A 72,089-nucleotide genomic window follows, 5' to 3' on the forward strand; every position below is an offset into this window, starting at 1 on the left:
ATGCCATGAGTAAGCATTATAAAATGAAGAGGTGTAAAGTTAATTTTAAATTTTCAGTGTTGGAAAAATTAAATGACACAGCATTCCTAATTAATACTGAAGAAGAATTAGGATGGTTAGAATATTCATGGCAAGTCAAACTAAATTAATGCCTCCCACCTGAGTTAAATAACAGAGAAGAATTTGTTATGTATTTAAAAAGAAGGGGTTTTAAACATTGATAGTGTTTATACTATTTCTTATATATTTTTTAGATGGCTTATATATCAAGTTTTATAATAATTAATATATGTTTAAGGTGTGTGTTTATAGGATGTCATGCGATTTGTTGTAAGTGTATTTAACACTGCAAGTGTTTTAATTTAATTGTCTGATGAAGTCTCCTTTGGAAGTCTGATAAGTTGGAGCGACAAAAAGCGCTAACCTTGTGGCTATTAAATTTGGTTTTCCTGAAGCTTCTTCTGCTTTTTACTGAATTTATGTATTTAAACATATTGGAAACACTCACCATCTAACCCAATACTATATTCATGGGTAACTTTAATTACCCTGTATTAACTGGGACTCATATAGTACACCAAATGTACAGACTTGGGCAATGAACCATTTACAAGCTGAATGTGTCCATTAGTGACATAGGTGCCAAACCAGGGATGAATTTCCTATTCCCCATCCAATTGTTCAAGTTAGACTTGAATTGGGTTAGGGAGGAATTCTGCTTTGCATTGACAGGGAGCCTGTTCCAGAGAAGGGGTAGTCTCTCCGACACATATCTGTATCTCCAACAGGTCCTGTTTATATCTGCAATATATATATATATATATATATATATATATATATATATATATATATATATGTGTGTGTGTGTGTGTGTGTGTAAGTTGGAAGTACTATCCATTTAGCATTGCATAAAAAAGGTACTATGGGGGAGAACAATGTTTTAGTTAATATTCAAAAGCCTAGAGGGTAGGGGAGCAGATTATCACTGGCAAAGCAACATGGCCTGTTGAACATCTCCTTCATGTTGACAAATATTGTACCCTCATAGAATGACACCAGAAACTAAGCCAATTATTAAAGTCAGTCAATTTCTGTTCACATTGTGGGATTATTCTTGGAAAAGGTAAAATGCTGCCCAATGCTAGTCTCATACCAGCCTGGGAGACATATTATAAGAGCTCCATGATGTCTGAAGACTGTAATGTAATGATTTAGGTACTTTTTGCTGTTTGCCTTTTACCAGCATTTAGAGGTGTTTCTAATTATGGATAAAGGTGGAGAGTCTTCCTCCTTTAGGAAGTGTATAGCTGAGTCAAGATTCCATTCCAGGATAAGAACCCCAAGTGTCTTAAATGTCCCAGAGGCTCTCATTTTTTCACAGGATTATTTGTGCCTTCTTTAAACTCTTCGCCACTAAGGTGCACAGAAATAGGAAGCTAAGGGTTACTCTGTAACTGACATTAGGGCTTTTCCTTCCAGCATAAAAGTTTCTTATCCAAAAAGGAAGATGCTTATTAAAGATGGTCCTTTAGCCCCCAGAAAGTTTATAAATGCCTCAGGTGCTAAGGCTTCTGAGAATATTTTACTTTTCTTCTGTTGTAGTTTGTGCAGTGACTATGTAAAATATATGAAAGAAATTTTTAAGATGTAACAAATTTGGTCACAGGTGGTTCTTCTAGCAATTTGGGGTTCAGAAGCACCTCTGGTGTCAGATTTTCTCCAACCTAGTTTCTGAGCCTTCCTTTCTGCAGTTTTAATTCTAGTACTCATATGGTCATTGCTTTACAACCCCCTCCCCCAAGTTCAGTGCCATCAATGCCCCCCAGAGTTGTTGCCTTCTGCATTGCTTTCTCTAATACTATCTGAGCTGTCAGAATTGGGGATTCTGATCTCAACGTCCTCAGCATTTAGCCTTATCTCAGCATTAGAGTTGATGTTTCAGGCCTTAATTTGATCACTGTAGTTTTGGAATACAATACACGCTCACTGAATATAGCCTTTCAGCACTCAACCTCTGCATCTGCCTTAAATTTGTTGGTCAGGGCAATTCTGTTGTCCTCAGCTTTAACACTGGTTTTGTTGGGTGGCTTTGAGAGGTCTTGACCCTTCAAGGTTGGTCATCTCTGTCTTGCTTTGGGTGGTGGCATGTCCCTGTGTCTATGCTGCAGGTGTTCCTGCATGATCCTGATTATGGGGCACTCACAGTCTTAATCTGCTACTTCTGCCTTGCTTCCCTTTCCAGTCCAGGATAAAAAGATTAAAGTCTTCACAAAGGGTGCCATTCATACATCTGGTATGAGTTTCTCCTCTTTGGACTTTTTCCATCCAGGGGCATGAGGTAAAGACATGCATAAGAGGAAGCATGTAGATTCACCAGATGTGTCTTCCACCCTGGACATGGATGAAGGCTTACATCCCTGCTGTGTCTCCAACCTGGACATGGATGAAGACTTATATCCCCAATGTGTCTCCCACCCTGGACATGGATGAAGACTTATATCCCCAATGTGTCTCCCACCCTGGACATAGATGAAGACTTTTATACCTGCCATGTCTCCCACCCTGGGCATGGATGATCCCCACCTTACTTTCTGATGTTTTGAAATTTGAAAGGGTTATGGAGTGCAAGACTAAAGTTATGTGAACCAAGGACATCTGTTCCTTAGTCAGACCACATCCTCGCTGAGGCCTTTCAGTCAGTTAATTCCTCCTCTTGGGTAGTAATGCCATTTGATAAGATGGTAAAGTTTGTGTTAAGTAATGACTGAAGGAACCCCTAGTGTGCTGGTTCTGATTGCTGAATTCCCAAACAAAATTCACCCCCCTGCTCTGCACCTTCCTATTTCAGTACCCAGTGGTTGATTCTGTCATGTTTGCTACTGTATGTAATAAATCTCCAGTGCCCTAGCCCAACATCATTTACCTCTCCCAGTGAGAAGCATTTTTCTTTGAACATATTAGGGGAGCAGGTATTTTGATCCTGTTTCTTCTTCTTCTTCTTGTATATTGAAAGATTCCAGAAAGACTTGATAGATGAAAAGGTCAAGACTCTGGAGGAGTTTGTTCAGACATTAAGAGCAAATTGCAGTCCCATCTGGTAACTTTATCTCCATGGTGAATCATAGTATCTGTCTTACCCATATTGTGCTTGATAGCTTTGAGGGTAGCAGGTACACACCTTAATTTCACACCTAACATCATCAAACTGAAATTTCTAGGAACTCTTAAAGCTCATTTCACCACTGACAGATCTTGGATCTAAAGAGATTTGGTAAAAGTTGAACTGAAGAAACAGAAATGTGAGAGCAGTACACTTAGTAAATTTGGGGAGAAATTCCAGGCTCAAGAGACCACACTGGATTGTACATGTTGTGACTTTTACTTAAGGTTATTTTTACTGTCAAAAAGTAATCAGGGTCTCAGAACTTTTCTCTGTTTAAGTATCCTAAATCTAAGGGCCTTTCTAAATAGTCATGGTGCAATCCATCTTTTCTTCTGTTTGAAGAAACTAGTTGTACTGTTTGGACCTCCAAGATTCATGCCTGCATATCCAAATCACAAATGAGTCCAGTAGGTTCTTTCACTCATCATACTGCCATATGGAATCAACTGCAGGTTTTAGGTTGCTCCCTACGGGAATGTCTTCATTTGCAGCAGCTCTGCAATTCCTTGGTTCCAGGATCCTTCCATACCTGGAAGATTGTGTTCTAGCAGGCCTATTAATGGAAAATCTGCTTGCCTGCGGAGTTTTGCTTCTCAGTCTGTTTCAGCCTTTGGGCATGGCAGTCACCTTTGCAAAGTCTCAGGTGATACTCTCTCATTCTATAATGTTCATTGACTGCATTAACACCCAGATTTTCCATATGCATCTTCCAACAGAAAATATTATTTTTATCAAATCTACTGTCCTGCATACTTTTAACAATTCAGTCCCTGTCTTTCTTTGCCTCTGAGTGCTTTGTCTTGATGGCTTTGACAAACTTTATGATACTTCATGCCAAACTGTTCATGAGGATCTTTCAGTAGACTGTCAAAAGATGAAGCAGTCATTCCTTAGACCCCCCTCAATTCTCCAGTAAGATTTCAGAAAAATTCAAGAACTATCTTGTTGGCTTCTTAACTCTAACTTATCTCTAAAGACCCTTTCAGATCCTGACTTCCCAAATCAACAGTGATTATGAGTGCTTCTGTATTGGGGTGGGGAGGTACGCTGTTTGGAGCAGGCAGTCTAAGGCATCTTGTCATCCCAAGAGGCCAATAGGCATTTCAGAATACTAGAACAATAAGAGCTATCCTCAACCTGTAGACGTTCAGGAACTCCCTATGCACTAGTAGAATAGCTGTCATCCACTCTAACAACATATCAGTTATTTGATATATAACCAAGCAGAATGAGCCTACCCTACCCCTTTGGTTGGAGCCTTTGGGAGTTGGAGCATGGGCTCTTACCTCCAACCATCTCCTCATTGCTACTCATATCTTGAGTGTGATCAGTTATGTCATGGACATATTGAGCCATTGTCATTGTCATCTGATACTACAAGTGGTCCCTCGTTTTATCAGTGGTTGGCCCTTGATGCAAATGCTGCATCCCTATCCAACTTCAAATACAGTAATTACTTTTACCATATTCTTCCTATAGGAGGATTCCCCAGGGAATGCGATTGCCCATAACTTGCCCCTGGTACATGTTTATGTATTCCATGATTAATTTTCTGAAATTGCTAAAATGAGCTATCTGTGTTTGACTTCATCTCTGGTACAGATCTCTTCTCCTGAGGCCCTCTGAGTCTCCCACTCATCCAAGTAGTGTCACCCAGACCTTTACTCCCTGAAACTGACCATGCTTTTTTCCAGTTTCACTAATGGCTAGGGACCTTTCTTACCTGTCAAAGGTGATGCAAAGCCTGACTTTTATGCAGTCCTGGTATTATGAAACTTTATTGTAGCAAATAGACTCCCTTTTTGGCATAACCACAACTAGAGAACTAATTAGACCATTTTCGGCTCCAGTCCTAGTGTTCTGTAATATCATTCACAAATCATTGTCTCAGATCTCAGCTTTTCACAGGTTAAAATTCATCTGGCTGTCTTTTCTAATTTTAACCAGAGAAATTACCCTGCTTCTCTGGCTTCTTTTAAGGTATGCAAAACTTTCTTGAGAATAACATTTTACTTCCTTTTTTCAAGGCTTTTGTTCCTTCATGGGACTTTTTATTTTATTTTGAAAACCAAGCATACTCTTTGAACCAGCTTTATTTGGCAATCTTAAGTATGTCTATGGAAGACTATTTTTGTGACCATTACTTTTGTAAGAAGGATTTCAGAATAGGAGGCCGGCCATGTACATTTTATGCACTCTGTCATTTTGCACAAATACAAATTTTCTGTATGTAGCAATTCCTCCATGTCCAAAGTTGCTGCAGGAGTTAATTTAATCAATCAGTTAATTTTCCAGCTTTCTTCCTAAGCTGTTCTAATTGGATGAATGATTATTGCATTGTGTGGATGTCAACAGGCATCTTAGATTTTTTATATGCAGAATCAAAACTATGAACATGGCTTCCCAGAATTGTATATCCAAACCCTTACCTATGTAAATAAGTTTCTAGTACTAATGTATTGTTTTGTAAATCCTGCATTCATCTTCTTGATGTTAATCTCCATTGATAATGTTTTAAATTTTTTTCTTCTGAATTTATTAGTGTAATTGGAGCTTATCTCCCTGGGCCTCTACTGAAAATGGACATGTATCCAGTTGGACTAGCCCGGTCAACAAATGTAAAATAAAATAAAAATAAATAAATAAATACGAAATGTGCCAAAAAGTATGTGATGTTACATTTTGTTAGTGGCTTTCTCAGCATGTTAGATGTTGCTACTAAAATTATTGCATGTCCTTATCTCAGTTTTCCAACACTCACACTGCTAGGTTTATAACCAATCTCAAATCAGTGGATGACATCTGTGCTGCTGCCACATGGGCATCACTGAATGGCTTCACAAGGCACTTTAAACTGGGTGCTGCCTCCAGGTGCCTGCTATTTGAGCTGCCATAATCTGGGCTATTCTTTCATTATAAGCAGTCCAAGAGGATATCTTTGGAAGTCTGTCCTACAGATGACAGAGATGAAAGTGTCATTAACAGATGTGAAAGTTTTGTAATTAATGTTAGGATATATCTGCAGTGGAGGTTTAATCTCTGTTACCACCCCATCCCCTTCCACTGTATGGGGTTTCAGTGCGCACTCGCCTTTTTGAAGTTTAAGTTTTTACCTTCATGAGTTGTTTTGTAGGTGCCAGTTTGTGGGCTGCTAAGATCTGGATAAGGGACCCTTTGTTGCTGAGGATTATGGGAACATGAAAGGAGATGGGATAAGGTAACCTGGGAAAGTTTTATGAGCCAAGCTTAGTGCCTGCTGATTTTTGTCCTAGAGGTGACCAAGATGAAACTGCCAACCCAGCTCTATGATTGAAATAAGTACATAGTTTTCATTTTGTTGTAAAACGCTCATGACATGCTCAGTACACAGGGTTAATTTTAAATGTGTATTATAGTACATGCTGTTATAGGGTATATATGAAGTAAGTTTTTTCCAACTACAGATGAGTTTAAGCAGTACACAGCTTTAAATGCTAATGAATTAGCTACAAGACACTGTTTGTCATTTAATAAATGTCTAGATAACTCAGTGTAGTTAAAAGCCTCCTGGAAGTTATTCACCATTCACAGGATCTCTGTGTTGTTTATCCATCATTCAGACATTACTACAAAGAAAAGTGTTATATATTAATCTAGACACCCATAGAGGCTGACCCAGACTGTTCTGGTTATTCCCTTTCTCAGCTAACCATGAAGGCCATTACATGCCTGGTAGAGGTGCAGGCATGTATGCCTCCTCCCTTTTCTGGAAGCACTCCTTTCCTGCATCCTTGTAGTTCTGGATTGGGTTGTTACTGCAGTTGCCATTCTGGTGAATGGGATTATGTGGTTAGCTCCTCAATGCTATAGTTCTAGTCTTCTCACGTGAGAGGAGTACCCTGTGAGACAGCATCAAGACTGGGTACCTCAGATGGGGCCTTACAAAGGCAAATACCATCTGCTCCTCTATGAAGATTGCAAACTTTTTTCAATTGACCACTGAAGAAGGAAAGGGGGGTGGAAGTTTTAAAGGACTGTATGTCTCGTTTAGATGTGCTCATTCTCAGCTATTGAATGCATCGTTACTGTGGAAAGGTGTAGAATGCTCTTGCCTTTTAGTAGGTGGGGAAACTCTCCTCTGAGCCTCCTTATTTTTTGTTTCACTCGGTTGCTGTAAGGCTCTGTCCATTTTCCTTCCTGGCAAGGTTTCTTTTCTCTCAGATGTGTGCAGCTGTAAGCATAATTCAGTTGGAGGGAATAAGTGTGCTGAGAAATGTTCTGCTTGGGTTCGGGGGGGGGGGGTTATGAGAACAGGGTAGTACTTGATAGCACTTTGGGCAGCTTCTGCTTAGGTTCAAGTGGGAGCAGCTCTTCATGAGGACAGAGTAACACTTAGTACCACCTTTATCAGACTGTGAGAATCTCAATGTGCCAGATGCATATTGATGGGATTTATCTGGTTTTCAACAGGAGCAAGTCCCCCCATTGTTTTTTTGATATGGACATGACGGAACTTCTTCCCTGAGAAGAGTGAGCTGGAGAAACTAGAAGACCTTTCTGAGTCTGGATTCAAAGAGGACCTTTGTGAAACCATATCTTATAATTCTGTGTTTAGAAAACCATGCGTTGCATTGTAATGTTGACTGCCATAATGCACTTGCTAGATCAGCAGTTTTGAGAGCATATCTGTGTAACATTGTGTTGTTGAAACGGTCATCCAGCAAGCAAGAATTCAGGAGCAAGGTCCAGGATGCCTGTTTTTTGATGGATAGGTTCTTTGTTCAGCTTGCTCAGTGACTTGTTCAAAAGGAAATAGACCTTCATCTCTGTGGGGGCCTGTATGATTACCCTTCTGCTATTTTCACCTCTTCCTCTGTGACACCTACAAATACCCCAAAGTGAAGGGATTTCCTTGCAGTGTGAGGGTGTCTATATGTGTTATACAGTCTTACACTCTGGTGTTAGTGAAGTCACCCAGGTTTTCAACTCCTTGGCAGGTCATCAGCAATACTGGCTATTGTCTGGCTTTGGGAAAGAGTGATTCCCTAAGTTCACCTGGCATGAAAAATCAATCACAAGGAAGCAGTGGGTTTTAGATATAGTCACCTTATGTCATATTCTGGAGCTCTTAAGTTTTCCCTGAAAACAAGGCTCCACTTATGGATCAGTGGCACTGTTCAGACAGATCCAGACATACTTCTGAAGAACTATGGAAGAGGGTCATGGGTTTTGTCCCAGCATGTCCTCGTCCTGAATGAAGTGGAAGAGTGCTGCTTTATTTGGGACATTGGCAATGGTAACCAACACATCCAGTACATCAAGTTTTGGATGTTCACCCTGCAAATAATCATGCCGCTTCTACTGCGGGGTATATTGTTGGTGTCACTCTTGATGGATGCCTTTTTGCACATCACTATTTGGAGTCCACATAGACGACATCTGTAGCTCACTCTGAGTAGTCATCACTTTCAGTACAAGTGTTGCATTATGGCCTCTTTAGTGCACCCAAAGTCTTCCCCACTATAACTGCAACCTTTCAAGAGAAGGGCCTCCTGGTGTTCCTGTACTTGGAAGTCTGGCTTCTGCTATGTTATTCTGTAATCCCCTGAAGGCATCCTCCTTTTTTATTCCCAATGACTGCTGTAAATTGCCCTTGATTTCAGAAGAAGTCATCCATCAGGGTAGAGTTTGACACTTTCCATAGCTCGTCATTGTTGCCCTTGGGAATGGCCCAGACAGTCACAGCCTTATTCTTTTAGGTGAAGATGCTATGTTGGGCCAAGGTTCAGACTCTGCTGCACCTCCTGATCTTGAGGGAAACCACAATTTAGTGGGTGATACTTACATGCCTAAGGATGTACGTATGGATGGTATAATATTGATGGCTTTAGAAAATACAGCACATTCATGGACATCCACCTCGGGGCTTGGTTCCTAATATAAATCCTCTTATTCTATAGGACTTTCCAGAAAGTGTCACAGAAATGACTGAGACTCCAAAGAAGCTGGTCAATTGGCAGGTTTATATCACCAAGTGGAAGAAGTTGTCAGTTTGGATGGAGCAGTGACCTGTACCACCTTTGTCAGGTAATTCTGACCTATCTCAGGCACCTGTCTGAACTGGCTCACAGTTATTCCATGGTCATGCTAGTTTTTGCACATCCTGACATAGTGGAGGACAGTACAGTGGCCCAGCACTGGCTGAACAAGCAGTTTAAGTGGTGTATCTCTCTTCCTTACAGAGGAACCCATCCCTCTATGGGACTCGAACTTCATGGCAGAGAAGCTTACCTGTCCACTGTTTGAGCACACTAACTTGGCAGTGTAATTTAATTTCATAGATGACTTTGTATATAGGCTTAAATGTCAGGTTTATGGCTTACTAACCTTTAAGGGATGTGATTGCCATGATTCCCAGGCTATTTTTTATTTATTTTTGATGGATGTTAATGACTTTTTGTAATGGAAAAGACAAGTTTCTTCCATGATCTTGGAAGATGGTGGTTGCATCTCCCACAATTTTAGCTGTTACTGACCTTACGTTTTAGTATTATTTTGCCCCATCTGGTGTTTTCTTTCTCTGTGGTATAATCCAGACTTTGAATTTTAGATATAAATGGATCAGGGATTGCCTTGTAGACCAGACAAGACTACCTGTAAGTAATTTGTAAGAAATAGTGCATAATGATGCTTCCTGAAGCCATTCTGAACACCTCAGTTTCCAACCTTATGAGTTTTCTATTACAAAATTATGCTTTTCCAAATTGTTTCCAGTGTGTTGTTTGAAAGCTACTGAATACGGTATTGAATTTAATAATGGATCAGATCAGTGAGGTATAAAGTGGTACAGTGACCTCCATGGAGGGTCTTGGCATGACTTTTAGAATCAAATGGGCTACACAATATACTGTTTTTAAATTGGGAGATAATACAGTGGTCAAAGTTTAAATCATTGGAGGACCTACCCAATGCAAGTGCTTCAGTAGTTAATACACCAAATGTTAGTTTTATAGTTTAGCCTCTTATTTTAATCAAAACTTGCATCTTTTTGTCAAGTGTCATGATGCTACATTTATCTATTTAAGGGTAATGTCATAACTCCTGCTCTGTTTATGCATCACAATGCTAGATAATGTTAGCATGTCTAGCTCTCTATCTACACACGCACACATATTACATTTAATACACGCCAGACCCCCACATATTCATGTTAAATGAGAAAACTCACTTTTTTTGTAACAGAAGTACATTTAATAATTCATTTGCCATTGAAGTGCTGTAACACTGCTCATACAGAATAACAATGCTTCCTGTAACAATTTGAGGGGGTACTGTAGGCCCTCGAAACTCAAAGTTATTTTTATAGCAGTTTTTCAGGGGCTGTATCCATGTGCTGATCCCCTTCTACCATTTAAAATACTAGTATGCAACTTATTGGAATTTAAGATTATTCATACATTGTATATTTCTAAGGAAATCAAAATGCTGAATAATCCCGCCTAAACAAAAATTGGTTCTGACTTGTTTGTTCTGAGACAACTTGAATCCCCCTCCAAGAAGGGCAAACAACCCCCCCCCCCCGCATGGCTTACCTCTGCCTGCTCTGGCTAATATCAAGGTTTCGCTCTGTTCTTAAAACATCATTCCCAATTTAATGTCACAGTAATAGTACTCTGGTTAATGAATTGCAAGCTCCTTTCTTGATTTAAAGAAATACTTTTATTTTCTTTGTATACTTAAAGAAAACTATTTTATTTATAATAGCAGTTCTGTTTAAAAGTCCTTTACATTCATTTGGATGCTTTAGTTGTCAAAAATCCATCACACTATGCATAAGTACACACACTTACATAAGTATATATATATATATATATATATATATATATATATATATACATACGTGTGTGTGTGTGTGTGTGTGTGTGTTTTATTCAGGTTGTCTTATTCATGCTTAAGCTTTGTTGTAAAAAAAAAAAAAAAATACAAGAACACAGTGGGATAATAGAAATTAATTTGCTGGATTATCCGGTACCTCGGCTTACGCCTTCAAAAGAATAATAATCACACCACATGGCTTCCTTTTATACAAATACATAAGAGGCTAAATGGATAGAAGAAGTAATAAAAGAAAGAATAAGTTTAAAGGTACAGGATATGAAATGGGATGAAGTAACAGCTAGAGAGATTGAAACAAAGTTAAGAAAAGCCTCTAAATGGAAAACTCCAGGCCCAGATGCAGTACCTAACTTTTGGTTGAAAGTATCAACATCTATGCATGAAGATTTAGCCATGAGTAAGAACTATTTATATGCACAACCTGAACAGACACCAACCTGGCTAACAACAGGAAAAACAATACTCCTACTTAAGCATGAAACTGAAAGCTACCCTAAAAATTATAGAACAATAACTTGCCTTCCAACGACATATAAACTATACACTGGAATTGATGCCAATAGAGTTTATAGTCATTTAGAAGAAAACTCAATTATGGCAGTAGAACAAAAGGGCAATAAACAAAAAGTCATATGGAACAAAGGATCATTTGCTGTTAAATAAAGTCATCAGCAAATTCATCGCACAAGCAGTATGCAGACAATGAGACCCCTGAAATATTCCAATGTGTGCTTTAAATCAAGCTAACACGTCCAGTTCAGTACAATTCAGTACAAGGAAGCTTTCTTTATTCAGACAAACAAGAAGGTATAAGTGCTTTCGTTCCAAAAATAAAAGCAGAAACTTCATCAGATACAAGGAAATTAAGGAAGTAAACTGTTTTAAATAGGAAATCTTACATGACATCTGCATACTGCTTGTGCGACGAATTTCCTGGTGGTTTGCGTATTTTTTCGTCTTTTACTTAAAGTCATCCAAGTATGGCATGGATTGACTACAAAATGAAATTTGACAGTATCCTACATTCAAGGATAAAATAGTGCTTAAAAATGTATATGATACACCCTACTCTGATCAGTTACATTATGGTGACCGTGAAACAGTGGCAGACTAGTTTGCAATTAAGCCATGATAAAGGAAAATTATTATCCCAGGGATACAAATTCAGAGAGGGATATTCCAGGGTGACACTCTGTTACTGCTGCTATTCTGCCTTGCCCTTAACCCATTAAGCTGTCTACTTAGCTTAGCCCATGGCTACAATTTGGCTCCTTGAAAACAACAAAGGGTAAAGACTTCTCAACTTCTCTTAGTAGATGATTTAAAACAGTATAGCTCATCAGATGAAGAACTGAAAGCACATCTGCAAGTTGTCAAAACTTTTTCAGATGATATAAGAATGTCATTTGGTCTTGATAAATGTTCAAAATCAACCTTTAAAGCAGGAAAACTGCAGCTCCACGAAAACATTCTGGGAAAAGAATGTGACATAAAAGAACTTGAGCAAGAGGGAGTGTATAAATATTTGGGAACTGATGAAGGATGAACAATAAAACATGAACAAATGTTAATAAAACTTAGTAAGGACTACTTTAGAAGATTTAAATTAATCCTGAAAACAGTGTTGACATCTAGGAACAAAATCCAAGCTATAAACCAATTTGCTCTTCCTGTCCTAACTTACAGTTTTGGAGTGATTGACTGGCCCTAAAATGTGCTGGATAGATAGGAAAATAAGAAGGATCCTTCATTCTCACAAAATGATTTCCAAAAATCAAGGCATACCAAGATTATATATTCCCTGTTCCAAAGGAGGGATGGGCAAACTGCAATCCAAATTGTAGCTTGCTACAGATCTCCCACCATGCCCCATGATTCCCACTCCTGTTTTCTTGATATACTGAAAAATATTAGGGTTCAACCAAACACCCTAATAATGGGCAATTTCAACTACCCCACCATTAACTGGGAAAACTACTCATGTACCAACTCCTTCGCTCAACGCTTTCTGGAATTCATAAATTCCAATGCCCTGGATCAGTGGCGGCTGGTGACTTCAAATCACAGGGGGGCTGCAGGAGACAGCTGAATGGGTGGGGTCAAGGGAAGGGGTGTGGTCAACCATGAAGGGGAGGAGCTATGCACAAAACCACAAAAAACTAACTTTAATTAAATACGCTGCCCTGGGTGGCAAACCATCATTATGAAAGTCCAATCAAGACAAAAATAAGTGTAGAAGAATACAAATATTTCAATGCATTGGCTGCATGACAGCTTACTTAATATCTAGATGGAAACAAAAGGTTGTGAGGCATGAAAAAATAAATTACTTTTTAAATACATTACTGGAATGCCAGTCAAAATCAAGTATAAGAAAAACCAGAAGCACTCAACTCAAACCACTTCTCCTTGCCCTGCAGTTCTAATTATAATATATTCAGCTTTATTAAAGTACCAAGTAACATGCTGAAAGTAGAAATCTCTGTGATGCCCCACTTGTAAAAATGTTTCTTATCCAAAAAGACCTGCTGCCTGACAACTTGTTTCATGGGAAAACATGATAAAAGTAAAAATGAAAAGCAAGCAAGAAACAAGCTCAAGATACATTGCTTAAAAGATTACTGTACAGGTTATGGACCACACATGATTGGCATTCTGTTTAGTTTACGGGTAAAGTCTGTAGAGATGACTGGAAGTCTCCAACAAGTGTAATGAGCTTTTTAAAATAATGGAATCCTGTCCTTTAATACCCAAGGCTTATACATTATCTAGTCAAGTATTCTCTGCATGGCAACAACAGAAAGGCTTTCAATGTTGGCAATTCTTTAACATTATGCTTATTAAAGCTTACTTGCATCTTACGATGTCAGACAAGCTTACCTTATGGTCATTAAAGCATTGCTACTTAACCACAGAGCAACAGGCACTGAGTAATAAGCATAAATCAACAGTACAAAAATATGACAGAAACCAGACCATTCTGCAAATTCAAGGACAGATGAAAAGCCACTGTAGTACTTATGCAGTGTGTCCTCCCCATCCAAGGTAGATACAACTACTCCTTGCCTTGCTTGGACACATCCAGAGTCACTACATGGGTGCAACAAGCATGTCACAATTTGAAATCTCTCTGACTGTGATGGCCCTGACACATTTCATTTGTCATACCTCTCAACCTCAAGAGCAAGAAATCTGGACAAAGCCATACACAGAAGTGGGACAAAGGCCCAACAATAAGGACAATTTTAAATATTGCTCTAATAAACTTAGAAAGATAATAGAATAGGTCTTGCATTAGTATGAATTTTCTGAAGGGTATAAAATCTGAAACTCAAATGTCTGTCATTTTCTAACTTCAGTCTTTAGTGATTTGTCACTAATTTGCCAAAAAACACAATTTTATGAAAAATGGACCAAACATGTGATGCAAAAATATAAAATAGACACACAATACAGCTGCTACCTGTCAAAGAAGGGACACTTTAATATTAGTACTGCTACCTTGAGCAGCTGACAAAATGAAAGAATCTACATGCATTTCAAGTAATCGATAACTTTGATTATTACAGTTATTTCTTAATTGTAAACCCACCATGTTTTCTTCCAAAATTGCTATTTTGCAGAGGGATTATTAGGGGGAAGAGCAACATTTTGAGCCAAAAATTGGGGACAGTTGAGAGGTTGGCTATGCCTAATTCTATAAAGCAATGTATTCTCAACCTGTTAATGCAGTAAATCTGAACAAGGCCAAATATAATATAAACAGTACTAAAAATTGCTCTTGTATAAATTGAGACAGTTGATAGAACAGCTCTTACTTTAACATGCATTTTAAGTCTGAAACTTTATTTAGTGACTTCTGGCAAATCATTTAGGAATTAAAACTACAAATTTTATGAACAAACTAAAGAAGCAAAAATCTATTCATTCTTTGAAAATCTGGACAGTTGGGAGGTATAGTTCAGCTGGGCCTGTCTGAGTTTGCTGCCCTTCCCCCCCTGACAAAATAATGGTTGAATGGAGCCTCTGCAGCCATTCCAATGAACCATTACTTGGCTATTTCACTCCATTTACCATAAACACTAATGTGCATACTGCTTTACTTCTATGATAAGTTGGACTTCATTTTGAAAGTTTTATTTTGTATTTTACAGCACAAACACCAAGTCATCTGTTAAACAAAGCAATGCAGTCTCACAATGAAAACTTAGCATTAAAACTTCTCTGCCCTTGAAACTCACATTCATTGAAACAGCATTGAAACCCACATTCAAAGAAAATACATTTTGCCAGTGGCAGATAAAGATTAATTTTGGGCTGTTTTGCATATGAAACATACATGTGCTCTTTGATACACCTTCCTCATTGTACTAAAATTATATTCCTTGTACAATACAGTACACTTGTTAGAGGGTGTTTTAAATTTGTTTTGAACATTTTTCCAGTAAGCAATGAAACAAACCATATGCACCCATAATGGCAAAACTGCCCAGTTGAGAACATTTATCATAAAAAAAGTCTACTCAGACTTCCACAGTCCACCATTATTATTAAATATACACAATTCTACAGTCCACCATTATTAGTAAATATGCACAATTCTACAGTCCACCATTATTAGTAAATATGCACAATTCCACAGTCCACCATTATCAGTAAATATGCACAATTCTACAGTCCACCTTTATCAGTAAATATGCACAATTCTACAGTCCATTATCAGTAAATATGCACAATCTCTGAAGTCAGTCATCTAAATAATTCCACATTAAAGAAATATGTAACTAATGAAGCGGTTGCTGCTAGCAATCACCTTTATATTTCATGGTTTCATCGAAAAATAAAGTGTCTGTTGCCCTCAGGAATAAATTGCCTATATTACATTAAAAAAATGATAAGCTAGTAATAATATTGCAAGAGGAAATGGATGGCAAACTGATAACGAACTCATAGTTAGTATCTTCACCAAGGAGAACATTCTGAGTATGGCAGCATCCACCCCTTGTGGGAGTAGAACCCACAGCCTTCTGCATCAAAAGCAAGTACACAACCTGTTGTGCTGTAGTATTAACTAGGCATAGCAGAAATCTCATTCCCTGCAGCTCTCAGCTCCTTGTAAAATCTACTCAATACTCAACTGCATGGGGGGTCAAAGCCCAAAACCAGGGACACATTAAACATTGCTTGTATAATCTTGGAAAGTTGCTAGAATAAACTATGTGTTGCCACCATATTTTACTGCCAAGGTCCCTGAGCAAAACAGTCAGAGTAACATACCACTCGCCACATCAGCTGCTTTGTAAAAGGAAGACTGAAACTTAAATGGCTATCATTTAGTGAATTCAGTTCTCACCATAGCTGTCAACCTCTTAGTACAAAACACCTGGACAAACCCAGTAATGAGGGAATACAGCCCTCAAACATATTCAGTGAATTCAGTTCTTGCCATAGCTGTCAACCTTAGCACAAAGCCAATAATGGGGGAATACAGTCCCAAAAATAGGTACCAATTTAAAATATTCATCTTATAAACTTAGAAAATTGCTAGAAAAAAAGGTTGTGCTACTATGTATTCTGAAGAACATGAAGTTTGAAATTCAAATGCCGGTCAATTTTACTGGGGACAGAACAAAACCAATTTTCAGCAGAGACGCAGGATTAATACTGCAGACACTTCTTTGTAAAATGGCAGGGCACCAGAGCAAATCCACACAAACACAGGGAGGAGATGCAGACTCCACACAGAAGCCACCCCAACCAAGAATCAAACCAGAAAACCTATAGCTGTGAGGCAACAATACTACCATTGCACCATCAATTATGCAAGGAATTAAACATTCAGAAACCTGAAGTCTGAAATTCAAATGTCTGTCAATTTTATTTAACATTTGTTAATCAGGACAGTCTGACTTGGAACAAAAAAACAATTTTCAGCAGAGGCCCAGGAAGAAATAATGCAGACATGTCTTTGTAACATGGGAGGACACAAAAGCAAACCCACACAAACACAGGGAGAAGATACAGACCCTACAAAGAAGGAACCCCAGCCAAGAATCAAACCTGAGAACCTGCAGCAGTGAGGCAACAATGCTACTACTACACCATAAAATATCAAGCATTAAAACATTTACAAACCACAGATATTATGAGGAACAGATCAGATCAAATATGAGGCAAAATCTGCAATTTTTACAAATGGTGGTGGGAACTCAAATCTTTAACACCTGCATACAGGGTACAGGGTTCAAGCCTGAGGTATTCCCTCACACACACACACACACACACACACACACACACACACACACACACACACACACAGGCCATTCATTCAAATATTCATACACACACTTCCCTACTAAACAGTAAACACACACACCAGGCCATTCATTCAAATATTCATTCACACACTTCCCTACTAAACAGTAAACACACACACCAGGCCATTCATTCAAATATTCATTCACACACTTCCTACTAAACAGTAAACACACACACCAGGCCATTCATTCAAATATTCATTCACACACTTCCTACTAAACAGTAAACACACACACCAGGCCATTCATTCAAATATTCATTCACACACTTCCCTACTAAACAGTAAACACACACACCAGGCCATTCATTCAAATATTCATTCACACTTCCCTACTAAACAGTAAACACACACACCAGGCCATTCATTCAAATATTCATTCACACTTCCCTACTAAACAGTAAACACACACACAGGCAGGCCATTCATTCAAATATTCATTCACACACTTCCCTACTAAACAGTAAACACACACACCAGGCCATTCATTCAAATATTCATTCACACACTTCCCTACTAAACAGTAAACACACACACCAGGCCATTCATTCAAATATTCATTCACACACTTCCCTACTAAACAGTAAACACACACACCAGGCCATTCATTCAAATATTCATTCACACACTTCCCTACTAAACAGTAAACACACACACAACACACACACCACACTTCCCTACCATTCTAGACTAAATAAATAGTCCGCTGACTGCTGCTGTTGCAGTCGGACTGCCGCAAGCATGCTTTTCTTTTTTTTTTTTGGTTGAGGGCAGTCCCCCCTGCCCTGGATCAACTTGTCCACACCCCCACCAGGGGCAACAATATCCTAGACCTAGTCATTACCAACATGAGTGAACTCATCATTGTCAACTCCTCATTGGTCATATCTGACCATAAGCTAATCACCCTAGATATCCACATCCCACTCCCACCCCCCATTAAGGAAACCACATTAAAAAATTTCTCCAAAGCCAACTTCATGCTTCTTGAGACAGAAGTGGCGAACTTCATGACACCCATGCAGATGGACAATACAGTTACGACTGCTGAATCCTACACAAATGCACTCTATAAGCACTTACACGAGTTCATGGCTGTTTCTATCCCAAATTGAACCAAAATGCTATCCTCCAAAGAAAGGAAGCCAATCTGGTGGTACCCTGCCATAAACAAACTCTACAACAGAAGGAAGAAACTGTTGCAAAAGAGAGTAAAATCCCGTGAGTGGAGGAGCTCCCTGGTCAGCCTCAGTAAGAAGTTGAGATCCCTTATAAGATCCTCCAAAGCTAGCTACGAAAACAAAATCACCTCTGATTCTAGGGACAACCACAAAGCATTCTATAGCTATGTCAAGAATCTCAATGGCAAAACCCAGATCTGCTCTGAGTTACAGCACAACGGCATGAAAATTACAGAACCAACTGATATTGCCAGCATCCTGGCAGATAGGTTCAATGCTAACTTAACCTCCCTCTCACCCCCTAAATGGCCCATATCTATACAGGAAGAATGCAGAGTCCCTGTAATCACAACTACGCAGGTAAAAGCTGCACTCTCTAAAGCCAAAAACACAGCATCCATGGGACCGGACAACATCCCAGGCTGCATTTTACATGAACTTCAGAACAAACTGGCTCCCCACCTAAGCACCATGTTCAATCATAGCCTCGCGTCAGGCTTTGTGGCCACTGAATGGTGCACAGCAACAGTTATCCCACTCCACAAAGTGGGAACCGCCACTGATCCCAGGAACTATCGCCCTATTAGCCTGACAAGCCTGGTCTGTAAGGCCATGGAATGTATCATCATGGAACTCATAAACAAAGACATTAGTAACCTCCAAACTCTGGACCACACCTAGTTCAGGTTTGTGAAAGGCAGATCATGCCTCCTGAACCTGATTGACTTATTTGAGGCAGTCACCAATGTCGTAGACAAGGGTAATGTGGTTCACACATCCTATCTTCACCTTGCCAAGGCTTTTGACACCCCCCCATTTTGGAATTATAGTTAAACTCACTAAACTAGGTAAAAGCCCTACGTCACAAGATGGGTTGCCAACTAGCTCACTGACAGAACCCACACTGTAAAAGTTGCAGACTCCAAATCTGACTTCAAACCATTGACAAGTGGAGTACCACAGGGTTCAGTCCTGGGACCTCTCCTGTTTGGTATCTACTTCTCTGAAGTACAGGCTAACACAAAAGGCCTCTGGCTAATGAAGTTCACAGATGACTGCAAACTAGGAGCCATAGTCGAGTCCCCAAATGATGTGGACATCCTACAGAAGGGATTCACTGAGACAGATGCCTGGTGTCAGAGCCATGGTCTCAAGCTCAATGACAAAAAGTGCATTGTCATCCCCTTTGGTAAAAACTCTGTACCCATGAACTGCCACATAGGTGGCAGTCTACTTAATGGTGAATGTGTGATAAGAGACCTTGGGATCCAGGTGGACAGTAGTCTCTCCTTTGATAATCACATCACCACAGTAGTCAGGAAATCCTTCCATGTGGCACACCTCATCACAAAAGGGTTCTCATCCCAGAAAAAAGAGATAATTTTTCCCCTCTACTCGACACTCATTAGACCCATTATAGAGTACAATGCCCCTTTTGGAATGTACCTCACAAGACATCTGCAGCAGCTGGAAAGGCCACAGAAGTACCTCACAAAGAGGGTTACTGGCCTCAAACAGATGCCCTACACTGACCATCTCAAAAAACTCCAGCTTTACTCTGTAGCATATCGCCTACTCTGAGGGGATCTCTGCCTAACATATAAAGTTATGTCAAACCCAGAGCTGTTGGACATGCTACACCTAAAGAAATCCCAGTCAATCCGAGCTACGCGCTCTTGGGACCTAAACCTTTTCACCACAATAAACAGGACATGCTGGAGGGATAGATTCCTGTTCCAGAGACTTCCCATACTCTGAAACAAGCTACCCATTTATGTTAAACAAAGTTCCTTATTAGCACTCTTCAAGAAAAATCTTGATGAGTGGATGGAAAATAGGAAATACACCCCGGGAATCACTTCTGTAGCTCTGCTTGATAGGGGCACAGGAAAATAACTTTCTTGGGTGGCGTAAGCCAGGGAACCTTGTTGGCTAGGCTTACTTAGGCCCTTGGGCCAATAGCCTAGTACCTACCTATGAACCTATGAATCCATGTTTCCTATACTCCTAGAAAAAATTTTGCTATTAAGTGCCATCAACTGCCCTCCTTTTTTCATGCAACCTACCAGGCAGCAATATCACCCACTTTTTCGTGTTGCTGTCTATAGTACCTATAGTCTTAACAAACATGACAGCCACTCTTCAGTGCAATGTGGAGATGATCAAACCATTGAATCGAATACAAGCTGCTGTCTTCTCATTCATCTTCTCTGACATACAAGCATGCCATCTAATTTTGGGTAAGTAAAATCACAGTAAGCATAGATTTTCAGTCATACCCATGTGAATCCTTAAGAACCAACTGGAATGCAGTCATGTTTTCAGAAAATAAATGAACATCAGTTCTTTGTGAATCATTCATTCATTCTCTAATTACCTCCTTGATCCATATCTTGATCAAAGAGTGACAGAGGCTACCTTAACACTCAATGGGCACAGGATATAGAAGCATATCCTGAAAGGGGCATTAACCCATCACAAAACACATACACACAGAGTCACTCACTAAAGTGTACATAATTATGGGCAGTTTGCAGAATTGCTGCTTCACCTACAAAATGTTTTTAGGATGTGGAAAGAAGTTGGGACACCCAATAAAATCCACCCAGACAATGGGAAGGATGTGCAAACCTCACACAGACATTACTCCAGCAAAGACCCAAACTGGAAAACTCTGATCCTTTTAGGCAGTAATGCTACCAAAGGTACCATAGCACCCCTCCCTTTGTAAACCAGTCTAATCTTTTGGAAGATTTTGTTTTTCAGATAACTGGATCTAAATATGAAGAAAAAAGATTTTGTATTACATTTTTGCACATTATAATTAAAACTGCAATGTATTTAAGTTTGCCTCATTCCTGATGGTAGATAATATAGAAACATGCTGATCAAATATCCTAAGTGCTGCCAGTTGAGGAGTATGTATTTATTTTTTATTTAACATTTGTTTACTGGGAAACTCCAACTAGGTCCATTTTCAGCAGAGGACCAAGGAGAAACACTCCAGATGCATATCTTTGGAATGTGGAAGGAAACCAGAGCACCTGGAGGAAACCTATGTGAACACAGTGAGGACATGCAGACTCCACGCAGATGGCACCTCAGCTGAGAATTGAACTGGAGAAGCTGTTGCTGTGAGGCGACAATGTTAACTGCTACACCACTGTTCTACCCCAAAGAAGAAAGATTCAACTGAGATTTGAACTCAGCTCCCTGGATTCAGAGTCCAGAGTGGTGACCATTACACCATGGAAGCATGCATGTGTGTGTGTGTGTGTGTGTGTGTGTGTGTGTGTGTGTGTGTGTGTGTGTGTGTGTGTGTGTGTGTGTGTGTGTGTGTGTGTGTGTGTGTGTGTGTGTGTGTGTGTGTGTGTGTGTGTGTGTATATATATATATATATATATATATATATATATATATATATATATATATATATATATATATATATATATATATATATATATATATATATATATATATATATATATATATATATATATATATATATATATATATATATATATATATATATATATATATATATATATATATATATATATATATATATATATATATATATATATATATATATATATATATATATATATATATATATATATATATATATATATATATATATATATATATATATATATATATATATATATATATATATATATATATATATATATATATATATATATATATATATATATATATATATATATATATATATATATATATATATATATATATATATATATATATATATATATATATATATATATATATATATATATATATATATATATATATATATAGAGAGAGAGAGAGAGAGTGAGAATTATTAAAATGTGAGATGATGTGAGGTATTGCCGTCTGTGCCAAGGAGCATAGGGCAGTGCATGTGTAACATGTGCCAGCATAGCTAGCTAGAGTTTTGTAGAGAATTTTGTGTCATTTGGTTATCACATTGATTTGTGCAGGTGCTTCTGTTAAAATGTACAGTGGATATATAAAAAAGTTTACACACCCCTGTAAAATGCCAGGTTTTTGTGATATAAAAAAATAAGACCACAATAAATGATTTCAAACCTTTTCCCACCTTTATTGTGACCTACAACCTGTACAATTCAATTGAAAAACAAATCTGTTAGGGGAAAAAAATATAAAAAATAGAAAACGTACAATATGCCAGTTGCATCATAAGTGTGCACACCCTTAAACTAATGCTTTGTTGAAGCACCTTTTGATTTAATTACAACATTCAGTCTTCTTGGGTACACACCTGTCATCAATTAAAGAGACTCCGATTAACCTCAAAGTTCAGCTGTCCTAGTAGGATTTTCCTGACATTTACTCAGTTGCCTGCTACAGCAAAAGCCATGGTTCACAGAGAGCTTACAAAGCATCAAAGGGATCTCATTGTTGAAATCAGTCAGGAGAAGGGTACAAAAAAATTTCCACAGCACTGGATATACCATGGAACACAGTGAAGACAGTCATCAAAAAGTGGAGAAAATACGGGACAACAGTGATTTTACAAAGAACTGGATGTCCCTCCAAAATTGATGAAAAGACAAGATGAAAACTGGTCAGGGAGGCTGCCAAGAGACCTACAGCAACACTGAAGGAGCTGCAGGAATTTCTAGCATGTACTGGTTGTGTACTACATGTGACAACAATCTCCCATATTCTCTGTATGTTTGGACTATGGGGTAGGGTTGCATAATGGAAGCCTTTTCTTACCCAGAAAAACATCCAGGCCCAGCTAAAATTTGCAAAACAATACATCAAAGTCACCCAAAAGCATGTGGGAAAATGTGTTATGGTCTGATGAGACCAAGGTTGAACTTTTTGGCCACAATTCCAAGAGGTACGTTTGGTGCAAAAACAACACTTTGCATCACCAAAAGAACACCATCCCCCCGGTGAAGCATGGTGGTGGCAGTATCATGCTTTGGGGTTGCTTTTCTTTAATTGGAACTGGGGCTTTAGTCAAGGTGGAGGGAATTATGAACAGTTCCAAATACCAGTCATCTTTGGCCCAAAACCTTCAGGCGTCTGCTAGAAAGCTGAAGATGAAGAGGAATTTCACCTTTCAACATGACAATGACCCTGCATACATCCAAATTAACAAAAGAATGGCTTCACCAGAAGAAAATTAAAGTTTTGGAATGGCCCAGCCAGAGCTCAGACCTAAATCCAATATAAAATCTTTTGGGTGACCACAATAGATGCTCTCGCAATCTGACAGATTTGGAGCACTTTTGCAAGGAAGAGTGGGCAAATATTGCCAAGTCAAGATGTGCCATGCTGATAGACTCCTATCCAAGAAAGACTGCTATCCAAGAAGTCTGAATGCTGTAATTAAATTAAAAGGTGCTTCAACAAAGTATTAGTTTAAGGGTGTGCACACTTATGCACCTAGCATATTTTATGTTTTTTATTTTTTATATATTTCCCCTAACAGATTTGTTTGTTTTTCAATTGAATTGTACAGTTTATGGGTTACTTTAAAGATAGGAAAGGTTTTGAAATGATTTATTATGGTCTCAGTTTTTTATATCATAAAAACCTGTCATTTTAACAGGGGTGTGCAAACTTTTTATATCCACTGTATTTGTAAAGTTGCAAGTGTTAAAAATGTATCAACAGTGGGTCCTGCTGGACAGAAAAGAGATATACATGTATGTTAGACAGTATTATTATATCTGATTAAATGTATATGTATTAACAGAGAGTTCTGTAATGGAAGAGGTTAATCTCAGTCCAGCTGATTTTGACAAATAGGTTGAAAATTAAATGGGTTGGTTTAGGCCATAAGGATTTTATCTTACAGATCTGATTGCAGCCAGAGACAAATATTTTTGGAAAACCAGGACTAGGAATCTTACTGTATTGTCCTTAGGGGTGAACTAATTGCTACCCTGGAAAAGTGGACATTTTTGACACTGTTTTATAGCTTTCAGATGCTGCAGCAGATCTTTGCAAAGCTCTGGGTGTGTATTGTATCATATTACCAGCACTGAAATGATTCTTTAGATATTAATGAGAGACATGCTGGAACTCTTGCAGCTGTACTTTGTCTTCAGGAACATGACTTAAAGATATCTCACAGATATATTACACAGCCACACACCACATTTTGCCTTGCTGTAGTAAACAACTCAGCACTCATCATCTTGCCTTGCTTTAGTAAGTAACCAAAGAATGGTATTTCTTTAGTCAGTCAGGAAAATATAGTGAGATTAGTAAAGTATTGTTTTTCTGCATCTGTGTGAATTTATCCAACTGTGTTATTTTTATATCTCATGTGATTGAAACTCTAGTGTTTATTGTAACTAGATATTCAGTATTCTCATGTTTTGTATTTTATTATTTATTATTAAATATTTCTATAGCTTTCATTATGGCTGGTCTTTTAGAGAATACTTTTAACACCTTCAGAGTTCTTATGCTTATTTTAGTGACACTGTGGCTGCTCCTGAAAGCCTTGCTGCATTGGTCAAACTCTACCATTTGTATTAGCATTAATTTTACTCAGTATAATTGGGTCCACTTGTAAGAGCCTTATAGTAGCTGACTGGTGGTAGTGTAATTACCTCATAGTCTGAGCAGAGGGGGCACAGCTGGTAAATCTGTGTCAGTCTCAGCCTTTCCCAGGTGTGTGTAGGTGTGCATGTATACGTGCATGCATGAAAATCAAATTGCAAGTGTGTGTATCAGTTAGTGGGAATAGGGACACAGAGCTCCAAAGTAGTCAGTGTGGAGTCTTGTTAGGGCCTGGAGAGAGAAAGAGAGTACAGCCCCAGGTCGGGAATGTGCTCCCTGTGTGCTCTTAAGGGAAACTGTACTTGGTGCTGAGAGCTGCATCTGAAAATACTGTGTGTACCCATCTTTGCTCCTAGTAGTCATTCTTCACTGGTATAAGTGGTGAGGATAGGGTCTCCTTGGTTACTGTCCCAGAGTAGTGACCATCACAAAATGTACTAGTAATTCTGACAAATTTGGTGCTACACACTTTGGTGCACCAAAGAATGATAATTGTTGCCCTATGAACAATAACTATCACATCTGAATCAATGACTTAAGGACAGTGATTACAAATATGCTTTCTTTAAGAAGAAATTATTTTTTTATGATCTAAGACATTTAGGTGTTAGGTCTTAGATTTTAGAGCATTCTAGATTAAAGCCATTATTACACTAGAACCTACGTTTTGTTTCTGTTAAAAATGTAATTAATAGCCTAGAATCAGTGCAGTTATCTCATACTGGGGCATTCTAGTACTAAGACACACAAATTGTAACTCATTGTGGACTACTTTTGGCAAATCTTTATAACACAGGGTACAGATCTATGAATGAAAACTGCATCACAAATAAGGACATTCATGAGTAACTAAGGTATGTACTCAATTTGGAAATTCACTTGTGTGATCTAAAAGAAGTGAATAAATTAAGGTTCAGAATATAACTAGATAGTCCAAAGAAAAGATACTATTGTGTAATCCAGTCAGTTATTTTTTCTGCTAAATTGCCTTGGGATATTATACTGTTATCCACCTTGCCAGTTTTTAAATCTGGGATAGACATTTGAATTACCAGCAGCAAGCTGCTACATGTTTTTATGAAATCATCAGTATTAGTTGGTAATTAAACCTAGAAAGAAAGTATTACAAATTATAAACTTGCTATCAGTTCCTTTCATTGAGAATATGAAGCTCACTTATAAATGCTATAATTTGAAATTATAATTTTGGCAAAAGAATAATTTCAACCTGTTCTAAATGTAACACATTCACTATTATTCCAAAGTAATTACTCCAGTATTTCTCAACTATATTGAGACTTTTAGTTCCTTAGCTTACATAAATCTGTTAATTACTAAATGCATCACTTGTTTTTCTGAAATAATCTGTAAATAATGTTTCTGTATACTTTATATTTTTGTTTTATGTGTTATGCAATGTATTTTTGTTTGCACCTTGGAGCTTTTCTCCCTGGGCCTCTGCTGAAAATGGACAAGTATCCAGTCGGACTATCCCGGTCAACAAATATAAAATAAAATAAATAAAATACATTTTACATGGGTGTATGGCCAAGGTGGTGGCTTGAGTGAAACAGATTTTAGATATTTCTATACCATTAGAAGGTTTTTAACATGACTTTGCTATCAAATTCAGTCTAGTCAGTACTAGAAGTAAAAGAACACGTGTGTTTTGCATCAGGATCAAATTGTTAATCAAAAAGTAATAATTAAAAAAATTCCTGTCAGAATATATATTAGACCACTTGAAGGATGCTGGTTTCCAAACCTACTGGGCAAAAAAATCACCTCTACAAAAGATTTTTAGAAACTCCTGTCATTTATGCAAGAATTCTCCTTAAAATAGATAACATGAATAAAAGTGTAGGTTATCTACAAGAAAATGGCTGCAGTTTCAACTTTTAAATATAAGGTCCAGCAGCATAATGCTCATATAGACAGTACAGAGATAAGTTTAAATGACATATAAGAAAGACAGGATGAGCAGCAAAAACACACTGAATTTTTGTTAAAACAAAATTACTGTCTACTTTAAAAATGAATAATGTAGACAACCAGAAGAGAAGATGTAATGTAAAACTATTTGGTGTGCCTGATAAAATATGGTTAATTTTCTCACCAGCTGGATTCCAAAAGTGTTAAACCTTTGGGGGTCTTGTTATATGGTAAAGTCCCTAAATGTGGTTTAAGTGCCACATTTTTTCCAGCAAGATTAAGACTCCTCCTTTAGACATGAATACTGTTTCATTCTACATAAGATATCCTTTCCTTTTTTAGTGTAAAAAGATCAGCAGTCTTCACGAAGAAATGGACTAGAGCTATACAAGTATAAAAAGACAAGGAGATAAATTTGAATGGAAGACTGTTTATTCTACACAAGAAAAAAGAAAAAAAGATTCATGAAAATGGAACACTTATACAATGGATTAGTTTGTTCATAGGTTCATAGATTAGTACTAGGCTAACTGCCCTTGCGCCAGTTTTTTAGCCCTAGTCAATTATCCCTTGTGAGACTCAAACCCTGCACCTTGTGTTTGTAAGGCAAACACCTTAGCCATTAGGCCACCCTCCCAACCCCTATCTGAATAAAGTATACCTTTTGTCTGTATAGTAATATAAATATATAAACTTCACACAAGACTATATCCTTGTGGACTTCATTGGGACAGTATTATTCATTTTCTGAGATAATTTAAAATACAGATATTGACAATAAATATTCCTTTAAACTGGTCAGCTTAGCGTACAGCATTTCAAACTGTGCCTCCATTATTATTTGGTTTGGCTATTGCGCTTCTAGCTAATCATGTAAAACCTAATGATATAGGAGGATTTAAAATAAATAATAAATGTACTTCAAAAATTATTTGCTGACACTATGCCATTAACAACAGGTAATAATTCTTAAATAATAAATATAAAACATTTTATTAAAATAGTTTGAATTGACTAACACCTCATTAATTAACAGAGTTAAATTATTTGATGGAAACTAATTGCATATTTAAATGGGATACATGCAATTATAAAAACATAATGGCAATTAATTATAAAGCATGTTTCAAATACTATTAAATAGACAGTAAATAAATAAATAAAATGTGTTATACTTTTATGTGGAATGCAGGTTGATTGTAATCCAAATAGTTATTTTTTTCTGAAGTAATCTACATTATATAGATGACTTTTTCAGTTCATTTTAAAGAGCACATTAAAAAATTTAACATTTGTTTGAAATTTTTTGGCATCCCCAACAAAACTAAAATAGTTTTGGGGCATCATATAGGAGAATGGGAAGATGGTGGATTAGGATTTCCTAACCTAGAAATTTATGATACACCTTCAGTTATTAAAACAGTAGCTTGACGGATACATTTTGATTATTTAACCACTTGAAAAAATGCATAAAACCATTTGGTTAAATAAAGGAAAACAATCACTATAAAACATATACAAATCTTAAATAATAATATAAATTGTCTGTTAAAGAAAAAATATTTAAAAATAGCAATAATCCAACAGATTCTGCTTTCATAAACAACATAGTAAATACATTTATATGTGTGGTATAGAAATGCCTGGAGATAAAGGCACGGTGTTTCCCATTATTCCATATAACATTTACACCATAAAATACAGATGGTCAGAGGTTTAAAAAAATGCTAAGCTTAAAAAGTTGAGAGTTGATCTTTTGGAATCAAATCTTAAGAAGGTCTAAAGTGCTTAACATCAAATATTTAAAGGGTACATATATTTGGCCATAGAAAAATGGCTTATAGTACAAACTAATAGACCATTCTTAATATCTGAAGTTGACTTTCAGTTATAATTAGAAAAGGATATCCACCCATTCTTGAATTTTCTAAACAATCTTGAAACAAATGAGATAGGGAGATCATATTTATGCAAATTATATAAAATAATTTGGTACTATAAATTCCGTGTCAAAGATAATTTTTGGAATTATTCTCTACAGATGAGCATCTCATCTTAAACCAGAATAGATAAAAATTATTTTAACATCCTCAAAAATATGTCATCTTTACTGTGAAGGTTTTCATTTGGAAATTACTACATTATCTCATTTATCACTGCAGAAGGAATTAAAATCATATACATCAAGAATGTATTAGTTGTTGGATGTGTAAATTCTTAATCAAAGTAAATTGGCAGTCTATAGTTTATAAGTGCAAAGTTCTACAACTTTTTAGTAAAAAATTACTTCTCCAAGCATTATGGTCAGATACATTTATATTAATTAAATGTTTGGTGTTATTTAATGCTCCAATTCACAGATGTGTACTGAAGTCACAATTCCCATTTCTCTGGAGCTTATTGACAATAGACAGGAAAATGAATATGCAGGATTGGAAAATGAGGTTACTGCTTCATTTACAGAATTGATCATTTCACTGTTTTGTGTTTTAAGATATCTTCTATTAAGATTAAAACAAAATAACCACATAATATAATAACTGGATACAATTAAACTCATTAGTAGAGAAATATGAATATATGTTGTATGATCAGTTTATGGCTGTTTATTGCATTTTTAGTAATGCATATAGCAAGAACTGACGTGGACACTTGTATAATTTGTTTTATTATATTGATATGTCTTTTGCTGTATATAAAATTAATTAATTTATTTATTGCTTTTGTTGACTAGGAGAGTCCGTCTGGGCAAGCAGTCCCTTTTTAGTGAAAGTTGGAGAAGAAAAGCTCCACAGTTAGAAAAGAGCAGAATAACAAGAAACAAAAATAGTATTAACACTTTATCCAGTAATAAAGGGAAACGTCAACAACAGCAGTGAGGAATATGTTACATATAATATAAGTGGAAGGGTACAGCAAAACAGAATGATATCAAATACAAGAATTATATTTACACTGAAGGTAAAACACGTACATAGATTATATTTACCTTAGCATTAGGATTATCCTAATGTCAAGACATGTTCCAATGAGTCACTAAGAAAATAGGGGTAGATTTCAAGTTTCATTTTGGCAGCATAACACATAAGGATGGTATGATAGGGATAAAGAGTGTACTTGTCAAGTATATATTAATGCATGTATTACTGTGGGTAATAGAATGAAAAGATGGAGAGTAGCAAGGGTTTAGAGAAGGCAATAGTAGTAAAATACTACGATGGATATTAGTTGCAAAGCTACAGAAGGAGGGTAAAGGATTGAATTCAGGAAGTAGACAAGTATAGGAAAGAGAGTGCCAAAGGAGTTGCAGATGGGATGGTGAAGTATTGTCTGAGAGCAGGTGAATGGAGAATTATTGTGGGATTTGAGTGTTGTACTGTAATTCTACTGTTGTAGGGTAGTAAGTTACCCTTGAGGTAAACATGGATAGAGCCATGTCTCGGTTATGAACTGTTTCATGCTAGTTTTGAATGGTGTTAGTTTGCCTAGCTGTGTCAGAGCAAATGTTAATTCCTTGCATAGCTTAGATACATAGCTTGAGTATAAGAAGTCTCCTATGCTGTTGTTGGATTTAGTAATTACTTGTGCTTAGGTTTCTGGATCAGAAGTTGTAGTGAAGAATTTTATTCAAAGATGAGCAGTTTTGCAGTTTATGAATATGGTTGTAGGCCATAAGTAATTCAGAGTATGAGAAATAGTGTGGTAACTTTAGCCAGTTTAGTTGTTTTAGAGATTTACAGTGATTGGTTGCATTTGTGTGGCTTCTTGTGAATTTAGCAATTTTGTTGTAACATACTTCTAGTTTTAATTTTTGAGTAGCCTGTAGGTTTACAAGTGTTGGTGAGTGTAAGGAGGATATATGATGATGAAGTGGACTTTCTGGCAGCATGGTAAAGTTTTGCCCCGTAGACGAAGCTTTTGATGGTTTTTTTATGGGTTGTTGTATGTGCTGATCCTATTTTAGGTTGTCATCTAAGGTAACCCCAGATAGCCTTATCTATTTCAATACTGGTATTATTGGTAGATAAAACTGTAAATTTGTGTTTTTTTTTCTCATACAGTTGCTTTTTTGAGAAAAGCATTAACTTTCTTTTTGTATCATTTATGTTTGTTTTTAAGAGTCAAGATTCACTTGAGGAGAAGGATTCTTGGAGTTTTGTTAGTGTAGGGACACTCCAGATGAGTGTTAAATCATCTGTATACTGCACTATGGAAGCATGTTTAGATGCAGCATGGAGGTTATTTATGAAAATGTTAAATTGTAGTGGAGCAGGTACTGAACCTTGAGAAACACAAAAAGAGACTAGGAGGAAATATGAAAATTCAGTTTGCCATTTTATGGACTGTTGTTGCTTATTAAAATAAGTGTGGAACCAGAAGAGTAAGCGAGAACAATGAGGACAGTAGCTTTTGGTGAGAAACAGTGTCAAAAGATTTAGATAAATCTAGAAAGAGAGAGGAGATGGTGTTACCAGTATTTCTGTGGAAGTTAATAGTGTCAGTGAAGATATGAAGAGCAATATTGGTGCTCTGGTTATGGCAGAAGCCGTGTTGAGTTAGTGAGAAGAGTTTATTGTTCGTGATGTGTTGGAGACATTGTGTGTGTATACATTTATCTAGAAGTTTTGACAGAAGAGGCAGTATTGCAATAGGGTAATAGCTAGGTTGGTGGATAGATTCATGTCATTAGATCGAACATCCTGAATGTCAAGTGTCATAACACCGTCATCCAGAGCTTTGAACTGGAAAATTTAAAAAAAAAGAAACAAAAACATTTTTTTTGCAGGGGGCAAGCCCACCCAAACCCGCTGCTTATTATATATACTATCTCCAAGATTACACTACAACAAGGAAAGGGTAAATTCCTTGATTCCTGCTGTACTATGATTGCACACTTTAGTTTTCCATTTCTCACTGTACAGCAACATTTCTAATGTTGATGTTTAGGTTTCAATATTATCAATCTCCACATTTACATCCATCGAGATATTGTCATGTACCCTAGTGCACTGCTCACCTTTGTGGAGGGATATAATGTAGGATGTTTTTCCATAGAGCTGGGGCATGGTTTTCTTTAATGAGCCACATAGATGGAGACTAGGCAAGCAAGTACATCTGCTGCCATCTTGATACATTCTTTTAGTGGTTGCATGTGACTAGAGTAGTTGGCTTTAAATTAAGGAGGTGTTTTCTAATGACTGAAGTAGGGACTGATTGGAAGCTAAGCGTAGATGACTGACTCCTTCAGTGGGAATAGTGAGGGGAAAGAAACTGTCCTTGAGTAGAGAAAGAACTGCGCTGATAAAGTAAGGATTGAAATTACTAGAAATAGTATCAGAGTTATTTGTTGAGGGACCTGATGTGGCTCATTGGCCGGGATATAGGAGGGTTTTTATAGATGACCAAAACAGTTTAGGTTTACTTTAATTAGTATGCTGTATGTTAGTAAGGTAGGATTTTTTTATCTGCTTTTATTAATTTTGCACAGTTCATAAGGTAGCTGTAATTTTGGAGGTTAATGTTAGTTTTATCATGCAACCTTTTTTTCCATGCTTTATCCCTTAACATAACAGCATGAGATACTTAATGTCTTTTAGTAGCTATCATGCTAGGTTTGGTTTTATGTGTTTTGTGTGCAGTGGAACTAAGTTATTCAGCATATTTTGAAAGGCAGAATTACAATGGGAGACTGCATCATCTAAGGATAGAGATTTAAGGATATTCCAGTTATATAGTTTTAGGTTGGTAGTAAAGTTAAGGATTTGATTATATAAAGGTTTTTTTGAGAATATTACTGTGTTGTCTCAGAGCAAATGCTGGGAGATGGTCTCTGAAAGTGTCAGCAAGGCAGCCAGAGGAGGCAATAATATTGATGTTATTGTTAGGATCCAATGTAGAACTGGTTGTTTATTGCTACTTTTGTCACGTTATGGGAGATGAGATTAGAAGTTAAACATATTTATGGAGAATATGGGATTGATAGAGGTTATGTACTTCCAATCTATATTGTGGTCATCTAGCATAATAATTTCAAGGCGTATGTTGTCTGATAACCAAGTTAGAGCATCCTCTGTGGTGGTTATCTTATCACCAGGAGATGTGTATATGACTGTAATGCATATAGTTTTTGAAAATTCAGTTTTAGGATTGGAGAGTATAGTTTAGCATTGTTAATTTGTGGAATGGTTGAGTTTGTCTGAGCATGAATGTGCCATCTTTTTCTGTTCCCGGTCATTCCTAAGAATATTATATGCTGGAGGGAGAATTTCATTGTATTTAATTTGGGGTTCAACCACGTTTCAGTGGCAGCAAGTATATCAGGGGAGATTAATGCCATGTGTGTGTGTCGTTCAGGTATTTTATTATTAATGCTTCTCAGACTCATATTTGGAAATAGTATGTGTGTTTTATTTCAGAGAAGGTAGATGGTTGTTGGAGTGTTGTTGAGAGGTGTAAACATTGTAACTTGGTTGGGGGTTAGGGTAAATGTCACCACTAAGGTTGAGTTGCAGTGGAAAAGGTTAATATGCAGGGAGTTGTTTATATTTATATTTTTGTTTTACATTTACTTTTTAGAGGTTGGGGTTACACTGTTTATAGTTGTTTCTGTAAAGTTGTGAAGTAATGCTGTTTTACAAATGATATAATGTGAGGGTAGACATTTTGAGTTGTGGTGTTGTGAGTAATGATTAATGTGAACAGTGAATTGAGAAGGGAGGTTTGTATGGTATTTAGTAAAGTGTTAAAAGTATGAAAAGAAAAGTTAATGAAACCAAATTAGAAAGCAGCATAGTAATAATACGGTTAGAAGTGATGTTGAAAAAAAGAATAATTTTTACTTAACTACATAAAATATTTTACAATACCAGATCACTACAAATCAAATAGTTTAGATCAAAAATATACAAACATATTGGAATTATATTACAATTAATATAATAGTGGTAGTTGCTAAGTTTTATTACTTGTCAATATACATAGTTTAGTGCTAGAACTCATTGCTTAAATAGATAATATGTGCTGCTAATTCACTTACTCCATATCGCCTTAGACATTTATGTTTAAAGGAAAACTACACCCCAATCTAGTTAACCTCATCTCAGTTATTTTGACACCTATAATGTCACCAAGATATTTAGTGTCAAGGAACACTGGTGCCTTTTAATTTCACCATTTACATTTTTCCTTGGCTGTTAAAATCTCACACTGTTTTAAGAAAGGAATCTGTCTCAACCTGTGACCTTGACTAGATATATACTATTTTCTGTTTTCTGTCGTATATTAGCCCCCACTTATAGTTTTACATATTGAGATTGTCTCACTAAGATTGATTAAGTGTACACATTTTCAGCTAAAGTGAAAATGTTTTCAAAGCAAGCAGTCTTTGGATAAACTTTTATGTAAAGACCAGGATGCTTTAATAATGTTGTAGTGTCACACACACACACACACACACACACACACACACACACACACACACACACACATATATATTTTCAACAATTAACAATGAGATGTTGCTTTTATATATAATTTAAGGTGTCTGATAATAAAATAAATACTACAACTCATCACTTTGAAGTGTCAATGTTCTGCCACAAATAAATAAGTTTGTTACACTGAACTGACGGGAGGGATATAGGAGAACGTTTGGCACTGGTTTTAGGACCACAAGTTTGACTACTTCATAAAACTGTGCTCTGAAGAGAGTCTAAATGCATAAAGCAGCCTGCAATTAATACAAATCAGAGCTTTTGTGTAAAAAGAGAACAAACACAACTTCTGTAGGTTATGAAGTCACTAATTTACAGCACTGTCACTGTATTTACATGGACAAGACATTACATCTAAGATGGGTCATATAAAGAGAGACAAACTACACCGTGGGAGAATGGCATCAGCTATGGAAAAAGAGCAGCTGTTCTCATATTAAATCATATCTAATACATAAAGACTAATTCTGAACCCACTAGTATTATCTGTAAACTAATAGGGCACATCTTGGTTTTATTAATAGTGAAAAGGGCAAAAAACTAAAAGAATACTGCAGTGAACTAAATTGGAATACAGCCAACATCAACTCACAATAAACATCCCAAAATAGACACACTCAATTTATTAATACAAACAGAGAGAAAGCTTTCAGGTTCTAGCCTTGATCAGTGCACTGATGAAGGGTAGAACCCAAAAGCTTTGCGTTTGTATTAATAAACGATTGAGTGTGTCTATTTTGGGTTCTATTAATAGCGAAATCAGCAGTTTACAAATTGTTCACTCTTGTGAGTTTGTTTTCATGAAAGGCAGATTTTACCTGACTAATTTGGTTGCATTTTTGAAGGTGTGATTGATGTCATTGATGGAGATCATTTAGTCAATGTCACTCATCCTGACCTTCATTTATAGTTTGATGCAGTTCCCTAGAAGGCATTATTGATAGACTTATCAGCTTCAATATTAACCCCTACATCTCTCAATGGATTAGAAATTGGCTCACTGATCAAATGGACAAGGCATGAAAGTTGCTGATACCATCTCATATAGTAGACTAGTCAGTAATTGAGAGTCTAATGGTTTGACACCAGACCCTCTTCTTTTTGGAATCTAATTTTGTAAATATTGGAAGAGCGTTGCACCACAGGTATTAGTATTTCATCAGAGTATTCAAAACTTGCTAAACAACCAAAATGGCAGAAAGACAGCTTCAAAACAGGCTTTTGCCATGTTAAATCCACAATATATGAAATATACAGCTTTGCTGTTGTAAAAGTCAAGTGGCGTTGTAATTCCATAGCTTTAAAACATGTGGATGTCATAAAACAGAAAAAAACGAACATAAAAGTGAAGAACCCTTCTGATGTAAACAATGGACAAGCGCTTTCAGTTAAAAAACCTTCTTCAGATCCTGTTTTTTTTTTCACCAGAAAGATATGAAAACAGCTCACTGTGGCTGCAAAGAACTATTTACAATTTTGCTCACAGTACCTTATAGGTATGTTTTCAGTCCTTAGTATTATCTCTGCCAGCTTTACATTGCACAGTCTCATTCTCTCTTATAGCCCGTTTATGAAGCAGACTGTAATACTTCAAAGCTATAGGTCTCTGCTTGTCCTCTGTTCCATCCCTACACCAAAGATTAATGCACTAGGCTAAATCACAAAAGTGCATTTGACAAGGATTTCTCTAGGTGCACTAAAGTGGAGATTCTCAGGTCTCGCCTGTATGAAGTCTAGCTTGCAAGCTATCCACAGGACGTTCTATTTCTTTCCATGGCCTCATTACATTAGTGTGATAGATTTGTTCTTTCTTTTTCCTGGTTGTCTAACCTTGTGGATCACTGCATGTATTATTTCAGTCACTTCAAATGGTCCGTGGCACTTAGCCAAAACATTGTTCTCTTGGGAGAGCATTGTTATTATAAATTCATAACTGCATTTCCTGGGTGTTAAGCATGTGTTCCTTTACTATGGGCATTACTAGATTTAGTCTATCCTGTAAACTAATGTAATGTTTTGTCATGCTTTTAAATGTTGCCTTTCCTTATTCCCAAGTCTATTTTGCAGGTTCATGCAAACCTCTGGGATATCTGCCATACAGGAGTTGAAATGGAATAAACTCAGTTGAAGTTTGTGACATCTCTCTTATTGTGAACATGAAGTAGGGTAAAAACTGAGGAAGTTTTTAAATTTGAAGATGAAAGCACTTATCTGTATACTATTAAAGGATTGGAGTTCTTTGTAAGGCACAGTGTACTTTATTTATAGCTTGTAGCCCTTATCTGCCTAGTTCATTATGCTGCCTTTTCCTGGTAAAAAACTGGCCATCTGCATGACTGATGTTTTTATCACAGATTTCAGTATTTTTTAAACCTCTTTAGAAAGTCGTCAGTCTGTGGATGGCAATCAAATGTTTTTAACACTTAACTTTGAAGCATGGATACAAATGATACAATACTATTGACATGATGTGAGTGTCCTGGTTGGTTAATATATCTCTATGGCTACTCTAGAGAATAACAGTGCCAGTTATCTACCACCTTAGCATTAGCCTTGTATAATGGTATAGCTTCTGGATTTTTTAGGACAGTCCAGTTTTACTAGTATAAATTGATATCCATAACTAGATTTCAATAATGGCCCCACAGTGTCCAGATCATAGTGCTCAAATGGCACTTTCTGTAATAATGAATCAATGGACTCTAAAATTCCAGAATAGGGTACAGTTTTATGACTTCTGTACAAAAAGCACAAATCTTTCTATTTCTTTTATTATGACTGGCCAATAAAATATCACTCACACTACCGCCTTAGTCTTGTCCATCCTAAGTGACCTCTTTATCAGGTGACTATAGGCTAACTTCAGTACTAGGGTCCTACTAGATATTGGTACTAATTGTTGATGTAAAATTTCCTCCTTGACTATACTTTCTCTAAATAAGAGATAATCTTTTAAATCAAAATGGGGTGAAAAATAACAGGAACATTTTGTTCACTATATTCTTCTTCAACTTTTCTTATATTCTTTCTTGCCTTACATAAAACATCATCTTCCTGTTGTGTCTTTTTAAAGTGTATATGGTTTAATTGTAACTCTGCCAATTCAGGTTCATTTTCTTCAGTATTATGTCCTGAGGTGGAAAGTTGCACTTTCACTAGAAAAAAAATAGTACTGAAATGTCTTCTGTCCTCCTCTGTATAGGGAAGTTCTTGACAAAAAAATCCTCTCCTGTTTTAGCTTCCCCACTGCCTGTACAAATCCCTTAAAAGCTGCCCATTATTTTTAGATTTCTGTTCCCTATTGGCAGAAATTGGTTCAGAACTCTGCATTTTCCTACTTCTCTTATGTTTAGTGCTCACTGTCATTTCTTTGCTCTGCAAGTTCTCATTTAAAGGTGCTTCTTCTAATGCTTTTGTCGTGTCTGTTTCTTTGCTAGCACTTTTTGTAAGTCTTTAGTGTCTGCATCTGTCTTGTGTTTATTTTACTTCAGAATTTTCCTTTTCACCTTCAGTTACCATCAGTTCCTGTGCTGACTTCTCTTAACAGTATTGGGCTTCATTTTCTCCACTGTTGGGATAATTTTCTCATAGTATACGGGATCCTTTTTATTGTCTAAACATAACCAAATTCTAGCCCATTTTTTAAATTTCTATGCTAATTCCCTACTCCTGGTGTTGACTGAGGATTTCTGTAACAATTTTATTGCACTATACTCCCCTACCCCTGTTCTTGTACTGGATGGATACATAAGTCTCTTGGTCTATCTCCTGCTTATGTGTCTCATCCTGCAGTACAGTATCTACAAGTGCCCATTCTTTTTATATTTTCAATAGTTCTTTAAACTTGGGAAAATATTTTTTATTATACCATCATGTATCCAGTCAGGAACCACAGCAACAGGATGCAAACATTTTCCTAGAATTTTTTGAATTTCCACATGTGATTTGATACTCATTTTTATCACTTTAAATAAGTATAATCTCATCCTTCTGTTTGTTAATGTTATGCTTACATACCTAAGAACCATTGATGAGTAATCATGCTTCCAGAATCTAGTAGACATTGAACCTCTTTCCTGCCAAAAATGTACTACACATTAACAGCTTGATTTTAATACCGTAGCATAAGTTCATAGTTTAGTACTAGGCAATCAGACTGCAGATCATTACACTGTAAAATTCTGAACTAAAAACACAGCAATGTCAAGGCAAGGCTCCAGACACAGCCTTGTGTCAAGAGCCTTGCCTTGACATTGCTGTGTTTTTAATTCAAAGTTTTTCATTACAAGCCTAGCCAACAAAACCCTATTCAAAAATTACTTCTAGCTTCAAGCAGATTAAGATAAGACAGACCGGGAGAGAATTTGAGGCTGCCCATCCAATTATCTAGGTTGATCTTGAAGGTGGCAAGGATGCTACTCTGCATAACATGTACTCAACATTTGTTACAGAACTGAAGAACACATTAGGATATGAATCTATCATGCCAACATGTCATCTGTATCTGCTAATGTGGGTTTTGTTCCCTTAATTGAGTATTTGAGGTACCATTACTTCTAACAGGAGGTCAGATAGGGTTGGATCTTTCTTGGCTTTACAGGCTTGGCACAGATCTCCATGGAGGAGTCTGTAAGAGACTGAGTACAGAGAAAGGGCTGACAGTTTGTCCTGATAACTACAATTTTTGAGATCACTGAGCTTTTTAGTTATGAGTCTCTGAGGTCTGTTAAGTTGTGTGACATGTTTAGACAAATACATGAAAAAAGTGTATTATATTCAAGAATTGTTCTGATAAGATACTAGTAAAGGGGAATTAAAACTTTTTTGGATCTAGTGGAGATGCTTTAGAAATCAGATGAGCCAGATAAAAGGTGTTCAGAAGTACTGAGGAGATATGATGGTTAAATGATAAGGAATTATCAACAGGAGTGACTAAATCTCTTACAACAGTATCTGATTTGAGGGGTGTATTAGCTGCTTGGTAAGTGAAGCTGTATTGTTTACCAAAATTAACTATGCTACATTTTTTACATTTAATTTGAGACCATTGCCCTTGCACCAAATGTTAACATGCTCTAGTCTATGTTGAAGAAACTGTTTGTCACTTAAAAACTGAATAACAACAAACAGTTTACTGTCATCTGCAGACTTAGTTCACCATAGGCCAGGAGTGCTGGCCTGAAGATCTGAGAAATAAATGCCAAATAGGAGAGGACTCTAAACCAAGCCCTATGGTACACCACTGGCAACTTGTTTTGGTTTTAGAAGTGGCATCTGTGACTTTAACCACGTAGGTTCTGTCAGACAACTAGTTAGCAATCCACCGTACAATATAATGATTTATATTCAGAATTACAAGTTTGTCAATAATGCCTGCATGGGGAATAGTGTCAAAGGCCTTAGCCAAGTCTAGATATACTGTATGCACTGCATAACCACGATCCACTACATCAATTACTTTTTCAAAGAAATTCATTAGGTTAAAGAGGCAGGACCTTCCTTTGACAAAGCTGAATTGATGATGATCAATGAATAAAAGATTTTCAGTGTCCAGATTAATGAGATCTGTGATACTATGCTCCATAGCCTTACATATGAGGCTAGCGAGAAGTGAGACTAATGAGTTTATAGTTACCAGGGTCTGTGGTTGGGCCACCCATTTGTAGCGGTATTATAGTGGCTGTTTTCCAGGTTTCAGGAATGTAGCCGACTGAGAGGCATAGATTTGAAGAGGTTAAGTAGAGGGTTCAGAAACACCATATTTAGCACTGATAATCAGGCAGCCTGGTATGTTATCAAGGCCCATGGATGAAGTACTCTTAGTTTTTGAGATGGCTGTGTTAATTTGCTCCATAGTAATCAAAGGGGGTGGCTGGGATTGTGGGACCTGTGGAATTACTATAACTGCGAGTGGAGTAAAATTTGCATACAGTTTGTTTGCTAGGATATTAGTTATTTCCTTTTAGTCAGAAAGCGTAGTATTATTGTGAACTAGCTCCATACATTGTTGGGTGTTAGTACTTAACTTCATTATATAGTTAAAGAAGGATTTGATTTGTAGTTTTTTGGGGGTTTTTTGTACTATCTGTTTTAAGTTCATAGTCGTATTTTGGCTTCTTAATAATTCTCTTACATTCTTTGTTAGTTTGCTTAAGTGTGCTGCTAAGATATGTAGAAGGATACCTTTCATAAGCACTAAACAGTTTATTTCCCTTGTTATACAATTTATTTATAGGGGCATTCCACCAAAGGGTTTTGTTTTTAAATTTCTCATTATATTTGGTGCAGATATGGGACTGCCTTTCAATGGAACCATTTAAGAGGGAGTAGAAGTCAGAGGCATCAGTAGCAGCTTGAGCAATGGGATCTGTTGGAGGAGGATTGCAGCAAAATTTATTTACATCATCAAGTAATTAAAGAGCGTTTGCTTTAGAGAAGTTCCTAAACACAGTGCTATTTATAGGAGATGTACCACCAGTTTTAAAGGAAAAAGAGACCAAGTTATGGTCTGATTTAACAAGGTACAATAATACACAAGGAGACTGAAAAAAGTGGTCATTCTGTTTCAGTAGCCCTAGCTTCATAAGAACAATTTAATTTGAAGCATGCACAAACTTTTTACATTTCTAATACTATTGCTTTTCTCAGTACTTGTGGAACTAATCTTGCTATGTGACCCCTCCCTCCACATCTGAAGCAAATGAATGCCTTACTTGATACTTTTTGCTTCACAGAAAATTGCATGTCTTACTTCACCTTTAGAGTTAAAAGCAACCTATTCAGTTACAAACAATGTCATTAACTAGTAAGTGTTCTGCATAAGTAACTAACATGTAAGAATTTGGGGGATCACTTTGAAACAACCACTTTCTCATAGTACCTGGTAATGCTCTTTTAAATCTGTCAATGGCTAAAATTTCTAATATTTTCATTTTATTATTATCAGCTTTACACTAAGTATAAAGTCATGCATCTGAGCTCTTACCAGTTTGTTAACAATAAAAGTCTAGCTGTGAAATGTTACTGATAGTACTACAGAAGTTATTCCTGCCCTAGCTAAAAGTTTCTTTTTAAGTTTTTCACAGACAGTTTGTTTACTATGCAGTGCCATTTATTTGCTGTGATAGTCTTTATTCAAGTGCTCTTCTTCTATTTTTTTCTCTCTGTTTCTGTAGTCCATATGAACATTGGCTGTAAATGATGGTCATTGTTGATTTGACACCCAAACCCAATGTACTAAATGGGGAAAAATGGAGGTTATGCTGATGTGCACAATGGCCTCTCTATCTCCATGTACAACTTCAGTCCTTCTCCTGTTAACTGGAAGGAAAGGATTTTAACCAATTCTGACTTGTCCCGGTTCACTTGTGTGGCATACCTTTCAAAAGTTATTAAACATGACTCAGTGCCATCACCTCTGGTTAATTTCTTTATGGCAAGTACAGTTCTGTGATAGCAATCATATTAAATAATCCCAGTAATTGTTCTAACTGCACCAGCTGCATCATAATGTTTTAGTAATTCTTTCACAGTTCTGTTTTAATAAATACAGCAAGAAAACAATCTCTAGAGAGATCACTGAGAACACACCAGGTAGCAATAACAAAAGATCTCTGGCTTACAATTTCTACATGAAAATTTAGCTCAAACAGTCCATGTACCTGGGAGAAGAAAAAGAAGAGCAAGGTTATTTGGGCAAGTAGGGTGCTCAACTGCCTCCCTTTTCTGTCAGTGTCAAGTCTAAAAAACACACGAGACAGAAATATAAAAGTACAATTTTATTTAAAAGATGATGACAAAGCTTGGCTTTGCAGTTATTCTTAAAGACAATTTACTCTATTTACTGTACCTTATATACAAGAGTCACAGCCCTTAGAGGTAATCCCACCAATTAGACTTCACAAAGCCTCAGTCCCACATAGCCCTCCTAACAACTAGGCTGCATAATAAAAGTAACAGCTGCAGGTCTTGACTAGGCCTTCTGTCCAGTTTCACATCATGACTTGACTGGGTCATCTAGCTCTAAGAACCATGAATCTTTAGTTAGAACTATTGCTCTATCCCACAACGGTCTTCCCTATTGAGGGACAACTTTCTGATCTCCGCCTTCTTGGCTGCAACCTTTTATACACCACCCACCAGCTAAGATAGTTTCTTGATATTCTAGATGATGCAATCAATTATCTGGCTAAGTTGTGCGAGAATTTAAATGCATAAGGCATTTATAGGTTCATAGGTTCACAGGTGTGTACTAGGCCAATGACCCTGGAGCCTTTTTCAAGCCTAGCCCATAGAAGTGCCCTGGCATCATGCTGCCTTTAGTTCCCGGTGCCTCTATAAAGTAGAGCCACTGGAGTGATCCTCAGGGTGAACTTTCTATTTCCCATTCAGTCATCAAGATTTCTCTTGAAAAGGGCCAGTGAGGTGCTCTGTTTGACATGTATGGGAAGTCTGTTACAGAGCATAGGCAGTCTCTGGGTTATGAACCTGTCCTTCCAACATGTTCTGTTGATTGTGGTAATGAGGTTGAGGTCCCTGGAGCGTGTGGTGCAGAGCGATTGGGATTTCTTTAGGTGTAAAATTTCTAACAGGGCTGAGTCAGACATGGCTTTGTAAGTCAAGCAGAGATTGCCTCTTAATAAACTATATGAGACAGAGAAAAGCTGGAGACTTTTGAGTCTGTCTATGTAGGGCATGTGTTTAAGGCCTAGGATCCTCTTTGTGACGTATGTTTGTGGCCTATCCAGCTGTTGCAGGTGTTTAATGAGGTAAATGCCAAATGGGGCATTATACTCGATGATTGGTCTAATGACGGCAGAGTAGAGAGAGATGATGACCTCTTTCTTCCTGGATGAAAAACCCTTGGTAATGAGATGTGCCACATAGAAGGACTTTCTGACCACATTGGCAATGTGGTGGTCGAAGGAGAGGTTGCTGTCAGCCTGTGTCCCCAGATCTCTTATAATGCCTTCAGTGTTCAGTGGGCTACCATCAATGTGGTAATTAGTGGGAAATGAGTTTTTCCCAAAGAGAATGATGACACATTTTTTGGCATTAAGCTTAAGGCCATGGTTTCGACACCAGTCATTGGTCTCAGTGAGGCCATTTTGTAGGAGGTCTACATCACTTGGGGAGTTAATAATGGCTCACAGCTTGCAATCGTCAGTGAACTTGGTCAGCCAGAATCCCTCTGTGTTGGCCTGGACTTCTGAGAAATAGATGCCAAACAGGAGAGGATCCAGGATCGATCCCTGTGGGACTCCACTCGTGACTGGTCAGCAGCCTGACTTGGAGTCTGCTACTTTCACACTGTGGGTTCTATCTGTGAGCCAATTTGCAATCCACCTAGTGATATAGGGGTTGATGCCTAGTTTGGTAAGTCTATCAATAATTCCTGAGTGGGAAATGGTATCAAATGCCTTGGCCAGATCGAGGTAGGCTGTATGAACTGCCTTGCCTTCATCCGCAGCTCTGGTGACTGACTCAAAGAAGTCAACCAGGTTGAGCAGGCATGATTCACCCTTCACAAAACCAAATTATGTGGGATCCAGAGTTTGGAGATTCCCTATATCCTTGTTAATTAGGTCTATGATGATGTGCTCCATAGACTTACATATCAGACTCGTCAGGCTAATGGGGCGATAATTCCCAGGGTCTGTAGTCACTCCCCCTTTATGGAGAGGGATTACTGTAGCAGTGCACCATTCTGTAGGGACAAAGCTGAGGTGAGGCTGTGATTGAGCAGGGCACACAGGTGTGGTGCCATTTCACTTTGTAGTTCATGTAGAACACAGCCAGGGATATTGTTGGGTCCCATGGAAGCTGTATTCTTGGCCTTGGACAATGCAGCTTTAACCTGTGCTGCAGTAATGCTGGGTGCCTGGCATTCTTCCGGTATTGTGATTGGTCCTTTAGAGAGGAAGAGAAGGGTAAAGTTGGCACTGAATCTGTCAGCCAGTTTGTTGGCAATATCTGTTGGCTCAGTATAGGAGTACCATTGTGCAGTAACTCAGAGCAAATCTGGGTATTGCTGTGGAGATTCTTGATATAACTGTAGAAGGCTTTGTGGTTGTTTTTAGTGTCTGCCACAATTCTGCCTTCATAGCCAGCTTTAGAGGTTTTGATGAGGGATCTCAACTTTTTGTTGAGGCTAATAAGGGAGGTTTTCCAGTCTTGGGACTTCACCTTTTTCTATAACAGTTTCTTCCTTTCGTTGCAGAGTTTGTTAATGGCAGGATATCACCAGATTGGCTACCTTTTTTTTGGAGGGGAGCGTCTTGGTTCTGTTGGATATGGCTAGTTGCATGCCTTTATGTACATGTTCGTACAGTGCATTTGGTGTACGATTTGGTGGTCATGCACCTATTTTCCATTTGTATGGGTGCTGTGAAGTTAGCCACCTCTGTTTTTAGGAGCCCAAAGTCAGCTTTGGAGAAGTTTTTCATGGTGGTTACCTTTGCTGGTAGTGTGGGTGAGATGTGGATTTCCATGGTAATTAGTTTGTGGTCGGATCTAACCAGGGAGGAACTGACTACTGGTGTTGCGCAATGGTTGCCCATGTTAGTAATAACCAGGTCAAGGAAGTTGCTTCCTCTAGTGGGGGTAAGAATGAGTTGGTCCAGCACATTGGAATTAATGAACTCTACGAAGCATTGGGCAAGTGTATTGGTGCATGAGTAGTTTTCCCAGTTGATGAAGGGGTAGTTGAAGTCACCCAGTATGAGAGTGTTGGGTTGGACCCTAATAGCTTCCAGGGTCCTTAGAAACGTGGAATGAGAGTCTTGGGACATGGTTGGGGACCTATAGCAGGCTACGGCCTGAATCGCCGTCTTACCCACTGTTAGTTATACCTGAAGTATCTCCAATGTGTTATGCTGGGCTACTAATCTGGAGGTGTGTATATCCTTTACGAATATGGAGACGCCACCGCCTTTGCAGCTTTGGTCCATTTTCTGGTGCCAAAAGGTATGGAATGAGTTATAGGCTAGTAGCGCAGGGGTGCTTTTGTTACTTTAAACCAGGTCTCCCTAGGGGCAATTTCTGCTTTTAAATTGGCTTTTAACAACTTACAATGCAGACATTAGACCGTACCTTTTTTAGTACTATTGACCAGTTCCACAAACTGTTGCTCTAATCCAGTAGTTTTAGAACTAGCTTCATTGGGGAGGGAACTCCCTTCCATTCTAAACCATGATAAATCATCCATGTCTGTGGCTAACCTGTCCAAAAATTGTTTCAAATGTTGTGTTTCTGCCATATTTAAGCCTAATTAAAGTTGTCATAGGCCTCTATTCCTGGTAAATCCCTCTAGTTTGACTTTTTTTATAAATTGTTCTTAATACTCATGTATTCTAAGAAATTATTTAAAAAAAAACATGTTTACAAAAAGTGTAGCTGCAATGCCTCTACTAATATAACAACCTAATAGTTTATCCCTCTAACCATTCGGCCATTATTAAATGTATAGCTTGTTGGAATATTCATTTATCAAAATTATTGTGCTTGATTATACATCTAGATCAGGTTATAGATACTGATATCAACTCCCAAGCAGTTGAAGGATATTTATGCTGGATTTGCCATTGCGTAGTTCTTAATGTTGGAGTTCCGGGCATTTTTTCACCATGCACCATGTTTGGTATATGGTGGTTGCATAGCTATGAGTGCTGGTGATTATTTTTTTTCTTTATTAATTGAAGATGATGGGGAAAGGTTCAGTTATTCACCAGTCACCAGTCGTGATATGTTTTCATTACGGAGTTTGAAGGAGAACTGTTCGGCTTTTGGGGATGAAACTTATAATGTGTTTACAGATTGGTGTGGTTTTGAGTGACAGAAGTTCATGAGGAGAAATACCATTTAATATTAGCTGAGATATCATTTCCCACCATGAATTAGAAGAAACCCTTGGATGACATTGAAAAACGGAGCTTATTAAGTGGTTTTTGCAGACCAGTCGAGTTTGCGAAAGTTTAAGGCCTTGATACCAAAGGTGAAGATTATTTCTTTTTTAATACCAGTCGAGGTATTATATTATAACAGTCAACAAGAAGAAGCCTTTTTATTGTTTTTGAACTACGGAAGTTATTGGGTGTTCACAGACCAGTTGGGTTTGTGAAGGCTTGAGACTGTGGACATATAAGGTGACAATTATTTTTCTTTCTTCTTTATGGTGGGATATGTTTTTCGATTTTGGAGGAAATCATTGGATTTACGGCTTCCATTATAATGAGCTTATGGTGATTTGAGGTGACACTGGCATTTTGTGATAATTCAGTGGGCTTTTTTTGGCTTACTAACACAAGCGATAAGCCCTTCAGTAATATCGTGCAATCGACGGTATAGTAAGACTTATGGGCCTTGAAAGCAGGTGGGTTTTTGTAATTTTTGAACTATTTGGATCCATAGAACTTTATAGCTTGCGGTGAATGTGAAATAAGGATTATGGGTGTTATCTAGGACACAAATGGACATTTGAAAAATTGTATGCCTTGGTATTGTGGTTTTGATACATATTTGGATGTGAATTTAAACTAGCAGAGGTCTTTTTGACCAAGGATACAGGCATGGAGTGGTACTGATTTAATGGGCTGATTAATGATATATAGTACCATTTAGGCCTTTATTAACATCAAGTATATATGGATTTCATATACGTTTTACATATTTGATCTGATGGGAGTTCATATCAGTATCTATAATATCTATAACCTGATCTAGATGTATAATCAAGCACAATACTTTTGATAAATGAATATTCCAACAAGCTATACATTTAATAATGGCCGAATGGTTAGAGGGATAATCTATTAGGTTGTTATATTAGTAGGGGCATTGCAGCTACACTTTTTGTAAACACATGGTTTTTTGAAATAATTTCTTGGAATACATGAGTATTAAGAACAATTTATAAAAAAAAGTTGAACTAGAGGGATTTACCAGGAATAGAGGCGTAGGGCAACTTTAATTAGGCTTAAATATGGCAGAAAAACAACATTTGAAACAATTTTTTGACAGGTTAGTCACAGACATGGATGATTTTATCATTATTTAGTATGGAAGGGAGTGCCCTCCCAAAGTTGTGCACAGTGGGGATTGGGGAATTTGTCCTTTCCCCACTGTGCAGCAATCTTGGACTTAGCATATTTAATTAGCATAGGTTGTGGTGGATTCAGGGAGGGCTTGCCCCCTGTAAAAAAACATATCTGTTTTTTATTTATTTATTTATTTATTTACATTTGTTGACCGGGAGTGTCCGACTGGACGTAGATCCATTTTCAGCGGAGGCCCGGGAAGAAAAGCTCCACAGTTAAAATAAACAGACAATAGTTACATTGGATTGCATAGCGATTAACAATTTAACATAACAATTACTTACAACATATTTACAGATGAAGAACATAGTACATCAGTAGACAACTAGAATCTTTATCTGTGAAGTACATAACAGACATTAACAAATGTTAAAATAAGAAGTTCCTGCTGTATAATAAGTACTAGGCTTATGAGCATCTGAGCTTGCTATAATCAAGGTAGTTAGTGGAGTGGAAAGTAAGGTAGTGGTTGGATGGGGTGGGTGATATTAGAGTGGGAGTTGCAAGGGCATAGCCAGCATGTTTTTAGGTGCGCTTTTAGTAAAGTTTTGAAGTGGGTGCATGATGGTACGGTGGTATTGTTTTTTTTTTTTTTGGTGCTTTGGCTTTCGATCATTTTGGATTGATTGTTAGCCATTCAACATTCAAAGTTTGTTTACTTCAATGTTTCAAAGTACATACACACATACACACACACACACACACACACACACACACACACAAACACGCACACATAGGGTCTATATTATAACATCGAAGTTGCAAAACTTAGAATGTTATAATATCGACACCACTACATCGAAGACTGAAAGTAGCGAAGCCACGGAACATCGAATGCTTACCTAGGACAAGAGTTTGGTGGGCAATTCCATGACTTCACTATTTCCTCCACTGTGGTGCGATAGTTACGGACCTTAGGGTGAGGGTGCGGGTTAAGGTAAGTGGATAGATAGGAATGTATGTATGGTTTAGTGTAGGGTTAGAAGTAGGGTTTTGTTAAGTGTATGTGTGTGTATTAATTAGTTTGTTTGTGTATAGCTCCTTAGGGTAAGTGAGCGATAGTTACGGATCTTAGGGTTACGGTGCGGGTTAAGGCTAGTGGATAGATAGGAATGTATGTACGGTTTAGTGTAGGGTTAGAAGTAGGGTTTTGTTAAGTGTATGTGTGTGGATTATTTATTTTGGTGTGCTTGTGTTGTGTGCATGTTTCTCGGAACAGCAAATTTTTTCCCTGGAAAAAAATTTGTTATTCTGAGTGTTCGATGTTATCTCATTTCGAAATTCCAAGTTCGAGCTTATGGTGTTCGATATTTTGGAATTTTGATTATGTGATATAGACCCTATATATATATATATATATATATACACACACACACACACACACACACACACACACACACACACACACATATATATAGCAGAGAGTGTGGGGGTGGTAAGGGGTGACTTCATTACCTCCAAAAATGTTTTCTGTGTGTTTTTGGATATCTTCAGGGTCAACCACGTGTGTTTGATCCTTTGTGGTCCACTGTTATGACCTCTCATTATAATGTCATCCATCTCTCTCTCTCTCTCAAATATATATGTATATATATATATATATATATATATATATATATATATATATATGTGTGTGTGTGTGTGTGTGTGTGTGTGTGTGTGTGTGTGTGTGTGTGTGTGTGTGCTTGTGTGTGAATGTATGTCTGTATGTGCAGTAGATGGATATGGAATGCACTGTTGTCTGTTGTGTGATTCATATACATTAAATATTTTATAATGTTGGCTTAAGCAGTGAGTTTCATAGAGACAAAGCCCTGGCATGTTATGTGATCTTCTAGTCTACAATGTGTATGTACAGGGCAAGCTGCATTTTCATGTAGTAGAACAGCCTAGTAAGTATTACCACACTTGAATATGTGAAAGTTCCAACAAAAGCACTTTGTCTTTCTAGTCTGCTCTGAAAGACTAGCTAGACCCTAAGCAGCTATACTGCATCCTTCCTAATACTTCTCTACTACCTAAAAAAAGCTCTATGTCACAGAGGTCAAACAAATCAGATGACCTGGATTCAACTTCTGGATTAGGCACGCCTGTAACTGGCAAAGGGAAGACAGGAATAAGCAGCTGATGCCAGCTCATGCATGCTTGGGAAGTGATAACAATTCAGTCACTGTAAGGCTGGATTGACACAAAGACTGAGGTGCACAGTATGCAGTTTACAGCCAGGGATGTGCATCTGGATTTCCTAAGCTGGTGACGTTATCCTCTCCCATGCATATGTGAAAGCATTCATGAACTAGGAGAGGTGATACAGGCTGTCCAGGATCACTTAGCATTTCAACTGCTTGACAGCGCTGGTAGTAGAAGATGGGTGTGCCCATGCTAGGATTGAGGGTGGACCAGAACAGAAAATATACTATCACAGTCCATCTGAGGATTGCCAGCATTGTGTGTGGAGAGTCCTGTGGCTCAGCTTTTAGATGATTAAGCCGTTATCTGATGGTAGCCTTCATTACTGAGTGCACAGGACCATGCACTTACAGGGAGAGGGCATTCTGTGTCCCCATGGTGCTGCAGGTAGCCTGGCCCCCACCTGTGGGGGGAGGAGGGAGTAAGCCATTCAAATGCTGTCATAACCAGGATACTGGCAAGGACACAAACAACCCTCATGGCCGCATGAATGGCAGCCCCCTCTGGATGACTCTCATTTTTGTGGTTCTATGGACTCTCTGCCATGGAGGAATGAATGGGCTTAAATCCTGTTGGCGGGTGGCTTCATGGTTGTTAGGTTTGGGGGCAAGAAACCACAGAAAAAACAAGATAAGAAAAAGAAAGTGCTAATACTTCTATCTGGAAATTCTTAACCAATGTTCCAAAGTAGCAGTATCTGACAGGCTGGATACTGCTGGAAAGTGTAGAACAGTGTAGAGCAGTTCTGAGAAAGATCAAAATTCACATATTTATAGCATTTGAAAATTTTGTCTGCAGTGCACCCAGTTCTTAACAATATTCCAAAAGATAGTTTTAAGAATAGTTCAAAATATGGAAGTTGTATAAATCTTTTTGTGGCTGGAGAAAATACATTGCATATGTTAATACTAGTGAACAAAGGTGATAAAAAAACAAGTGCTTCAGCAATAAGGCAAAACCAAGGGAGAAAGAGAGAGTGAGTCAGACACAAACTGGTTCTGCAAGGTTTGGTAAGATTTCCAAGTTAGTCATGCTCTGCCTTGCTAGCTACATCCCCTCAGTCATGACTGTGGTGTAGTACAAAAGGCAGGCTTTATTTGAAAGGCAAACCGTCATTTTAATTGTTAAAACCCAGCACAAAGCTAGGTATTTGAAGTCAGTACTTATGTATCTTTCTTTTCTGATATACAGTAGGCTTTCTTTTTGTCGAAGTTCCCACCCAGTCACATTTTCATAGTGAAACAGAAAGCAGCATTTTACTACTATAGCAGTGTTCCCTTAGTCATGGCCTAAAATAAAGTGCAGAGCAAAAAGCACCAACTACAAAGGGCCAAATTAGATGGTGTCACCTAATGAGCTAATGATGCAGATGATAAGCATATTCTGTGATTAATTATCACAGATAGCTAAGGAGGTCTACTGTTTTTAAGTGCCCAGCTTCTATAAGTGAAAGTAAAAAGGATACAAATGTTCACACTGACTGAGGGACATTACTCTGCACTACATATATTAAATTTCCTTGATGTGAGAAGGAAGAAATAAGCCTGTATAGTCTGACCTCCATTGTTATATTCCTCTTCACCTATTCTTCACCCATGTCATGCTGTCTTGAATGCTTCTACAGAGCCCCTTCCACCTTCAAGTTTGGTAGTCTGTTCCCTGAGAACACAGCCCTCTTTGTAAAGAAGTATGTTTGCAGATCCAAGGAGTAGTTCTTCCATGCCACCTGCTGCTTGTACCCCCCACTGTTTTATTCAGTTTCAGAAACACTCTTAACATTATCTTGTGCACCCATAGCTGATACTCCATCTCATCTGATCCTTGTGAGAAGAGTTTTAGCTTCTTCAGGCTCTGGTCATATCCTTCCCCTTTTCCCTATGCTCCCATCTGGTGGCTTTTCTCAGGACTCCTTCCTGAAGCCTGATATTTTTTCTCCTTCTACACCTTAATGGACTTCAAATAGTGGTCAAGCATTGGCCTGACTGAGCCCTGGTATAGTGAGATTGTCACATGTTTGCTTCTGAGGTCAGTCACCTTGAAGATATACCCCAGTATTCTGCTGACTACTGCCACTGCCCTGTTGCTCTGTTCCTGGTGGTTTATTCCATTCATTCTCATTACTTCTAGAAAGTTTTCCTTCATTGTTGCCATCATTTCTGCTCCTCCCAGCTAATACTGCAAAGCACAATTGCTGTGGCATAGGTGCAGTGCTTTGCATTTTTCTGTACTGGGGTGAGGGATAATCATTGTCTTAAAGGAAAAAATTATTGCTAGAGAGAGAGAGAAAGTTTATATAATAAAAACATATAATAATGTTATTTAAAGGACACTTCATATATAGTGTAAAGTACTTTACTTGAAATCTTAACTCTTACCCTTTCCTCACCTATGTGTTCCATTCCATACCTAGGAATATTCAACTACCCATCATTTTCAGGGTTTCAACTTTTATGCACTAAGAGATCCAATGGGATAGAGATTGGTATGTCAGTATTTATACAGGAACCCTTAAAAAGGCCAATAATCAGTAAAATATCTCTGCATTAGTAATTGCTGTCCCAGTAATTAATATCAGTGGTATTGAATATAACATAATAGGAATGTACTGTAAGCCATTTTTATCCTCTGCAGAACACAGGGAATTCCTGAATGAATGCCATTATGTAAAATGAAATAAAGCAGCATTCGTATGCAAGATTTTAACTATCTAAATAGTGACCATGTAAACTATTGAACATCGAATGACTATACCCAGATATTATCCATCTATGCTAATGTTAACTATTTTATACCTCTCAGCATTTAAAATATTGTGTCCTCTGCTCTAACTCTATCAATTCCTCCAGACAGAGAAGAAGTGGAGGCAGTGATAGATTTTATTTCCTTCCAATAGTTTCTGTAGGTGGTAACTACAACTGAAAGTAAAACTCTTGCTTCTTGGGATGAAAGCTGTAGCAAATTTGGATAAGATATTGAAAAGCAAAGACATAACGTTGTCAACAAAGGTCCATATAAGCAAAGATAAATTTTCCCTGTAATAACATGTGGCCATGAGACTTGGGCAACATAGGTCATGCACTGGAAGATGAATACTTTTGAATGGTGGTGTTGGCCAGAATGCTAGAGAATTCTGTGGACTATAAGTAGACCAAATCAGTTGACACTTAAAAATCCCTACCAATAATATGCAATGACAGGCATTTTTTTTCATTTCTGTGTTCAGCAGGAATTTTTAAAAGTTATGTTTAGATGAAAATGTAAAAAATATAATTTTCATATAAAAGAGTGATTGCATCCATGAATATGTAACTAGAATCACAGGAATATTTAATTTAAATTTTGCAGAAAAACTTTGTATTTCATCTTTAAGGAATTTACAGCTCAAATAGTTATGAACATCCCTCTACCCAGTCGGAATCTTTGGGATCCACCTCTGTCCAGTCCAAGTGACATCTGGAATTACCTTTTTTCTCAAAAGTGCTATGTACATGCTGTTGTGATATTCAGAAGTGCTGAAAATCCCTCTACTCAGTCGGAATCTTTGGGATCCACCTCTACCCAGACCAACTGACACCTGCAATTACCTTTTTTCTCACAAGTGCTATATATGTTTACCCAGTATTTTACCTGTAAATCTCCTTTATCAGATTTTCTTAAGTTAACTTATTGTTGAAGCACACCACTGACCCTCCCCCACCCCCCCTACAATCTAAGGCCAAAGCCCATCTGTTCTCTCATCTTTTCATTTTTCTTCTTCCTGGTCTCTACTCAATTTGCATGTATTTTCTCCCTGTCAGCTCTTTTTCTTTCCCTACTCTCTTTTTACTTTATTTTTCTCTCTCTCATCATTCTTAGGCTAACACAACTTTTCTCTGCTGTGTGCAGTTGTACTGCCTGTCCCATCCCCTCTCTCTGATGAATCCAACTTTAACAATTCTATTTTCCCCTACCTCTGCCTTACTTTCTTATACTCTTCTCCTTCTCTAATCCAACTGATTTCTTTCTTTTTGTTTTTATTAACTACATTTTCTCTGCTTCTGTTCTGGAAGTCATCCCCCTCTCCAAAACTAATTTTGATGCTTTTTTTCACTCTTCAATTTTCTGCAGCTCAGTTCCACCCCCACCTTTTCTGATCACTCCTACCTCTTCTAGACACTCTAAGCTGTTCACTTCATGTTGAAATGCTCACTCTGTACTGATTGTTTCTGCATCTCTTAGTCATCCAACACCTGGTCCAACCCACTCTGTTTGCCATTTCTATGCTCCGGCTCACACTGCTCACCTACTCTACCCCCATTCCCACCCACCCCCACATTCATTTGATTTATACTTTATTTTCGCTAACCACACCCCTCAACACCTCTGAACTTTCTTATACACTCTCCAATCAACTACTTCATCCACTTTAATCACACCCCTACCAACAATTAGCTTCTTTCCTTCTCTCTCCAATTAATTTCCACTTTCCACTTGCTTCACTCAATCCTCACTACCATGGCCGTCTACCTCTCTTCACCCCCCTATATCACTAAGCATTTGTACTTTAAACCTCTTACACTTCCCCATATCTGCTACACTATGTCTATTCTAAAATCAAACTTTCCAGTCAGCTTCCTACTTATTACCTTTGTGACACCCACTCTCATTCTCACATCTACTGCCATGTCCTTTCTACACCCTCTCCCACCCTGTAACTATTCTTCTACTGTTAGCTCTGTCCTAGCTACTTCCTCTCTCACTCACTATTTCACAATAGCCACATCTCTCTTTACTCAGTCTAACTCTACCATACATACATTCAAAAATTTCTCTCTGTCTTCACTCCCACTCAAAACTAAACACCACCTACAATTCAACCACATCACTTCCCTTGGACTACTTATCTTAAAATTGCTGCTGTCAGGTGATGTACATCCTAACCTTGGCCTGAACCATACTTCTTCTGTCCCTGCTTACCCCTCACACCTCCAAAACCCTATCCTCAATTCTTCTTCCCAGTCACTCACATTCACACCTACCAAAAGTCTATCATTACTATCTATGAATATCCAAAGTGTCTTAAACAAAGTCTCTCTCTTCCATGCCTGGATGTCCATACATGCCCCTGATATTATATGCCTCTCTGAAACCTGGTTTAAGCCTCATATATCCAATGCTGAAATACTTCTACCAAGCTATAACATCATCCGGCATGATTGCCCTAAAATAAAAGGTGGAGGTGTTGCTATTCTCTACTTTAATCAGCTCACCCTTTTCCCTCTCTCAATTACCACCTCAGACTTTCACCCAGCTGAAATTCTCATTGCTAATTGTCATATAAATACACATAAGAAGCTTGCTATACTCTCCATCTACATCCCTCTAGGTAATAACATTCCTATCCTGGAAAAATTTCTTTCTTGGATCTCTCAAAACTTCCTATCCTGGAAAACGTTCTCTCTTGGATCTCTCAAAATATCTCTCATGAAACCATCATCATGGGTGATAATATTGATTGGAATTCCCTTGATATTGACTCTCCAAACACCTCCATTAACCTCTTTGGATTCTCCCAGCTAATCTCTAACCCATCTCATTTCAACAAACACACCAACTCAGGTCACACTCTCAACTGGGTCCTCACCTCTAACCCCAATCTTTATCATAACACTTCTATCCTGCCTGATGCCCTTAGTGACCACCATCCCACCTTGATTATTAGACATTCCCTCTAGCTCTTTAAACCCTGACTTTATAAAGACTGTCAAAAACTCTCTAGCTTTAACCCAGATACTTTCAACCATCTGTTCTCCTCAATCGACTCATCCTTCCTCTACAATCTCCCACTAGAGGAAGCAGTCCTATGTTTTAACAACATTTTTCTAAAAACACTTAACTCCTTGGACCCCATTAGGAAACTAAGGATCAAAACTCACTTTGCCCCCTGGCTAACACAAGCCACCTGAACAATTGTGAATAAGAGAGATAGAGCATGGAAACAATGGAAGCAATCCAAATCCTCCACTGATCTTCAAACCTACAGAGAGCTCCAAAACTTAGCCAAAAAAGGTTACCCTTGATAAACAAAACTTTTTCCATAAACCACTTGAAAATTCACAGTCCAACCCCCAAATATTCTGGCAATCTATTAAATTACTACATCCTGGGTGCCTATCTTCCCCCCAACCCCTGTCCTAATAGCTCTCCTGCAGACACTGCTACTTTCCTTAATAACTTCTTCATTGACTTCATCCACACACTGACCAAAAACAACAACATTAGTGACCCTACACCCCCTATTTCTACCCACTCTACCATCTTTTCACTCAAAGCTTGTCTTCATAACTTATATAAAGTCCCTCCTATCTAAACTTAAAACTTGTTCTTCATCAGTGGATAACTTACCTCCTCAATTCCTAAACATAGCTGCTAACTCTATTGCTTTCCCCATCTCCATACTATTTAATTGATCCATTCAGGAAAACACTGTGCCTAATATCTGGAAAAAAGTCTATGTCATACCCCTTCATAAAGGTGGTAATGCAACTGATCTCAATACTTTCAGACCAATTGCCATCCTATCACCCCTGTCTGAAATGTTGGAAAAATGTATACACAAACAGCTCCTTGATTACCTCCTCGAAGAAAAATGTCATACCCCCTCTCAGCATGATGTCCACCCAAAACACAGTACTGCCACTGCTCTTATATCCTTCATAAACACCATTGCACTATCCTGTGACAATAATAAGCTAGTTTCCTGCCTGTTTCTTGATCTGTCTAAAGCCTTCGACACTGTTTCCCACAGACTACTACTTTCCAAATTAGCCTCTCTACATTTGTCTAAGTCTTCACCCTCTTGCTTCTCTAACTACCTCTCTACAGATTCCAGGCTGTAAAATGCAAGCTAGTTTCTCTCCCTTCCTTCATGTCCAAACTGGGGTTCCCCAAGGCTCCATCTATTGACCCCTATTTTTCAATATCTTTATTAATGACCTTTACTTCTCCTGCCAGCCATTATTCAATATGCAGAGTATTCCACAATCATTTTCTGCTCTGACAACATTACTCACCTTCATACCCTTACCCAACAGTCCCTTCACTCATTCAAAAGATGGCTTACTTCTAACCAGCTAGTATTGAATCCTAAGAAGACTAACCTTTTCCGATTTCTCCCTATTACTCTCCAATATCATAAAACTACCTTCTCTGTCTCCTCACTGAACACTACCATCTCCAATGAACCTCACACTAAATTCCTCGGAATCACTATCGATGATCAGCTAAAGTTCAATCTCCATACTCAGCAATGTAGACTCCTATACAGATATAGAAAATATCTCACTCAATACTTCAGACTCTCCCTTGCCCAAGCCTTTCTACTCCCCACATTACTCTACGCAGCCCCCATACTCACAAACCTTCAATCAAATCTCCTGACTAAACTAGAGCTTACCTATAATAAAATTGCTAGATTTGCTATTAATCTACCCTGTTGCACTCATCACTGTATAGCCCTAAAAACCTGCAATGGCTTGAATTTCAGCACCAAATTCTACTACCCCAGCTTCTCACAGCTCATTCAGTCTTATATGATCCATTATTCTGCCCCTCTCTCTATACTTTCATCCAGCCTTATATTCCCATCCGTGCTCTCCATAGCTCTCAACAGAACCTTTTGCAGGTTTATAAGCCTAATAAAAATATTGGCAAACTACTCTATAGCTACTCCATCACAAACACTTGGAACAAACTACAGCTACATGTCAAATCTATCTCTAACTCCAGCTCCATCAAAATAGCACTAAAAGATACATATCACAAGTCATGGTCATGCCCTTGCAATGACCCAACATAAATTATTTTCCTGCTAGCTATACATTCTGCTTACTTCAACCCCTCTCTAAACTGCAACATCTATATAATTTGATTAGACCATACTAATTCAGACTGTTGTCCCATCTGCTTCTACTATCCTAGTCTTTTGCCTGCTTCCTACCAAGGTTGCTTTTTCCCTTATTTACTACCAGTGATTTTTTTTCCTGTAGCTAATTTTCATCCAACCTCTCCCTGCACTTATCTTCTTTGTTGACTTACAACTGCTATTATCATAGTATTGTCCTCCCACATTAATATACACCATCTTTAGGCATCTTTCCATCTATCATACCTTTGGCAAAAATGTATTATGCACAGCACATTTTATTTTTCTTATTATTTTCTTGTCTCTCCTGCACAAAAAAAATATAAATTGTTATTCTCATGTTGTTAAACCTTGTTTATTCTATGAGTAATTTTACCAATGTTGTTTTTACAATCCTGTTAAGCAATTTATATTTGTTATCTACTGTTGTTTTCTATCTTTTATGTTGTGGAGCTAGGGGTCTCTACCCAGTTGGACTAACCCGGTTAACAAATGTCAAATATATATATATATATATATATATATATATATATATATATATATATATATAAATACTTAGGCCCAAAAACTGGAAAGACAAGATTCACTGGATAAGTCACTGATAGGTGGGAAAGATTGTAGGCAAAAGAAGAAGAAGGTAGCAAATGCTGAGGTAGAAAGCTAGTATTAATGAAGCAGTGATTATGCATTTACAGGAACTTGAAGAAGCAGTGATGGACAGAAAGGCATGATGTGCTAATGTCCTTGAGGTCACAAAGGGTCAGGCTTTTCTAAATTACTAAATATTAACATGTTGATTAAAACAATGTGGAACAAACAGTAGAAAATCTAAGCAGAGCTAGTGATATCTCAGATATATTACTATGCATCATGTATCTGCTCCCCAAACATGGTTATATTGTTTCTGATTAGTACAGATTTATTTATCTATCTTTTACTTATATGGGAAGTGGATTGGTCTACAGAATCTTCTCAGCCATGACCTTAGTCAATTGGAAAGAAACAATACATTGAATTTAGTAACACGAGTAACAGAATATATGCATAGAAAATTAAACAAAACATTGGATGTATTTTTAGTGGATTTATGATTATGATAAAACATGGGTGCAGTTTTTTTCGTGGGTTTATGAATATGATAAAACATGGGTGTAGTTTCTAGTGGGTTTATGATTATGATAAAACATGGGTGTAGTTTTTTAGTGGGTTTATGATTATGATAAAACATGGGTGCAGTTTTTTAGTGGGTTTACAATTATGATAAAACATGGGTGCAGTTTTTAGTGGGCTTACAATTATGATAAAACATGGGTGCACTTTTTAGTGGGTTTATGATTATGATAAAACATGGGTGCAGTTTTTAGTGGGTTTATGAACATGATAAAACATGGGTGTAGTAATTTAGTGGGTTTATGAATATGATAAAACACAGGTGCAGTTTTTAGAGGGTTTGTGAATATGATAAAACATGGGTGCAGTTTTTTAGTGGGTTATGATAAAACATGGGTGCAGTTTTTTATTGGGTTTATGAATATGATAAAACATGGGCTTAGTTTTTTAGTGAGTTTATGATTATGATAAAACACAGGTGTAGTTTTTAGTGGGTTTATGAATATGATAAAACATGGGTGCAGTTTTTTAGTGGGTTTATGAATGTGATAAAACATGGATGTATTTTTAGTGGGTTTATGAATATGATAAAACATGGGTGTAGTTTTTAGCGAGTTTGTAATTATGATAAAACATGGGTGTAGTTTTTTAGTGGGTTTATGAATATGATAAAACATGGGTGGAGTTTTCTAGTGAGTTTATGAATATGATAAAACATGGGTGCAGTTTTTAGTGGGTTTATGAATATGATAAAACATGGGTGTAGTTTTTTAGTAGGTTTATGATTATGATAAAACATGGGTGTAGTTTTTTAGTGAGTTTATGATTATGATAAAACATGAGTGTAGTTTCTTTTAGTTGGTTTATGAATATGATAAAACATGGATGTATTTTTAGTGGGTTTATGAATATGATAAAACATGGGTGTAGTTTTATAATGGGTCTATGATTATGATAAAACATGGGTGTAGTTTTTTTTTGTGGGTTTATGAATTTGATAAAACATGGGTACAGTTTTTGTGGGTTTATGATTATGATAAAACATGGGTGTAGTTTTTTAGTGAATTTATGAATATGATAAAACATGGATATATTTTTAGTGGGTTTATGAATATGATAAAACATGGGCGTCGTTTTTTAGTGGGTTTATGATTATAATAAAACATGGGAGTATTTTGTTAGAGGGTTTATGAATATGATAAAACATGGGTGCAGTTTTTTAGTACATTTATGAATATGATAAAACATAGGTGCAGTTTTTTAGTGGGTTTATGAATATGATAAAACATAGGTGTAGTTTTTTAGTGGGTTTATGATTATGATAAAACATGGGTGCAGTTTTAGTGAGTTTATGATTATGATAAAACATAAGTGTAGTTTTTTTAGTTGGTTTATGAATATGATAAAACATGAATGTATTTTTAGTGGGTTTATGAATATGATAAAACATGGGTGTAGTTTTATAGTGGGTTTATGATTATGATAAAACATGGGTGTAGTTATTTTAGTGGGTTTATGAATTTGATAAAACATGGGTACAAATTTTAGTGGGTTTATGATTTTGATAAAACATGGGTGTAGTTTTGTAGTGGATTTATGAATATGATAAAACATGGATGTATTTTTAGTGAGTTTATGAATATGATAAAACATGGGTGTAGTTTTTTAGTGGGTTTATGATTATAATAAAACATGGGTGTAGTTTTTAGTGGGTTTATGAATATGATAAAACATGGGTGGAATTTATTAGTAAGTTTATGAATATGATAAAACATGGGTGCAGTTTTTAGTGGGTTTATGGTTGTGATAAAACATGGGTGTAGTGTTTTAGTGGATTTATGAATATGATAAAACATGGATGTATTTCTAGTGAGTTTATAAATATGATAAAACATGGGTGCAATTTTTAGTGGGTTTATGGTTGTGATAAAACATGGGTGCAGTTTTTAGTGGGTTTATGAATATGATAAAACATAGTTGCAGTTTTCTAGTGGGTTTATGATTATGATCAAACATGGGTGTAGTTTTTTAGTGGGTTTATGAATATGATAAAACATGGATGTATTTTTAGTGGGTTTATGAATATGATAAAACATGGGTGTAGTTTTTTAGTGGGTTTATGATTATGATAAAACATGGGTGTAGTTTTTAGTGGGTTTATGAATATGATAAAACATGGGTGCAGTTTTTTAGTGAGTTTATGAATATGGTAAAACATGGCTGCAGTTTTTAGTGGGTTTTTGATTATGATAAAACATGAGTGCAGTTTTTAGGGAGTTTATGATTATGATAAAACATAGGTGTAGTTTTTTAGTGGGTTTATGAATATGATAAAACATGGATGTATTTTAGTGGGTTTATGAATATGATAAAACATGGGTGTGTTTTTTTAGTGGGTTTATGGATATGATAAAACATAGGTGTAGTTTTTTTATCAGAATTTATGAATATGATAAACATGGGTCCGATTTTTTAGTGGGTTTACGATTATGATAAAACATGGGTGCAGTTTTTTAGTGGATTTATGAATATGATAAAACATGGGTGTAGGTTTTTTAATGGATTTATGAATATGATAAAACTTGGGTGCATGGGTGTATTTTTTTCAGGTGGTACATGATCATGATAGGATCGCCTTTCACCTAAGAGTAAAACCAAACTTAGTCCCTTCCTTCTTTAATTTCACCAGTGTGATGCAATAAGGTATATCCTTATAAAAACACACTGGGGAAACTGTAGTTTCTGAACTAAATAAATCCGATTAGAGTACTTCCTACAATTTATGCGGTATTATTCATTTCTGCATTAATAAGCACATACCAGTAAGAAATAAATATGCAAGTATTTTTTAATCTTTTTTAATCCTAAAATTATTTCCACTACTGCTAAGAAACTTACTCTTAAACAAATCCTAGACCATCCAGAATACCCTAAATCCAAACCAAAACACACTAAAATAACTTCCTTCAATAACCTCGTCTTAGCTGGAGACATTCATCCCAACCCCGGACCTAACCTACCCACAAATAACAATTACCTTCCCCTTCCTCTAACTTTTCACCCCCCCCTACAATACTCTTAAATTTTTCACACTCAATGCCCAGAGTCTCAACAACAAAGCACACCAGTTTCAAGCATGGCTAAGTCATAACCAACCTGACATTGTAGCCCTCTCTGAAACTTGGCTCAAACCCCACATCTCTGACTCTGAAATCCTACCCTCTTGATTTCACACTTTTAGATGTGCCCACCCAAAGAAAAAAAGGTGGAGGCAATGCATTAGTCTATTCCAATCTACTTACCTTAATTCCCCTACCAAACCCCATTCCTAAATTCGCCAATGCAGAACTAGGAGTCGGTCTATTAAAAATGAATAATCACAAAAGCCTCTGTATCATCGCCCTTTATATCCGACCTGGAAATAACGTCTCAACCCTTGAAGACATACTCCAATGGGCCTTAGCTGAAATTAACCTTGAAATTTACATACTAGGTGATGTAAACATTGACTGGAATAAAATCAAGAGTCCCATACCCTCCCTGTCCATTAACCTCTTTAACTTTACTCAAGTAACCCACTCCATCACCAGACCCATTAAAACAAATCCCCCAGGATCCACTCTTGACTGGATCTTAGTCACCCATCCAAATAAAATTACCAACTCTGGCACCATCCTTGAATCTATTAGTGACCACCTCCCAGCTTTTATTTACCGTGCAACCACCTCCCATCCACACCGACTTCAATATATTCAGACCCGCAAACTTAGTAAATTTGACCCCAAAACCTTCTCTAACTATCCCAAACAAATGAATTGGAACATTCTAAAAACCCTTCCATTTGATCAAGCCATAGACCACTTTAATTCTACTTTTCTAGACACCCTAAATTCCCTAGCTCCACCAAGAAAAAAAAGAATAAAAACTATAACTACCCCTTGGCTAACCAAAGAAACAAAGCAAATTATGCATCAAAGAGACAAATCCTGGAATCTTTACCAAAAGAATACACTTCCCGAAACCCTTCTTCAATATACATAGCTCCATAACTTTGCAAAAAAAACAAATCTTCAAAGAAAAAAAGTCCTACTACACTAAGCTCCAGTCCAACCATCCCCAAAACCCTAGGATTTTTTGGAACTCCATAAACTCACTCCTCAATGCAGACTCCAAAAATAACCCCTGTCTGGACCCAAGTAAATCTGACCTCAAATTAGCCTAACTGTTCAACTCTTTCTTTATAGAGTCAATATCCGACCTAACAAAACTTTTCCCAACAACGACCCATCTCTCCTACATTCCACCTCATCTAAGTCCCCAAATAATTTTTCCCCATGTTTGAGCTTAAACCTGTCTCCATTAACTACATAAAAAGAGTTTTATCCAAACTTAAACCCTGCTCTAATGCACCTGACAACATTCCCTCTTCCTTTCTCAAGTCTGCTGCTAATGATATAGCTCTCCCAATTAGTATCCTAATTAATAGATCCATAAAGGAATCCTAGGTCCCTAAACTCTGATGTTCTGCCTTTATTCTTCCTCTCCACAAGGGAGGCAAAAACACTAACATTTCAAATTTCCACCCCATAGCTCTTCTCTCTTCAGTCTCCAAAATCCTAGAAAATTGCATCCACCTCCAACTTATAACTTTTCTGACAAAAAACAACTTCTTGCCCCTACCCAACATGGCTTCCAACCAGGGCATAGTACCATAATAGCACTACTCTCATTCTTAAAACTGTCAATCAAGCCTGAGATTCAGGGAACTTAGTATCCACAGTGCTTCTAGATCTCTCTAAAGCATTCAATACTGTTTCCCATAAGCACCTTCTAAGTCAGCTCTCAAACCTAAATCTCTCCAAAAACACCCCTTCCTGGTTCTCAAGCTATCTGTCAGATAGATCTCAGGCTGTGAAGTGGAAAAAAGGCACCTCACCTTTCTTACCCACCCCTACCAGAGTACCACAGGGGTCCATCCTCAGACTAATGCTGTTTAATATCTTTATCAATAACTTTCACTCTGATATTCCTAATGCCAAAGTCATCCAATATGCAGATGACTCTACACTTGTCTGCTCTGCCTCTAACCTCCCTGAACTCCTATCTAAAACTCAGACTGCCTTCTCAACTACTGAGATCTGGATGTGCCAAAATCACCTTTCTCTCAATGCTAACAAATCTAAAATACTATTATTCACACCCTCAAAATATTTCTCTTTTGATAAAAATTCCTTTCAAGTCCTTAGCCAAAGCAACTCTCCGATTGAAGCCACTCCCTTTGCCAAACTACTCGGTAACTATAGACGAACACCTCAAGTTCAACATCCATATTCAGCAAAATGTAAAGAAAACCCACCAAAAACTAGGTATGCTCTACAGGAACAACTACTTCCTCTCTATTTCTACCAGGCATACTCTGGCCTCTTCTTACCTCCTTCCCTCCCTTCTGTAAGGTGCCCCGCTACTAACTAACCTATCCTCTTTCATCACTTCCAAACTTGAAAGCTGTTATAACAAAATTTCTAAATTTGCCACCAAAGCCAAACATTCCACTTATCACTGTGTAACCCTCCAGTCCCCCAACTGGTTAGAATTCACAAATTATCTGGACTTCCTCCAGCTCACTACAGCACATAGACTAATATTTAATCCAACCAAATGTCCCGCTCTAACTAACATCCTTCCCCCATACACCCCAAATAGAGCTCTCAGATCTGAACACCAAAACTTAATTCCTGTCCACAAACCTAAACGTCCTGCTGGACAACTTCTCCTCTCCTTCTCCGTAGGTAAGAAATGGAACTCTCTCCCTTCCACACTAAGGACAATATCAAACACAAACAACTTCAAAATTCAGCTTTACACCTACCTTTCCTCCAGATGGAAATGTAACTGCATTCTCCCTACCTAGAACTCTTTAAAAAAAACCCTGGGAGGGTATCTTCATGAGTTCCTAAGCACACTATGGCTGGCTATAACCTTCTATAGCTAATTCCATTACAATCTCTCACACTCTGTAAATATTGTAAATAGCTTTTGACTTTTGACTTTAACTGTGTGAATTTGTTAAAATGTATCTGCATGATACTTTTCCACTATGGGCAATATTACTCACGCTTTGTATTATTTGATATGTATTTGTACTTGTACTTTTATTTTTATTGGACTGCTATCTTTACTGTAATCTGTTTCATGGAGCTTTCTCCCGGGCATCCACTGAAAACGGGCTCTCTGGGCCCAGTGTACTTCCCTGGTAAACAAACTGGAAATAAATAAATTAATTAAATTGAGCAAAACACTTGGTGGAATCACAAAATTAATAAGACATGCAGTAGAAAAAAAAGATGTAGTGTTAGTTTTCATAAATTAACCCAAGTACATGCAGTTCTTACTTATCAAATGTTCAAGAGCTAACTACATAGACAACATAAATCTTTGAAGCTGAAAACAATAATAAAATATTCTTTAAATATGTTTGAAAACAGAAGTAGAAAAACAGTGGATATAATTTATTATCAATAAACAATAAAGCTATTACCTAGCTGAAGGGCACAGCAAACATACTTGCAGATACATTTTGTGTAAACTTCACAATATACAAAGACATATGTTAGGGTGCTATAGGCACATGGGAAAATGATCCTTATATAACTACAGAGATTATAAGCACCAAAAATAAAATTGCAAAATTCAAGTTTCATGGGACCAGACTACATACCCACTAATTTAATAAAAACTGAATGGCAGAAATTTGGTGAGCTGTCAGATTTGAATTGCCTTTTTGAACACCCATTGAAATGCACTTATAGGAAGGGCAAGAATCTTAAAAACCATTTTGAGACAAAGGGGAGGGGGCAAATTAGAAAAAAGGGCAGAATAGGAACATTCAAATGTGGAAGTTGCCCACAATGCCCATTTATATATGCTCGAGATGCAGTCCATATACAGAGTAGGGACATATTGGTTAGGAGTACTGAATATGCAAATTGCCACACAAGTGGAATTATTTATTTGAGCATTTGTAAAAAATGCCAAGCTTTCTATGTGGGAAAATCCGAACGTAAATTAAAAAATCGGATATATGAGCATAATTATGATATTAGAAATGGATGTACCAATAATGCTCTGTTTAGACATAAAACAAAATGTTTGGATGCAGAGTTCTATTTTTTTGTTTTAGAAGTGGTGAAGAAAGACATCCGAGGGGGGCCTTGGGAGGACACTATTGAATATAAAGAATTGTTATGGCAACTCCAGTTGGAATCGTATAACCAACCAGGCCTTAATAATATTGTGTCCCTTGTGCCAGTACTAAAATTGAGGGCAGCTAAGCTGTGAATGGTATGCTAATTTTCAAAACAAATGGCCAGGTTATTAAAGTGCTCTTTGTTTTTGCCCTTGTCTCTCTGATTATAGGGTATCCAGCCCCTATACATTTTGGCAATATTAAATATTTTTTAAGGGGTAGGCAGTATATGAAGAATATATAATTCTTATTCCTAATAGGGTAAAGTTAGTGTTTTGTGTAAGATCCTTATTTAAACACTAAAGGGAGTATGTGGACCAACAAATTAGATAAGATGTAGGCAGATTTTTAACATTTTATTTAATTCAGATTTTTATGTTGTTTATTGTGAATGATTTTTATTGTAATTGGTATGATATATAAAGAATGAAGGATTTTTATGTATTTATAGTAAGATTTAATTTAGATGTACTTGCTTTGTTAGAAATTATGAGTTTTTAACAGTATTTAATAATGTAAGGGATAACAAGTTGCAATTATAATGAAGTATTTCAAGTGTGGTTAACTAATTGGCCAATTAAATTAATTGACTGTATTTAAAAGCAAGGATGGATTGGATGTGATGTATTGCATCTAAAGAAGTGTTTTAAATGAAAACGCAGGTGTGTAGACATAGCGTTTGTGCTTTGGACTGTCTTGGATTTATTTTTGTGTTCCAGTCGTTTTGGTGGCATTAAAATCTATTTTCCAGCAAAGATTGAGTTGCCTTCCTCCTCTGGTGCTTTTGTAACTTGTACATACCCACTTTGTTTTTTTGTACAGAATCAAGATAAAACAAATTAAACCCCTATCAGACATTTTAAACAAAATGATAGTATGTGAACGATCATTGGCAACCAGCTGTAGTGGTATTAGTTTACAAGGGGGGTCATATCAGACCCAAATAATTTTAGTCCTGTCAGTCTGATCAATATTCTATGGAAAATCATGGAGACAGCTGTAATGTAGCTTATCCCAAACAACAGTGGGAACCTACCTTGCTTAGATATGGAACAGTATGGGTAGGTTAAGAACAACTTGCATTTTGTATCATGTAACATTTTTCTAAACGACAACAGCAAGCAACTGAGAAAAGACTGACTGTTCCTGCTGTTTACCTTTGCTCTTCCATAGGTAACTGCTAGCATTTCACATATAGGAGTAACTGTCAAATTAAATGCATTAACTGTAATGTTATGCATAGTTCAGTGGGTAAAGCACTGGTTAAGCAACTGGATGCAACAAATCAGGGTGTGGAGAGGGGATTTCTTATCCATTCCAAGAAGGTTACTAGAGGTATCCTGCAGGGCTCTGTATTATGGCCACTTTTTAAGACTAGTCTTTTAATATATAAGAGTGGGAACTGGTTTTGGACAACCAGACATGCTGATAATTGTAAATTAGGTAATGTAATTAGTTTATTTCAAAGATGCTAAAGTTCTCCAAGTCAGTTTACAAAAATACATACTTGATTCAGTATTAGTGAACTTACCTTTAATGTCAGCATCGACAGAATCCTGAGTCTTGGCAAAAAGGATATAAATTACAACTACATGGTAAACTGTCAAATAATAAAAAATAACCTAATCATTAAAGATCTTAGGAGAATGGTAGACAATAATTTCAAGTTTGGTGTTTATCTACCAAGAAAAAAAAAACATTTTCTACAGCCTAAGTAATTGTAAATGATCTGTGTGGCCACTCCAGTGATATTGTTTTATTTTATTTTAGATTTGTTAACCACGGTAGACAACTTCTCAAAGTAGCTATTTTAGTCCCAGCCTGGGTGAAAAACAAAGTTAATATATACATGTGTTATATACAAAGTGAATATCAGAGTTGGCTTATTGGTAAAAAGACACTAGATACAGGACATTATATACAAAGTGAATGACATAACACAATATATACATGCATTATATACATAGTGGATATCAAAGTTGACATGCTGAGATAATCACAGTGAAAAGTAGAGTCAGTGCAAGGTATGCAGGGGGAAGCAGGGTAGGATAGGAAGAGGTTAAGTTACATGATTAGAGCAAGAGCAGTTACAGCTTCCTAGAGTCTTGCAATGTGCTTTTATTTCTGATTGGAAACCTTAGTAAGAGAAATGACCTTTAAGAAAAGGATTAATAGATTCCCACAGTTTGGGACCAAGGACTGGGAAACCATGGTCTGTATACCAGAACCAAGTTTGGGGTAAGCAGGGGAGAAAACCTGAGTGACTAAAATTTCTAAAGATGTACTGTTGCATCTCTGAATAGTCTGGGTGGGGCTACAGGGAGAAGGTCTCATACTTAAAAGATTCAAACGGCTAAAGGCAAGTAGAAAGTCAAACAGTTAGCTTTTTCAATGGTTTTTGTAGTGTTGCTTATTTCTTGTGGAACGAGTGATGAATCTGTATATGGTGTTTGAGATGGTCTGAATGTTCAATACATTTCTTTTAGAGGCTACAGCAATCAGATGGAGACAATAATCTTGCAGAAACAATCCAATTTCTTTACCTAAGGTATTCCTATGAGGTCTGTAAAGAGAAGTTGAGATTCCATTAGCCCAAAGTAGGAGAGAGTTGATTTTTGTATGTGTATAGTCTAGGTGGAGTTGGAAATTTAGGAAGGGGTCCAAACAAATACCTAGGTATTTGAGTGAAGTGAGGTTTTCAATAGTGTTATTGAGATGATTGAGAATTTCTAGAGGTCTGGAGATAGAAATGAGCTTTTGTCTAGTACACAAACAATTGTCTTTGTTTTAGAGGAGTTAAGCAATAATTGTTTATGGTTGACCCACTGAATAAGGGAATGATCAGCCTGAAATTTAAGTTCAAAAGAGGAGAGAGAATGGTTGGAGCAGAATAAGACCATGCCATCAGCATAAATCAGGAGTCAAAGATAGGGTAAGTCAAAAGGGACAATGTTAATTGATAGAAAAAAAGAGAGTTGCCAGAATAGATCCATGGGGACACTTTTCTGCAAAGGGATGGGGTGGAGAGGCTGATGATCTGAAATGTACTTATATGTGTCTATTAGAGAGGTGTTTTTTGAACTAGGGCAATGTTTCATTGCTAGTGTCTATTTCACTGAGATGGTCTAAGAGAACTGAATGAGCGACAAGATAAAATTTTCTGGAGTGGCAAATAAAAATGGCTGCATTAGTTAGGCATTTGTGCATGCCAAGAAGAATGTTGTTGGTGAGTGTCCAGATAAACAGGGATGAATTGTAATCAAACCAAAAGTCAGGCTTCTTTTGAGATAAAAGGTGCCATTGGTTGAGATACTGAGTGAGTTGCAAGTAAAATAACAGAAATGGGCCAGAAGTCTGAGGGATTGCAGGGAGTGGTTTTCTTAAGAAGAGATTTTGCAATGGCATTTTTCCAGATATTAGGCATAATATTACATGTAATGCAATGGGTGTAGATGTGTTTCAATGGGATTATGATGTTATGTCTGCTATGCTAAATAAACCCTGATTGAAATTTGTCTCTATGGGGGGCTATGTTTGAGCAGTGGGTGAATATCCTTGGATATGATAGATCTGAAGTGGAATGAATGGATATATGGTGGTAGGATGGGGGTGACAGAAGCAATTTGGAATTGGATAAAGTAAGAAACAGAAAGGTTGCCAAAATGAGAAAGACCAACACCCAACTGATAAAAACATATTAAATTCTACAGATTAAAAAAGTCTCTCTGAAACTGAAACACAAAGTACTAAATTAGTGCTTTTCATGGGGCTAGGCCTCACTGCAGCCCCTTTGTAGGGCAATCTCTTGAAATTATAAATACTATATACCGGCATCATGTTCACACAGCAGTGTGAAACAAAGACATTTCTCATTAAAGTGCCTGCAGTCTGTCATCCTCCTGAGCCTAAGACTAGTCTTCAGTCTATGACAACAGGGGGCTTCAACCTGTTTTGTCTGGATAATTACAGCCCAATCATCTGATACCAGATCACCTGTAGGGAAACCCAGCATACAATTTTATAACTCACTGGTGCAACCTGTTAATGAATAAAATGCAGCATTCTGTAGCCTTTGAAGAACTTACTTGAAGCTACTTGAAAAATAAATGATTTCTAAATAAGAAAATTATATGGTTGGAAAACCTAAACTCTTCAAAAAGACTTAAGGAACTGTTACTTTGTTCTGTTTTCTGATATGTTACTAAAAGATGTTCTCTGCCTGGTCTATAAGGCAATGTTGGATCTGGTTCTGCACAAAATTCTATGTTTGGAATGTACCACTTGGGAGGCTAACACGAGATAAGGGAATCTAATACTAAAAGTAAATATTAATATCAGGAAAGGATACACAAGACTGTAAGGGGTACAATTAGCAGTGCAGAAAATGTGCTGATTTGTCCATGAAAGTCAGTGTTATGATGGCTGGGTGTGAGTACCATCTAGCCCTGCAACAGCAAACACTAAACAAAGTTATGTACTCACCATAATGATGCATCTGTGCTGTCCATTTTCATTCTTCCTCAACTGATGGGTATAAGATCTGATCTCGGATCTGACTTGGCTGCTTTTGCTAGACTAAAAACTCTAGCTCTCCAGCTCCTCTTTTTACCCATAATGCCCCACTATCCCGGCATACCTCAGATCAAGTTTGCTGCCCCAACATTAACATACATATAACATTTTATTATGATTATTATGATGAAGAAACAAGATAGACATATGGAAAAGCTGGAACTCAAAACAGGGAACAGGTGGGTTCCCAAAGGGACATCCTTAGGCCTCACTGTGAAGAGAGGGAAAGGGGTTGGAGGGTTGAGAGTTGAAGAAGAATGAAAATGGACAACACAGATGCATTGTTATGGTAAGTATATAACTTTTGTATCTGATGTTGTCATTTTCATTTATTCCTTAAGTGATGGGACAGAGTCCCCAGCTAGATGAACCTTGGGTGGTCCTCATGGAAGGATATTCTGGAGTACAGCAGAACCAAATGCTGCCCTATTTCTGGATAGTGTGTCTAACTTGTAATAAGCAATAAAGGTAAGAGCATTGGACCAAGTGGCTGCTGCACAAATATTATCTATGTTCGCTCTTCTCCAAAAGGTAGATGAAGTAGCTGTGGACCTTCTGGAATGTGCTTTCGGGGGTAGGGGCTAAGGTAAAGATAAATCTCTTTATTTATAGACAAAGGCTATACAATCAGCTAACCATTTAGGCAGGGTCACTTTGTTAACTACCTTACTCAATTTGTTCTTGGAGAAGGATACAAATAATTTGGTCAGTTTTCCTGAATTGTTGGGTTCTGTACAGATAAAAATCTAAGCTGCCAATGTTCATCCAAAAGATGCAGCATGAATTCTTCTTTGTTTGAGAATTTTGGAAAGAACATAGTTAAATGATTACCTGATTTATCTTGGATTTGGAAGCCACCTTATGTAATAAAGAAGGGTTCATGCATAATGATACCATATCCTTATGGAAGATCAAGTATGGAGGTATTGCAGAGCAGGCATGAAGTTCAGATACTCATCTAGCAAAAGTGATAGTGACCAGAAGAATTGTTATCTAGCGCAAGAACTTAAGGCCAATCTTAACCGAAGGCTCAAATGGGGGTCAGGGAAGAGCCTGTAACAGAATAGTTAAATCTCAAGGGAGGGGTAGGATCCTTAACTGGGGGTCTAAGTAAAAATGTACCCTTAAGGAAGGCCTTGTACAATTTCAGAGAAGCCAAGGAGGCATGATCCTCACCTGAGTGAAAATTTGAAATGGCTGTTAATTGCAATTTAATAGTAGAATAACTCTCCCTGTTGTTAAAAATGGAAGCCAAAAAATTGAGATCTGCTGAGACTGGGGAAGAGAAAGGGTTCAGGTGTTTCTGAAGGGCCCAGACTGAAAATCTTTTCCATTTACTTTTATAAATGTTCCTAGTGGAAAGCTTCTGATTGGATAAAAGAATCTGTCAGACTGAGGAGGAAAGCTTGCACTGTCTATCCATCACTGGGACTGGAAAAAAACATGCGATCAACTTGAG

This window comes from Protopterus annectens, chromosome 1.part0 (genome assembly GCF_019279795.1).
Source record: "Protopterus annectens isolate FY-2018-M chromosome 1.part0, PAN1.0, whole genome shotgun sequence".
NCBI classification, from domain to species: domain Eukaryota; kingdom Metazoa; phylum Chordata; order Ceratodontiformes; family Protopteridae; genus Protopterus; species Protopterus annectens.